Below are 72089 nucleotides of genomic sequence, written 5' to 3'. Positions count from 1 at the left end.
TTATCAATGTTCTTGACAGGAACTTGCTTTGTGGATTAAATTCTGCCATTTGTCTAAATAAATTTAATATTTCAAGAGCTATAAGTAATTCAAGTTTTTCTTATATTGGTGTTTGTAATTTCATAGGGTACAACCCGACCCACTCATTACCATGTGCTAATGGATGAGAATGGATTTATTACTGATTTCCTGCATGAGCTTGTTCATTCCCTTTCTCATGTGTAAGTACTTGTTTATATATACGTAAGTAATATTTTAGTTCTCCAATGATTAATATTGTAATTGAAATATCCTATTCTATGTCCAAATGTACAAATATAAGAGGAGTACAACTGTGATATCTGTGGGTAAGTTGGGAAGTGCTCTTAAGTTTTTTCGTGATTTGTGCCATACCTTATAAATTGTTAGGACTCCTGTATTGAAAAATCTGGAGTGTGGTTTCATTTGAAGGTTTGACTATTCTTTTCAAGTTAAACTTGTGAAAATTTTAGGTTAACTAGAGTCCATCCAATCCTACCAGACAAGATTAGTGACTGGTTCCAGTTTTAACCTGCTGAAGTGAATTGTCCAAGATTTTGAAACTTGTCTCCTTTGATCATAAATAACTTGCATGTTTTTACAAGATCTAATAAACATTTCTTTTATTTATATGATTGTTTTTACAAGATCTAATGATTTTTTTTCTATAATTGTAGATTGTGCCTTGTCCATTGTTAGCACTTGCAATTTACTTGGAAGTTGTTTCGGTGTTGCCCTACATAAGGTCAACGACTGATGCAAAACATAAAGGTAAAACCTAAATTATCATATCTTTGCATATTCATAAATAAAATATGTTGTCTTTTAACATTTTAGCTTCTGTTGTGTTTTTTGTTTTTTTAACTCATGTAGTTCAATGAAATAATGGGTCAAGCTTCCGAATCCAGGTTCGGTCTGGAGAAGGACCATAGTGAGTACTTAACCAAATACCAAAGGTTTCATTGATTCAAATGAAACTTGAGGGACTAAATTTAAGTATTCAAACCTCTATCATGATCATGGATATTGGCTAAGTCTCAACTTATTAGGAGGTAAGAAATGACCCCTCTTTCTTCTTTAGAAATCTAGCACATCATATTAATATTTTTTTTCTTCTTTTCATCCTAAAGGAAAGTAATCTCCAGGACGTTTATTTTCAGAAAAGGGATAAAGCTGGGTTTGCAAGCTAAGTCTATGAAGTTTTGTATGCAGAAAAAGGACCAGTACGTGAAGATTATTGCACATCCTGATCACTTGATCTATTCAGAAACGGATAAGTTAATTTGCATGGTTGTGGTTTGATAAACTTAATTTTGTGTTTGTCATGAACTTATGGTCATGTTTGGATAGCTTAGCTTGTAGTAATTGTAGAAGTTTATAAACTTAACTTAAGTGAATGTACATATATGTTGTACCAGTTTTTGGTTGAGACAAGATGTATAAAATGCAACTGAATGTATATATGTTGACAATGGTTTTGTGAATGTATATATGTTGTACAGGTTTGTGTGCAAAAAAATTAGTTTATCTATTCGTGATGCATTTTCTAATCAACATAGACAACAATTTTTTAACCGTTGTGAAAAGTATGCAAAGACAATGGTTTAAAACTAAATTTGGAAGAAAGACAACAGTGTATTTGTTGTCAAAAGCATATCTGCGATCAAAATTATTGTAAAACTGGCAATTACAACGATTTTATATGTTGCAGAACTGTTGTCATTATTATTAAAAGATAACGCTTTAAATCCGTTGCATGACTGTTGTCTAATGTGATCAAAGACAACGGTTTTAAACCGTTGTCTTTTACCGCACATTTAACAACACTGCCAATTACAACGGTTTTAAAGAGCCTACGACAACGGTTTTTAACCGTTGTCTTTTAATATTTTTGTTGTAGTGAAGGGTGGGCTCCATAAGCGCCCCGGGGTCGATGGACTAAGAAACGGGCCTCATTAGGGATGGGCTCCTAAGTGCCCCTAGGTCGATGGACTAAGAAACGGGCCTAGTATGTATGCCTTGTAGGGTTCAAGACTTGCTACCTTGGACCTACATAGGACGCGCGCATTTATGTATGTGGTACAAGCCGGGGCCCCAATCATGTTATGATTATGTTTAAGTATGTAAGTAATAAGTTTTCAAAGGACATGTTGCATATACTATTGCATGAATCATGTTTTTGAAAGTCATCTCGCATAACACTTTATGATTATGTTACAATGTACCATGATGCTTATGATTATGACATGTTATGTTAAGATGAACTTTATGATTATGTTATGATAGGTTATGATCATGATTATGTTATGTTAGAATGCACCTTAAGATTTTATCATGATATGTCATAATGCTTATGATTATGTTATGTTATGTTAGGATGAATTTATGATTATGTTATGATATGTTATGATCATGATTATGTTATGTTAGAATGCACCTTATGATTTTATCATGATATGCCATAATGCTTATGATTATGTTATGTTATATTGGGATGAACTTTATGATTATGTTATGATATGTTATAATCATGATTATGTTATGCTAGAATGCACTTTATGACTTTATTATGATATGTCATGATACCTTACGATTATGTTATGATATGATGAGTTGTCTTTATGCTTTATGCCTTGGAGTTTTATTTATGCTATACGGTTTTTGTGAGTAGGAAAGGATCTTACTGAGCCTTGAGTGCTCACAGCTTACTTTCCTTGTACCATAGATAAGGGCAAGGATTGGATGTTCAAAGGGAGCAGCAGGAGGGGGCAAGAAAGACGTGTGTAGTAGTGACTTGGCTAAAGAGAAAGACCTGCTTCTAGTTAATAAGAATTATGTTCATGTTGTTCTTTTATGACTCTATGACACTTCATCATGCCCTTTAGTATTATGGTTTAAATTTAAGTTAAGCATGTTATGTGACTCATATAATAGGTAGTTAGTGATGATGATTTGAAAAGTAAAGGAAAAGTTTAAATAAAAAAAATATACTATAGATAAGACTTCCGCTGTTTTTAAGAAGAAAAGATAAGTAACCCCCCGTCAGCTTAAGCAGGAAGGGGCGGGGCGTTACAGTGAGAAATCGCGAAAATGATAGTGGAGAAGAGGAAAGCTAGGTTTTATATCTAGGATAATTAATCTAACCTTACGTTAGCTTTAATTAAAGTCTATGTTTACTCCTTAATCAACTCCCACTTAAATGGTGTTCCAAACAGGCTTCCACCTAGCCTCACCGATTCATCCCCTCAAAATGAGTTATATGGACTCCGTTTAAATCCCAAAAAATTTGTAAAAAATCCTGAAAAATCTAAAAATATTATTTCTCAAATAACCTTATTATTTGTTTATTATTTTGCTGCAGTATTATACAACAAATGTTACTAGGGTGTATATTTTGGGGAGTATATTTGGATATATAACTTGTACTGGTGCAGAAATGATGAAGTTTGTTTCTTATCCTTTTGTGACTAGGCACCACGTGAAGGAAAATGAAGAAGACAACTTTTGGGAACAAGAAATCACTTGGTGATTACTTTGAGGTGTTTTTAAAAGAGAGTACTTCTCTACCTCTTTTAGCATACCCCATTGTCAGGAGTATTTGAACCTGAAATAAGGAGTAGAAGCATAATGGTTAATAAGACGATGATTAGTCGACTCGCCTAACGCTATTCCATGGGAGATCCTAACTCATGGAGTACTGATTGAATATGGTTAGATAACCTTGATGGTACATAGAGATATATGACCCATAATGATATAGAGAAGGTGGTTTTAATTGATTAACACAAATAAAATCCAACTGTTACTAAGTGGAAATAACAGATGATGATCATCGAGGGGCATAGTGTCGATTAACAGTTATTTCAACAAGCTATATAATGATAGTTCTCCTCTACCCTTGTGTGCATGGCTCATCACTAGAGGTTCCTGAACCTCAACTGGAGCAATCATAGTATGATGGGTTACAAGACAACGGTTAGTCAACTCAACTAACATTATCTCCATCAAGTAGCACAAGAACTTGACTACTTAATCTTTTACCCAAGGTCCTGAACTCTATATCTTAGATCAGAGTGGTCAACCTTTTGTCGATATTTGTTGGAGGACATTTACGAGCATGAATATGAGAGTTATGGAGATGCCCTCTTAATGGGTTGACTCTCAGTCAAGAGTTTATTTGACCCTTTAGACTTTGGATTATCATTCCCTTATGGTGGATATTTGAGTACCTAGAATGATGATATTTGACATACTTTGTGACATGTACTCATTGGTCACTTATAACGCTATACTCAATGACTGAGTAAGAGTGGTAACCTTGTAACCCCCGAACCAGCCATCTTTAAGATTCGTCGAGACTAATAGTGAAGGAATAATTTGTTTGGGTACTATAAGCCACGCAGTTACTATCTCATGTTGTTAGAGATTTACTATCATTAATGAGATTTAACAAGGGAAGTACATCACTTCACTCAGATATCTTGAACTCCTTAGCTTTCCACCTGAAAGTCAAGAGGAGTTCGTGGTTGAGGTATCTTGAACTCCTTAGTTTTCCGACCATCTCCATCGATACTGGCCATTATATCTCATCTCCTTCATCCACTGAGGTCTAGAGATTTTTTTTCTAGTCCATCAATTCTTCAGCCACCACCCGAGAAGCTCAGAAGATATCCTACTTAATTCGCGTGCTACCACTGAACTCCAACGATCTACCTTCATTCACATTATGCGACACCAAGATATTCTTCCACTAGGTTCAAGGGGATTCCCTTACCTAATCCCATCTCTATCATGAACACAATTCCTTATTCCTCAATCCTCTCAATGTCAATCCCTCCGATTAGGCCTTCTTCTACTAATTCAGCCACACCTTGGTTCCTTTTGGCAGCGTTTCATCTTCCATAGCTTTCATCCATTGAGGAGAAGAAAGGGGTTTACCTTCTTCGATTGATTGGATAACAACATCCTCCCCTCTTCACCAAATCATTGTTAACCTCTCATTCAACCATCTGAGCTTCTTCTTCATCATTGTTGCTTGATCTGTATGCTTTCAATTCTGATCTAGAGATCACTTTTCTTGCAATGTGTAGTCTCCTTTTCATGAAATTGAGTTGTTAATAGGATGCTTGGTTTTATCTCTTATGCATTTGAATTTTAACCTATTTGAGTTTTAATTTTGTTGATTTGTAGCTAGGTGTTCTATAACATTATTGTTCTTGTTTGTTTCCTAGATTGTAGTGATTAGGATAGTTTAGATGTCGTGTTTTTCAAATGTCATAAGTCATTTTCATTTATACTATAATTTCCTTTATTTTCAATTCAATGCATGTAGATTAGATCATACTAGGTTTCGTTAAATGTCTTGAGTTCTTTAATTTGTTGCTATGATAATTTAGGTTAGATTAGGGTTTCTTTCATTGTTCACCTTAAGAATTCACAACTTAAAACCCATATCCCCATTGACAAATAACTTGATCCTAAGATTAGAAATCACCGACTACATTCCTTGTGAATTATGATCTGAGTTATCCTATATTGTATTAGTATAGTTAGGTTAGTAATTAATTTGAATTAAAATTGTATCATGACTATGCGATCTATCAAGGCCATCTCCACCTCTCTTGCTCGGATTAGAGAGGGGAGTCTGCTCCACTCCCGAGGAACCTTCAACAATCCACATTCATCACTTAACTGACATCATCTCTCTCTCTCTCTCTCTCTCTCTCTCTCACTCTCTCTCTCTCTCACTCATATTAGAGGAAGGGTGGGCATCTTCACCTCACTTAATCAAATTAGAGGGGGAGATGATCCGGTCCATCTCCATAGGCATTCTCCTAACATCATCTCTCTTTCATTTAATCTTTTAAGTTTCTGTCGTTTATTTGGAAGATATTAGGTTAGATTAGATTAGGTTTTATTAATGTTGTAAGTTCATTGAATGCTTCGTGTTTCCTTTAATTCTCTTGCAATTGTAGTTTATATTATATTAGTGTTTTAATTACATGCATTGTCTTTCATTTATTAGTCTTAGCAACCCCAAATCCAAACCCCCAATTACAACATAGAAAAACCCAAAGAAATAAATTGATCCTAAAAACTATCATCCTACAGTTACATTTGTCGGGAAACGACTCGAGTCTTCCCAATGATAAATTAGCATAGCAAGGGTTTGATAATTAAATTGAGTTTTAAATCTTATCATGACAATATGGTTACCAAAACTTTTATGTGGTTCACGATCCTTAGGGTTCAACTCAACAACCTATGTCTTAGTGTGGGTGTACTACATTTATCCTTGTCAAACATTGAAATGAATTTGTTGTAGACTGCTTTGGCTTGTCCTATGTAGATCCTAAATGGAACATTACCATCCTAGGATGAACATAAGAAACAGTTGCAAAGTAAATGGAGGATGTATGAAAGATTGTTTATTCTAAAGTCTCGTCTAAAGTATTTTTCATAATTGATGTCTTGTTGACCTGATCATGTTTAAAATTGCTCAAAACTTCTTGTTGTCCAATTACCATTTTCAATTGTTATCTAATTTTTAGTTAAACACGTCCTATTTTCAAGTGTACTAGACACTCTCCACGTTAGATTCTCATCGTGATACATAGTGCATCTTGCATTGACTAGATCATTCACTTACCTAATCACTTTGTCGTTGACCTAGCACAATGTGTATCTCCACCTTGTGTGCACTCAATATATGGAGGTTTTCTATATTCATTGCATCATCCTATCACTTGAACCTCCTTTTCTAGTCAATCAACTTCAATTTACCAAAAACCTTAGTTGATCATCCAAAAAATTTGAAAGACAGTTAATTTTAAAACACATATACTTCTTACTTACATAATATTTAGTCTATCTGACCTACCAAGACTTCTCCCCTTTTAGGTATCTAGTCTACTTGACCTCTGGGACTTCCTTACTTGCCAAAAGTTTGCAACTCTAGGACTTCTCCACTTGTTTAGATTTCACTCCTCTAGGATTTTCCATTTGCCTTGAGTTTACTCTTGCAATATTTGATCAACTGCCAAATTGTTAATCCCTCTTTGTCTTTCCTTGACTTCAATCCTACCTAGAGTTAGTCTTCTTTACATACTTAATTATCAAGACCATTTAGGTAACTTAAAAAATATTATAATTAGCAATTTATCTTTATACAAAATAAACATTTCTTTACATACTTTAAATAACTTCCTCCGTTGAAAGTATAAAATCTTAAGTTATCCTTATCACATAAAAGTAACATATGTTTCTAACTTTATAAATAGTAGATCCAAATGGACATAATATTCAATTAAATTTAAAAGCTAATCAAGTTTGTGTTTCACATCCATCTTAACATTAGAGACATGATAATGGACACAAGGAAAATTAGCTTAGCAATCCTCTTTATGTTATCCATTTTTATTTTTCCGACAACATCTAGAGAGCTTGCTCCTACACCGTCTTCGACAGGAATTGATTTTTTTGAATTACTATGTAAGTTATTAATATTATTTTCATACATTGTTTGAAAGCATAAATCTCGAGGCATCGGAGTGAAATATGCTATGAAACTAAGTGGCATTACATATTTAGATAATCACCTTATCTTTATTGTTCCTAAATTTAAATCTCAAAGTTTTTATACAAAATATTTATTTTTGTGTGTATGATTATCAAATTACAAATACTAAGAGTACTCATTTCTATTTACTAATATGCAGTTAACCAACTTGCTGAAATTGCGGAAAAAGGACAAGGCATATTTTTCCCAATGAATCAATTAATTGGAAATCGTAACATGCATTGTTGGCTTTGCTTGGATCCCCCTAGACAGTATGATTAGTCATATCTATAAGAAATAAATATATCTTAAATAAACTACTTTTAAAAATTTCTAATTGAGGTAGTGAATGAATCATATTTAAGTGATATGAGATAATATACTTCAAATTATTTTTAAAAAAATTAATAGAAATATTGAGTCTATCAAAAATGAATTTACATTCTATAAAAGCATTTAAATTAAAAATAAATTTATCATTTGAAAAATTATTGAAATTTTTATTAGTAAACTTAAGAATATACTAAACTATATTATATTTTATATTAATATTAACTAAAATAAAGCTATAATAAAAGATGCAATGAACAAGTAAATAAGAAACTATTCAATTAACAAATTATAACAATGCCTATAAGTGTCAAGATTTGGTGACTATAGTCCCCACGAGGTTCCCATTTGGCTAAAGGGGGGCAGACTAGGTACGGGGCAAAGGACCAATTCTCCGAGGATGCATATCCTTTTGAAAAAAAAACCCCTTCCACCCCCTAACCACTTTGCGGCAGGCTATAAATTAATCCCGTGATTTACCTCCCTTTATATAACTTAGGGACCGGTTGTAAGGGGCTCATAGGGTGAGCGTAATCACCTTTTATAATAAAAATATTTGTTACATATAATTTAGTATAAAAATAGCATCACTTTTTTTTTACTAAAATTATTAATTTTAATATAAAATATGCTTTAAATTGTAATTATTCAACTTTTTGACTATAAAAATCCTAAAATTTAGTTGATAATTTAAATAATTAGATATAATGAAAAAAATATATTAATGATAATAAATAAAAAAATTATCAATACTATGAAATATTTAAATGAAAACATAAGTTTTTTTACAAAATCACAATTGATAAAAAATATGTTATTATTATTATCCATATATATTTAAATGAAAACATTAGTTTAACCCTATGTTGCTTGAAAAAAATATACAAATCTCTAAAAATTTTAAAGTTTCAAAGAAAGGTTTTCTTGAAAAATCACAAAGTTACATGAACAACATCAAAATTTTCAAAAATGATACAAAGTTGATAGATGACTATAAGTTTCATTAAATTCAACATTAAATGCCTTAGTTTTCAATCAATACAAGAAAAAACTTACTTTTAAATACAAACTAAAAAAAAAATTTAAATTTTGATATTTGATATATATATAACCTATCAATACATTGAACTTCCCCTGAGCTAATCAATGATTACTATTTTGATACTTTTGATTCAATAAAAAAATTATAAATTGTAGTTTATTAGCTTACCATTTCACTTGAAATTTAAGAGTCACAATGCAATATTAAGTTTAACCTTGTGTTTTGAGTGAGACATAAATAATGTATCAAAACTTTGTTATGTGATGATGCAAATATAACCTTGCAAAGCAAAGCAACAACCATAATATAAAGATATTGGTTGAAATTCAACATGGTCTGCTTTTCTAAAATACTATATGGAAGAGTTAATTATTTGGGGGAAAAAATTTAAATTTGACCTGAATAGATTCACCATTTACTCCATACGAACCCATATCCTAAAAATAAACTTTTATTTCGTAGCTTCTATTAAATACTCCAAGATAGGAATTTTGTTTCTTAGATTCTTTGTAAACAATCCATTTTTTATAGAAATTAACCCTTTATCTCTCAAGATCATGTTCCACATTGATTTCTAGTCCTTGATCCCAATTTTTGATTGCTTGATACTGGTTTCAGAGCCACAGGTTTACGAGGTCTATTATACATGTTTCTAATTTTATGGTTTGTTTTTTTGATGTGACTTTTGAGTTCTAGGACTAGGCAACTGTAGGACATCTCCAAGATATAGGAAATGAAGTTATATTTCTGGTGATTATCTTATCGTTTGTGTTGACTACCTTTAACACGTTATGGATAGACACTCTCCAATTTAGTTGGATTGTGTATCTATTTCTATACCTGTCTAGTAGGTATTCATTTACTTGGTGCAACATGATGATACTTAGTCAATCAGCTCTATTTTCAATTATGGTCAGGGTTGATTATGGTAGTTGCTTAGTACTTATGTGATACAACTGTCACGCCTCGAGAATAACAAAAATCGGACAGCACATCCCCTCTAACAATGACAATCTGAAGTATATATACATACATCCACAAGCATACTCTTCAGCTATATACTTTAGCCCACACGACTGGATATAAACACACCAGCAGTTTATAAGTAGCCAACACGGCTTGAAATAATCACAACCAATGCAGTTAATAGTCAGCCCACATGGTTGAAACATAGCACAGTGGAAATCACAAAATAACGAACATGAAACAAACAAAATAACTAACTATGAGCTGGCTCGGCTGGACACATCATCACCAAACCAAATACAAGATTCCATAAAACAAAACTCCATATAAAAGAATACACAAATACAAGAACAAGTACAAAACCAATAATGCGAATGGAAGCACTAATGGTAGGAGAAGCTCGATGTGACATGGGACTGGCGGACAGGATCTCAAGGTGACTCCATAAATCCTTTATCTGCTACCTAGCGAAATAAACCAGTTTATGGGGTAGTGAGTGCTGGGACTCAGTGGGTAATAGACAGATAGTACATGAACATAATAAAGAACTAGAGATACAAGGTATATAGTCTTGTAGGAAAAATAGCATATACTACAGTGATATCATAATATGTGTCCATAATTGAAATCATATCCTAGGCTAGTAATAGAAAGTCAGCAGTAACAAAGACCTGCTACAATACTGTTCATAACTACATGAGTAACATGTGAGGTATATGCATATTAACAATAAATAAGCCAGTGTCTAAACACATACCATAGGTATATATCTAAACCTATGTAAGCATATCAGCATAAGTAAGCAACAGCATTAGCAGGTATAGTAATAACAGCGTATGCACGGATGGTCACTCCCGCCCACCCCTCTGCACCATGACCCCTGTATAGTCGAGAGGTCAGGTCAGTGACAGACTATACACCACTTCAGCTACCACTACTCTCGATTGGCCGAGGGTACAGTTGCATAGTAGCTAACTAGCTACATCTGCGACGGGGGTCCCTGCTGCTCGCAACTCCAGCTATCACTATCCATGAGTAAGCGAGTGGGAGCACGATAGGACAAGTGGCACGCTTCAGCTACCACTACCCATGAGTGACCGAGCATGTGGCCCTAGCCAATGACCCTCTCAACCACAAGGTAGAAATGGTCGCCGCCATGCATGCAATGGCATGATGCGTAAAATGTAGCAGTCATCATATATATATAAATAGAAATCAGGTATGCTACATGAAGCCAGCATGCTTAGTAAGGTGTGTAAATAAGCAACATTTAAGCAAGTAAGCACGGTATCTAGTATCTGTGAAATATCATAGATGACAAGAGAGATTGTATAGATATAGAAATGAGTAGCTCAAAGATCGGGTGGATAAGCATCAAGCACAAGAAAAATAAGGTGGAGTCAGGATAAAACACAGTAACTATTTGAATATTTAGCTCATGCACTAAGATCAATGTACTAAAGAGATAAAGCAAGAAGTACCTGCCTTTATATGTCGATCATGGTAAAAAATCTCACGTCGATACAATTATCTCGAATCAACGTCCTGCAAATAATATGATATATGGTTTAGCTTATCACATATACAACAGCTAGCTAAACCCCAAAACTCAATCCTAATTCGATTAGGTAACTATGTTTCCATTCCATTTGGTAATCCAAAACTTCTTCGTAGATAAAATCTTGGTGAATTAATTCAACTAGAGAAATCAACTTATAAATGAAGCTCTAATTTCATAACTAAATAGATTAAGAAACCCTAACCATTTAACCGCCAATTAGAGTATACTAGAAGCATAATCAATCTAAAACTCAGTTACTTCATTATCAATCGATCAACCCATCCACAAAGAATCACAACTACACTGGATTAAGCTAACTTGAATCAACTATTAGGCATCATAAACCCAACTTACATAGTCCATCCACATGATTAGTTTAGGTTTAATCATATCATCCAACAAATCCAATAATCCTCAATCAACACAATCATTTTCTCCTCCAATTCACATTCATATTTAGTAATCCATATACAACCAAACTTAACAACATCATCAATTAACAAATTAAATCAAAGTAGAATTGAAATTCAACTCTAAAACTCACCCAAATTGGATTTCTCCTCTGTCAACTCATGGTTTTCATGTTAGTAATTAGCCCTAAGAGCCAATCATGAGATGATTAGGCCTTTTGGTTACTAATTGAGTTAGACTCAAATGAACCCACTCATTGGATTGAGTCCAATCCGTATTAAACACAATGAATTAATGGGTTAGACTTATTGGGTTATTGGATTAATGGTTAATCCAATATAATAAATCCAACCCATTAAGGAATACAAAGAGACAAAAAACCCTTGGTATTCATTAGATGAATATAAATAGGTTTTTGGATTTTATTTTTCATTAGATGAAAAAAAGGTGACTCTTGAGATTCCATCTTCTTCCACCTCCTTCCATGGCCGATTCTTGATGTTTGGCCAAACCATGCTTCTTGCTATCACAAGAAGATGGTTCTTCTCTGAAGGCTTCATTTGTGCGACGAACGAAGGATATGTTCATGTGGATACCGTAGAGGCGCGGACGCTTGAACGCGCTGAGATCTGGATCCAAAAAAAAGGTTGTTATCGGGATTGCAAAGGGCACGCAACAAAGGTATAATCCTATCATGCAGCCTAGCATAGATTATTGCCATGAAAATTGTTTCTTCCCTTCATATGGATCTGCTAGATAAGAGGATCTAGTATATTTCCACTCATGATAGAAATGGATCACTAATATGGTTTATGATAATTTTTTAAAAAAAATAAATGATAATGTGAAATTTTCTTACATGTTTTTTTGTTGGCATAATAATTTTCATGGCCATTTAGGTAACTTAAAAATATTATAATTATCAATTTATTTTTATACAAAATAAACATTTATTTACATACTTTAAATAACTTCCTATGTTGAAAGTATAAAATCTTAAGTTATCCTTATCACATAAAAGTAACATATGTTTCTAACCATATAAATAGTAAATCCAAATAGACATATTATTGATGTGCGTAGATTATATACACCTTTTATGCATGTTTGGACGCACATTCACATATTTTGCACATGCTTTGTCAACGTATTTTCATACTTCCAGCTTTCCTTTTAGCATATTTACTTTTTTTATTCAGAGATCTACTTTTGTGCATTTTCTGTACACAGGAGTCGAATTTGGTGAAGGATTTATGTTCGAGGCCAAATCTGCAAGTGAAGCTAGAGAGGAAGGCGTCATTCCTTAACCTCACACGACCCTACCATGGGGGGTTGCCCATGCCGTGTGGATATCCTTGGCCGTGTGGCTGCAGCAGAGGAGGAAATTGCCACGGCCGTGTGAACCTCACACGGCCATGCCAAGATTTGAAGCCAAATGGAGCTAGGCCGTGTACACCACACGACCATGTAAGATTTCCAAAGACCAAGGAAGCCCTGGCCGTGTACACCACACGGGTCGTGCAGGGTTTCCAGTGAGCAAGAGGGCTTTGGCCGTGTACACCACACGGTCGTGCCAGGTTTCCAGAGGCAGAAGCAGTCCAGGCTGTGTAGATCTACACGGCCATGCAAGGGGGTCATGAAAGATGTCACGGCCGTGTACCACACATGGTCGTGTAAGATTGGCAGAGAAGGGAATGGCTTTGGCCGTGTGAACCTCACACGGCCGTGCCTCGAGGCTGTGTAGCGCCCAAACCTCACCTCTATATAAAACCTCCTTCATGTTTTGAGAGGTGATCTTCTTCCTTTTGGGAGGAAACAAGATTTGGGGCGTTCCTTACCATTCTTGAAGGGATTTCCGGCGATCTAAGGGTGGATTTTCACCGAATCAACTCCGGGAAAGCAAAGATTGGATCCAAAGATATTCTTCTTTGTAGATAAGTTTTCTTTCTCTCTTTTCTTGGATTTAAGGGGATTAAGAATGCTTGTAATCTACTTTTCTTCGGGTTTCTTCCCTTATTTTATGGAGTAGATTTGATGGAGGGAGTAATTGTAAGGATGATTTGATGTAAAACTCTTGTCGATGTGCCAATTTTCTATTTCTATGATTTTGCCCTATTTATATTCATTCTATCTTGTATGGATTGTTATGATTAGGGCTTAATTACCATGCTTGATTGGGTGTTTGGATATCTTGTGGATCTTGTTGAGATTGTATCTAATTCGATTTTCCAAGGGACGTTCGTGATAGGAACATGCCCGTGTAAAGACGTTTGAGGAATGAGCTTGAGGGTGAAATAGGATAATTCAAGGAGGTAGGATAGATTGTGTGCATTAATCTTTATATCTTGATGCGGTTGATGAGTGATGAATTCGTATGTTGATTATACGAGGGACGCACGTGACATGCAAGCCTGTGTAAGGACAACATAAGTTCATTCCTAATTGATCACATTTAGGTATAGATTTCAATCCTAGGCCGGTTGTCTATTGCAAGAGAGAACCGACAACCTTTTACAAATGATGGACAATTGAGAAATAAGATTGTAACGCCCGCCCTCCCCACCACTTAGAAAGGGGGAGAATGACGGAGTTACTTAAAACATACATACATGCATATATGGCAGTGGAAGTATATAAATCTTTTTGTACTTTTTTTTAAAACAAACTAGACTAACTAAAGCATATAATCATGTTATCATAGAAGCATGTCCATTATCATAGAGCATATATCCAAACATATCATGTGAACCATGTATTAGCATTCATAACTTGATCTAACATCTACTACTTGCTATGTGATGCATGCTGTTTTACTTGAATAAAGCATACAAACATGGAACATGAAAACATAAGTCCATAGTGGATAACTGATAAGCTTAAAACTCTACGTGTCACGAATGGACTTATCAAATTAACAATTAATTTTCCACTGAACCCCTTAACTAAATGATAATGTTGTAGTAATGAGCCCAGGATCGAACCTCAAGGAAATAACAGTAGGATGTAATCTTAGGATCGTCTTTTATTCCTATTTTTGGGGTTTTAACATATAAATGGGGGTTTTAAAGCTTTAAATCCAAATTAAGCAAATGAAATGCAAGCAATTAAGAAACTACACTACGGCTGAAATTAAAGCTACTTAAACTACAGAAAACTAAATTACTCACTAATACTTAATCCTAAGCTAAAGCAAGATTAATAACAACTTTAAAATCAATTGAAACTAAATTATTCCAAACATTTGAATTAAAGCAATTAAGCTAAAAGAAAACTATGATTACTGAATCCAAATAAATCTACCAACAATAAAAATAATGCATAAAAGAAACCCTAAAACATCTCAACACCAAACCAATCTTCTTGGCAACTTCTCCTTGCCGTTACACAAGGAAACAGTAGAGAACACTCCAACTGTAATCAGAGAAAGACAACCTCAGCAACTGAACTCAGCTCAGCCTTCACCAGCACCATCGAAGACCACTCCAAATGAATCTGATGAAGATCGATGCTGCCAACCTCAGGAAATCTACAAATCTGCGACTGCAACCTCAGATCTGAAATGGAGCTGATGGTGGATGGATTGTCGTTGGGAATGGTCCAGAAGCAGTGGGGAACGCCGCCAATGCTCTCGGATGGAAAACGGAATCATCGATTGGAGGAACACCTCAAAATCAACAGCGGCAGAAGTAGAGGTTTGCAGAGCAGAATTCTCACCGCAGGACCACCTTTGAGCGAGCTCAGATGGCTGGAAGCTGGTCGCAAGCACTGAGAATGTCGTCGATGAAGTTGTCGGAAAATTGATCTAGAATTCGACATGGGGTCGGAATCTCGGAGAACACCGCGGGACGCGAAGAACAGTGCTGTGGAGAATCGACGAAGGCACTATAGCACTGTAGCTTCTCTTTTTGAATCAGATCTGGATCTGATCGGACGGCTGGGATTGATTTGGAGCTAAATCAATGATAAAAGTTTGCCCAAAATCCAATCTGAAGGTACTGATCTTGATCTAGGGTCTGGATCTACTCTCGCTTAAGTCGGATCGACCAGATCATCACTGGATGGCCCAGATCTGCCCTATCTTCAATGAACGGTCCAGATTAATTCATGGCTGGATCAATGGCTAGATGAACTCAGATATGGATCAAAACTTCTGGATCTTCATCAATGGCTCAGATCTGCTCCCCATAAGGTTGTATTGGCCAGATCTTCAACGGATGGTATAGATCTCTCCTATTCTTGATAAACGACCCATAATGCTTCAAAGCTTAATCTTCTCGTTTGAACTCCGATTCGAGCCCAATTTTAGGCCAAATAGATCCTAATCCAAGATCCTTTGATGCCTACAAAATAAGAATCAAATATTAGCATCAAATAACACAAAAATACAATAATTTGTAATTAGGTCCAAAATAGATACAATGCACAAAATATGATGTAATCATGATTTAAACCTATAAAATCAACATCAAACCATGCATATATGAATCAAAATAATGCAATGAAATCATGGTTATCAAATCCCCCACACTTAGTCTTGAACATCCCGTGAAAGTAAAGAAAACTAAAAATAATCTCTACAAAAAATTCCCTAGAAATACCTAGAAGATAGTATAAAGAATTTAATTAAGACCATCTAAAGATCACAAATAATCATGAATACAATCTAAACAATAATTAGTAGGTATGGTAGCTTCATTCCAATTGAAAAATTAAGCAAGATGTAATCTCACAAGGGATTTACCTATTCTAGCTCTCACACTCAAACATGTGTATAAGTGGAGCTCACTTAATGCAACTCACAACATTTCACTACCATAAGCTTGCTTATTTTCTAATTCTCCACCACTATAAACATAGCATACATGAATCAAAAGGAATTTATCATCAAGAATTGAAATGAAAGCAAAAAGAACAAGTGAAGTGAATGAAATAGGCATAAGAAAAGAATTTAATGAAAAATTGAGGAGATGAGAGTATTGGAGGAATATACTTGATGAGTTGACCAATTTTGAAGTGAAAAGAGATGAATACCATTTATTTTTATCAATTCAAAAGACCAAGCTAACCTCCCCTTCAATTTGATGGCAATCCAAAATTCTTGATACTCTATCTTCACACTTGATACACTCTTGATTTGCCAAAAAAAAAATTTTCTTCACTGTTTTTTTTTTTCATTTCAATTTCAGCATTTTGAAAGCTCAAAAATAATCTCAAATCACCTCATGGAGAAGAATTCCCTCCACCACACTTAAAATCTTTGCCGTCTCGGACAATGAAACACATCACAACTAGTTGAAACACTTCCAGGCACCCTTCTAGTGTTCATTCTGCATTCTGCAGAATCTGTTCTATTTCTCCCTCTGTTTCTGTGGTGTTTTACAGGTACAACTTCCTCACAATTGCATCATAAAAGTCCAATAATTCAGAAGTTAAGCAGTACAAGATGATATCATCACATATACTTGGCACTACAACTCCCTTTAAATGTTCTCAGCATTACAGTTGATGAATCTAGCACCATAATATTGAGCCCTTGCTTAATTGCCATTACTGATTTATTTCCTTACCAAGCATAGAAACACTAAAGATGGTAACTATTGAAAACCCACAATTTCAGAATTAAAATCCTGGCACAAAGTAGTGTCAACTTACTGATTCAAAAACTGAAATGCAGCTTGATCACAGAATTCAAAACTGCATTCTAATTCTGCAAGGACATCTCATGAATTGGCTAAATTTCTTTTCATGCAAGATTCATAAATTTCAGAACTTCAATATCTGAAACAGTTTGAAGTTTAAGCTGCAGTACTCAAGTTTTCCAGAATTGCAAATCTGAACAGTTTCATCTTCAATAACTCTGCCAAAATCAACTACAAAGTCTTTAAAATAGAGTTAATATATATAATTCATGAATTCATAAATCTAATTCAGAAACTAAGCCAAAGAATTTAGAATTAAAGCTTCCCTTTTTGAAATATGGATTTCTAAACCTTAGTTTCAGAATTTGGTTTTCAAGAACATCTGGCCCTAAATCATGAAAAACTAAACATAGACACGAACATTATTCAACACTGCATCAACAGGGAATTGAATTCAACTTGGTCCTGATCAGTAAATGGGTTGAAAGTTTTTGGAAGAAACCTGCAGATCAATTAGGCACACAATTGAAACTCCAAATTCCAGAAATCTTCTCTGTTTTCTGCAGTCTCTGCACAAGTTCTAACTCTGGATTCATAACTTTGCCTCAGGTTTCAGAAATTACATCCATTGAAATTGCATGCTTTGAACTATATGAGAGTTAAACTTTAATCCTTCAATTTCAGAAATCAAGACCAAGCATTCAATAGATAAAGGACCAAACTGTATTCTCCACTATTCAAATTCTGCAATTCCTGATAATCTTCAAATTCAAGTTCCCTTGTTTTCAGTTTTCAAGATAAGTTCCAGAAATCAGTTGCTAATCAAGAACTTCAATAAGCTTTTGCATATAAACTGATTAGAATTATAGACCATTTCCATTTCTGTAGTGAAAAACTTGAGAAGAAGAGCTTAGCACACACTTGCTAATTTTAGAAACAAATCTGATTTCTGAATTTCACTTCTGCAGATCTCAATTAAATTTTTAACAGAGTTAGAGGAACCATCTTGAAACTTACTGGTTTCTCTCAAACCTACCCAGAAACTTACTGGTTTCTGCAAATTTTGCCACATTTCATCTGCTTATAACAGAATTTCCAGCTCTCCTGAACAGCTTGAAAATGCATATATGTTGCACTGGTATAAAATAGAACTCATATTTTGAAATTTCCACAATTACAGAATCTAAGGCTGGTTAGAAATCTGCATTCTACCTTAAAATAGAAATCGGCACACAATAGACCAAATTGATACTTAAAATTCAGAACTGATCTTTATCACAATTGAGTTGTAATTTTGCTGCCCAACTTTAAATCTCTGATAACAGCACTGAATTCATATCAGAGATTCAGCTTTCAACAATCGCAACAAGAAGGTAAAGAAGAGTTCAGTAGCTCAATTTTGTCTTGATTCATATTCTTTGCATCACTGACCTGTTGCTCAAAAATTCCATCAAAGCTATTATCATCAATTTTAAGATTTCTTTACAGATTCTATCTTTATAGATAACAGAATCTTAAACCACACCGGGCCAAGAACAATCTATGCTTCTATACAACTTGTAAGATTTCCAAATTTTGGCACACCATTGATACAAAATTCTGCATTTTTGAATTTCCAGATTCCACTCCAGATAGTAGTTGATTCTGATATTAATTTCAGATCTAAACTTATCCAATTCATAATTTCAAAACTTCCTTCTAGCATCAAGAAATCAAACTCATAATTCAAAATTAACAGCAGCTTTGAAACTCATCTCCAAACCACTTCTGCAACTAACAGCTTGTTTTTTTTTTCATCAGTTTGCCTCTGCGATCTCAACAAACATGTACTTTATATTTCTGATCATGTTAGCAAGAAAATTTCTCCAATGCCACCTTCCTTAACAAGCTACTCACTGATTTCTTGTAAAACTGAGTAGTTTCAGAAAACCACTTCATTGGAGTATCATATTTTGATCCATGGTACGCTCGGAAAGGAAGGAGCATCAAATGAAAATTTAATATGGCCAATGATCAGAAGTTTCAAGAAAACTTTGGCACAAATCTGAACTTCCATGAGAACATAATTTAGTTACAGAATTATGGTTTTCATCCTCACTTCCAGCTACATTTCTTGCTGTTTCCCTCTTTTGTATTTGATCTACAGCAAGACTTAACCACATTTCCTTACAATGGCACAAATTTCCAGCTCTAAATTGAGCTTTCTCCTGCTGCAATAACAGTCCAAAACTCAAGCTACAGATTTGATTCATTTTCAGTTTTCAACATTGTTTCCTTGTCTAGTATCAGATTTCTTGTCTAAAAATCTTGTAGCTCTGTTGAAGCAAGATAATCCTTTGTCAATACTGGGTTAGCAGGTGAGTTTCAAAATTTGTAATGAACCAATAGCCTTGATTTCATTCTGCACAGCCACTGCTGATTCCATTTCTACACATTATGGTCTTTGTACCAATTGTCACTGTTTAGCCACAAAATATTTCAATACTCCTTCATCTTGTCTATATAGACCCTTTACAATGCATATCCGAAAGCTTCCCATATTCCAGCAGCTTTTGCTCATCTCAAACCTCTTCCCAATTTGGCACAGAATTTCCTCACTATTCTGCAAAATCTGCATTTTTGGAGTTTTTGCACTATGTTAATTTCTGTCATTACAGCAAACGTTTCCTTTTGTTTTCATGTGTTTATTCAGATTGGAAATTCCATTCCTTGGATTGAGTATCACTTCACAAATCAACAACCATCAATGTCTTCTTTCATTCTTCTCATTCAAGCAAATGCATCCTTTCAAGTACTATCAAGTGTCATGCCATTTCATACTTTTCAGGAATTGAAATGAATTCTGATAAAAACTATTGATGCCAACATTCCATTTGTTACTTCACATTACAAAACCTCATGTAAGCTTTTCCCCTACTTGATTTCATTTCTGAATTCTTAATACTCCCACAGCTCTCAACTTTTACAGAATTTCCCAGTACTGTAATTTTCTCACAGAATTCTGAATTCAGATTGGTACACTTGATATCCACAACTGATGTTACTAACTTTCTCACATCAAGCTTCAACAATTTATTCCCATAGAACTTTACAACCATTTAATCAAATAATAGCTTGATCTCTATCTTGTCTCAGCTTATAGCATCAATTATAAGGTTTACTGCAATTTCAGAATTCCAGCAACTTGATACTTTTAAATTCCTGTCCAACAATTTTGTAGAGGATTGGAAAGAAAGTAATCCACATTTGCTGTTGGAAATACAAGAATTTCAATAACTTCCCAAAGGTCTTAAGGCTGATAATGAAATAGTTGCTCAACTTGTTTCCATTTATTTCTGAATTCTGTTTCCAGCTTTTAAACTCACTATTTTGAGTGTCAAATGCTACCTTTTTCTTCAACTTTTCAAAGTAAACGATGCAATGCTCAAGTGATGTGTTGATAAAATACTATCCACTAATTGAATTCCGAATTATGGTTCATGAAAATCAAATTTCAATGATTAAACTCCCTGTTTCTGCATTTCTGCTGTCCAGATTGAGTAATGAATTCATCTTTTCTCATCTTGCGAATGCCATAAAAGGTAAGCATACCATTTGTTTTAGCATATTCTTAAATTTCAACTAAACTCCCACTCATTTGGATCTTGCATTCCCAATATTGATACACATCTGATACAAAATGCTCCTCATTTTTCAGCTCTGCACTTAAATTTCCAGCTCTGTAAAAATCTCTGCACTTCAAATCTGAAGATTTCCATAGCTCCTGGAATTCCAAGCTATTGATAACACTTCTACTCACACATCAAATGTATCACTTATTAGCAAAAGACACCAGCCAATAAAATCCACTGTGCTTCCTCTTTTCAGTGCATTCACTCACTTCCCAACACAAAAGAACTCAATTTCAATTAAACCCCTCCCCCAACACATAAAACCTTGTCCATCTTAGCAATCTAACTCATCAAGCAATTAATCCAAAACTCTCAACAAAAGAAGAATGACAAGCAAAAATGATCAAGATTTAGAATGCTAGATAAGAATGTTTCAAGAAAATTGTGGAGGAAGAAATTGGAAAGTATGAAGGGGAACAAAATCGATAAAATCCTCAATTTCCATGCACACAAATGTTATTGTGACTTTGAAAAGAAACTAAGCAAGTTCTAGAGTTTCAATTGTTATGAGTGCATGCCACACAAAGATAAAATAGTGTTTAGGCTTAAGGTGGTCTTCTCTAGGTAATTTCATGCAAACAAACTCAACTAATCAATTTGGAATCCACCACCAAATTAACTAATATCATGTAAGAAAAGCATTCTATCATGTACAATGACCTAAAATTGATGATCAAATTTAAGAGACTTTTACCATCTTAAAAATATTACTTAGAAAATTCCCATGGAGAATTTTATTCAAATGAAATGCTATATATACCAAACAAAATGCAAAGTATGAAAGTAAAATGCAAAATGTAAAAAAAAGTGCAAACACAAAGTATGAAACCAAAGAAACGTATAACGAATTTATTAGAGAAAAACTAAACACAAAGTATGAATCAAAATGCAAGAGAAAACAAAATTGGAACCAACTCCCCTTTCATTTCCCGGTGGTTGAAGAAGGTTTAGAAGTAGAAGTCACCCCGAAAATGGAGTAATTGTGGTTCCACTTAAATTGTTTTTATTCGTCATTTTTCCCTTTAAAGCTTTTTCTAGAGGTCGAATGCGGTTCAGTTTAAGCACCCACTCTAGAAGCTTAAATTCTCCTACACAATCAATAAAAGAAAACACCTCCCACACACATGTGGGGTAAAAAGAAAACAGGAGAAAATTAGTGTGGGTAAAAGATATTTCAAGAAATGATTCACATCTAATAAAATCAATAAATGGTACCTCTATGAAATTTTCTGATATATCACAAACAATACTTACCTTATCGTGTTGAAAGGTACCTGAAGTGGAGGTTGTTACCTCTTTCTCATCAAGTAATTGCTCAGACTCTAGTTCTGGTGCATGCACATCTTCATGTAGTGATTCTTGGGTGCTTGGCTCCAAAGCACAAGTCCCTACACTTACATCCTCAATTCTGAGTGGTTCTTGAGGTAATGCTTCCAGTAAGCATTCCCCTACACTTAAATCATCTTTAACATTAATTCCTGCATCATTCACAACATCTAAAGCAACAACATTAGTAGAATCAAAAGTATTTTCAACTACATCATCTTCACAACAATAAAAAGTACTTAAAGAATCTAGTGAAGAAGTAGATGCAGTGTCAGGCCTGACAAGAGCTCCACAATCCATCTCTTTACTAAAGCTTTGTGTTTACAACTGGTTGATGGATGATGCAATTTGATCCAATTGACTCTATATATTCTGTATCCTTGCAAATTGTTGCTCTTGATGCTCTCTCATTTGTTGCATAACTTCATTGAATTTCCACATTGATTCTTCAAATTGTTCTTATACATCCTCATACTGATATTCAGGCGCATAAATCCCAGTCTGAGGCTGATAATAATAACTCTGACTCCAATCTCCAAAATACGGATAATATGAATCCATGGTAAAAAGAATTTCCTGTTCTTACACTGACAATCAGCAAATAAAATCAGAAGACTTAGGAACAAATAAAATCAAACACATGGATATATAATCATGAAAGCAATCAAACAACAAAATTTTTTAAGTTTTCAAAATGAAGAACAATCCTAAAATTACCAAACATTGCATATTATTCCCCGGCAACGGCGCCAAAATTTGATAAGCTTAAAACTCTACGTGTCACGAATGGGCTTATCAAATTAACAATTAATTTTCCACTGAACCCCTTAACTAAATGATAATGTTGTAGTAACGAGCCCAGGATCGAACCTCGAGTTACCAATAGTAGGATGTAATCTTAGGATCGTCTTTTATTCCTATTTTTGGGGTTTTAACATATAAATGGGGGTTTTAAAGCTTTAAATCCAAATTAAGCAAATGAAATGCAAGCAATTAAGAAACTACACTACGACTGAAATTAAAGCTACTTAAACTACAGAAAACTAAATTACTCACTAATACTTAATCCTAAGCTAAAGCAAGATTAATAACAACTTTAAAATCAATGGAAACTAAATTATTCCAAACATTTGAATTAAAACAATTAAGCTAAAAGAAAACTATGATTACTGAATCCAAATAAATCTACCAACAATAAAAAGAATGCATAAAAGAAACCCTAAACCATCTCAACACCAAACCAATCATCTTGGCAACTTCTCCTTGCCGTTACACAAGGAAACAGCAGAGAACACTCCAACTGTAATCAGAGAAAGACAACCTCAGCAACTAAACTCAGCTCAGCCTTCACCAGCACCATCGGAGATCACTCCAAACGAATCTGATGAAGATCAATGCTGCCAAACATCCCTACACATGATCATCCATCTAAAATAATCAAATTACACCATACCTCACGCTTAGCCCTCCCTTCTGTTGATCCACACAAGGTATTGTTACTGGATCAAAGAACGCCACAGCAAGATACTGGAATTCCTCCTCACTGGACCGGATTAAGACATCATCAACAGGAAGATCACTGATCTGATCAAGAACAGAGATCAAGATTGAAGATCACGGATCAAACAATGCCTATTTACAGAATACAATGCCTCACCTTCAAGATCACAATTAGGCACGGTTAAATTCTTGTCGATGAACAGAAAGAAGGATCGGACACTACGCTATGGCACGGCGATGGAGAGCATCAAGGGAAGGAGAAGGATCGGCCCTGTCGCCGGATCGCGCTCTAGACGTCGCAAGATCTGGGAAGCTAGCTCCTCGCCTCTGTGCTCCGGACCCCAATCTGCGCCGGCGATCGGGTTATCGCAGTGAGGCGAGGTCGCGAGGAGACGTGATGCAGCGTCTGCGGCCCGGAGACGAAAGATGTCGGCTAGATCTGAACTAAATCCAACTGCGCTGGAACAGAAACTAGGGCTCGGCAGAATCGGCCAAGAAGGAAGAAATCAGAGAATGGAGACCGGAGACTCGACAAGCTTCCCTCCTCCTCGCTCCAAGACTAATCTGTGCCGGCGACACCAAGAAGATGAAGAGAAAATTGCCGGTCGTGAAGAGAGGAAACGCGAGGAAGAGAGTCGGGGAGGAAGAGATGAATCGGGTTCGTGATCGGCGTTTGGGGAAAATAAAAAGAAAAGGGGAAACATTTATATAAATAAACATTTCCTCACTTAAATAGGTATCCCAAACAGGCTTTATCCGAACCCGAAATCAATCCACTCAAAACCCGTCTTAAGAGCTCCGAAAAATTCACAGAAAATTTCTAAAAATTCTGAAAAAATTCCATAAGGCTATTTCTCAAATAACCCTATTATTTAAATTTTCGAGATCTCACATGTAAGCCTTACGATTTTTCTTTTTTTTTAAAAAAAAATTTGGGACGAATCATGGATTCGTCCCAGATTTAGGGACAAATTCTAGATTCGTCCCAAAATTTGGGATGAATCCAGGATTCGTCCCCAAATCTGGGACGAATCTTGGATTCATCCCAAAATTGAAAATATTTAAAAAAAAAAAAGAAAAAAACACGGAGGGCTTATATATTGACCTAGAGACATCAAAATTTCATGAAATAAATTTCTATGGATTCATATTATTGTCCTGATCGTAAATATACCATCATCCATAATTTTTAATTAATATTTTGAAAGATTCAAATTTTTAAATCAAATTAGGTCAAATTAGGATAAAAAATTCAAACAATCAATATATTTGGTCAAAAATATTTATAAATATATAATTATGATTAGGACAATGATACCAACGTATAAAAACTTGTTTCATGAAATTTCGATGTCTCTAGGTTGATATGTAAGCCTTACGATTTTTCTTCTTTTTTTTTTTTAAAATTTTGGGACGAATCCAGGATTTGTCCCCAAATCTGGGAAGAATCCTGGATTCGTCCCAAAATTGAAAATATTTTTAAAAAAAAGGAAAAAACACGGAGGGCATATATATTGACCTAGAGACATCGAAATTTCATGAAATAAATTTCTATGGATTCGTAATATTGTCCTAATCATAAATATACCATCATCCATAATTTTTAATTATTATTTTGAGAAATTCAAATTTTTAAATCAAATTAGGTCAAATTTCGTTAAAAAATTCAAACAATCAATATATTTGGTCAAAAATATTTATAAATATATAATTTTGATTAGGACAATGATACGAACGCATAAAAACTTGTTTCATGAAATTCCAATGTCTCTAGGTCAATATGTAAGCCTTACGATTTTTCTTCTTTTTTTTAAAAATTTTGGGACGAATCCTAGATTCGTCCCAAAATTTAGGATGAATCTAGGAATCGTCCCCAAATCTGGGATGAATCCTGGATTCGTTCCAAAATTGAAAATATTTAAAAAAAAGAAAAAAATCACGGTGGGCTTATATATTGATCTAGAGACATCGAAATTTCATGAAATAAATTTATATGGATTCGTATTATTGTCCTGATTGTAAATATACCATCATCCATAATTTTAAATTAATATTTTAAGAAATTCAAATTTTTAAATAAAATTAGGTCAAATTTGGATAAAAAAATTCAAACAATCAATATATTTGGTCAAAAATATTTATAAATATATAATTATGATCAGGAAAATGATACAAACACATAGAAACTTGTTTCATGAAATTTTGATGTCTCTAGATTGATATGTAAGCCTTACGATTTTTCTTCATTTTTTAAAAATTTTGGGACGAATCCTAGATTCGTCCCAAAATTGAAAATATTTAAAAAAAGGAAGAAAAAACACGGAGGACTTATATATTGACCTAGAGACATCGGAATTTCATGAAATAAATTTCTATGGATTTGTATTATTGTCCTGATCGTAAATATACCATCATCCATAATTTTTAATTAATATTTTGAGATATTCAAATTTTAAAATCAAATTAGGTCAAATTAGGATAAAAAAATTCAAACAATCAATATATTTGGTCAAAAATATTTATAAATATATAATTATGATCAGGACAACGATATGAATGCATAGAAACTTATTTCATGAAATTCCTATGTCTCTAGGTCGATATGTAAGCCTTACGATTTTTCTTTTTTTAAAAATTTTGGGACGAATCCTAGATTCGTCCCAAAATTTGGGACGAATCCAGGATTCGTCCCCAAATCTGGGGCGAATCCTGGATTCATCCCAAAATTGAAAACAATTTTAAAAAAAAGATAAATAATATGGAGGGCTTATACATTGACCTTGAGATATCAGAATTTCATGAAATAAATTTCTATGGATTCATATTATTGTCCTGATCGTAAATATACCATCATCCATAATTTTTAATTAATATTTTGAGATATTCAAATTTTTAAATCAAATTAGGTCAAATTTGGATATAAAATTCAAAAAATCAATATATTTTGTCAAAAATATTTATAAATGTATAATTACGATCAAGACAATGATACGAACGTATAGAAACTTGTTTCATAAAATTCTGATGTCTCTAGGTCTATATGTAAGCCTTACAATTTTTCTTCTTTTTTTTTTAAACTTTTGGGACGAATCCTAGATTCGTCCCAAAATTTGGGGTGAATCCAGGATTCGTCCCCAAATCAGGGACGAATCCCAAAATTGAAAATAATAATAAAAAAAAAGAAAAAAAACATGGTGGGCTTATATATTGACCTAGAGACATCGAAATTTCATGAAATAAATTTCTATGGATTCGTATTATTGTCTTGATCGTAAATATACCATCATTTATAATATTTAATTAATATTTTGAGATATTCAAAATTTTAAATCAAATTAGGTCAAATTTTGATAAAAAATTCAAATAATCAATATATTTGGTCAAAAATATTTATAAATATATAATTACGATCAGGACAATGATACGAACGCATAGACACTTGTTTCATGAAATTCCGATGTCTCTAGGTCGATATGTAAGCCTCATGATTTTTTTTTTTTTTAATTTTGGGATGAATCCAGGATTCATCCCAAACTTTGGGACGAATCCAGGATTCGTCCCCAGATTTAGTACGAATCCTGGATTCGTCCCAAAATTGGAAATATTTAAAAAAAAAGAAAAAAAAAACACGGAGGGCTTATATATTGACCTAGAGATATCAAAATTTTATTAAATAAATTTCTATAGATTCGTATTATTATTTTGATCATAAATATACCATCATCCATAATTTTTAATTAATATTTTGAGATATTCAAATTTTTAAATCAAATTAGGTCAAATTTGGATAAAAAATTCAAACAATCAATATATTTTGTCAAAAATATTTATAAATATATAATTACGATCAGAACAATGATACGAACGCATATAAACTTGTTTCATGAAATTACAATCTCTCTAGGTAGATTTTTTTAAAACATATATAGTTTACAACTAACTAAAAAGTTATTATGCAACACATGTTCGTATATAAGTGACCGAAAACTTAAATTTGGACCTAGAAATATCGAAATTTCATGAAATAAATTTCTATGGATATGTATTATTGTCTTGATCGTAAATATGTCATCATTCATAATTTTTAGTTAATATTTTGTGAGATTCAAATTTTTAAATCAAATTAGGTCAAATTAAGATAAAAAATTCAAACAATTAATCTATTTGGTCAAAATTATTTATAAATATATAATTACTATCAGGACAATGATAAAAACGCATAGAAATCTGTTTCATAAAATTCCAATGTCTCTAGGTAGATTTTTTTAAAACATATATAGTTTACAACTAACTAAAAAGTTATTATGCAACGCATGTTCGTATATAAGTGACCGAAACCTTAAATTTGGACCTAGAGATATCAGAATTTCATGAAATAAATTTCTATGGATACATATTATTGTTTTGATCGTAAATATATCATCATCCATAATTTTTAATTAATATTTTGTGAGATTCAAATTTTTAAATCAAATTAGGTCAAATTAAGATAAAAAAATTCAAACAATCAATATATTTGGTGAAAAATATTTATAAATATATAATTACGATCAGGACAATGATACAAATGCATAGAAACTTGTTTCTTGAAATTCTGATGTCTTTAGGTTGATTTTTTTAAAACATATATAGTTTACAACTAACTAAAATATTATTATGCAACGCATGTTAGTAGATAATTGATGGAAACCTTATATTTGGACCTAGAGACATCGGAATTTCATGAAATAAATTTTTATAGATTCGTATTATTGTCCTGATCATAAATATACCATCATCCATAATTTTTAATTAATATTTTGTGAGATTCAAATTTTTAAATCAAATTAGGTCAAATTACGATAAAAGAATTTCAACAATCAATATATTTGGTCATGTGGACATAATTACGAACAGGACAATGATACGAACACATAGAAACTTGTTTTATGAAATTCTGATATCTCTAGGTCCATATGTAAGCCTTTCAATTTTTTTTTAAAAAAATTTTGGGACGAATCCTGGATTCATCCCCAAATCTGGGACGAATCCAGGATTTGTCCCAAATTCTGGGACAAAATTGGCAACAAAACTTGTTTGATGCGAAAAAACCCTAGATCTAATATGTTTGGCTCTAATTTCCTTTGCTTCTTTTCGTCTCTGTCCCTTACCCTTCGTCTCTGCCCCTGCGATTCCCAGATCTGCGCTCATTTCGACAGCAACTTTGTACTTTGGCGGCGGCGTTGATCTCCGACGGTGGAACCGTGTGGCGGTATGCATCTTCTATCTCAGCCTTTCCCATCTCCCCTTTCCCCTCTCTGGCCGCGCGGACGGTGGCAGCCGTGGGTGGCTGCGGACAGGCCCGAGTCATCGCGCCTGAGCTTGGCCTGGCCTAGTCGTCTCTCCTGGTCGAGTCGGTGCGCCTGGCCACGCCTGTCCGTGGCCTGGCCGTGGATGCCGGCAGGCGAGAGTCGGCGTGCCTGGACGTTGTCTGGCCGTGGCTGTCGGCAGGCGGGAGTCGATGAATCCTGGCCTGGCTATGGCTTTGCTGCTTTTGGCTGTGGGTGGGCGAGTTTGTAACGACCCAATTTTCCCTATTTTGAGTTCTAAATATCCTTAAAAATATTTGGAAATGCTTTTAAAATATTCTAGAGATTTTTAGGAATTTTTAGAGTATTTTTATGCAATTTTTGGAGTCTGTTTGGTATTTTTACCGAGAGGAGAAAGTTTAAAAAAAAAAAAAGAGTTGTAGAAGCTGGGGTTCGAACCCACAACTTCGGACCCAAGCAAAACCGGCCCAACCAGCTGAGCTACACGATTTTTGTTAACCATATATTGTGAGAACTAAATTTATAGCATAGTTAATGATTAGTGAATTAATTGGGAAAAAGTGTGCGGCTGAGGGATTGAAGCCGAGACCTTTGGCTTGGGTCAAAACTCGGCTGACCAGCTGTGCCAGCGGTTATTGCTGATCAAATATGCAGCGACTAATATTTAAGGTATAGTATTTAATAAAAAAACCCTAGTTATAAAAGAGGGCTTATTTTTTTTCCCGAGACCTAATTCTCGCTCGTGAACCTCTCCTCTCTTGCTCGCGAACGGCGCGCGATAGTCTCGGGCGGAAACGCCGGGCTTCTCCTCCGGTGGCCGGCCAAGGGGTTCCTTTGTGAGATCTTCACATCTACGAATCCCTCTCGTCGAAGAGGACACGCGGAGGCGAAGGAGTCACCGAGGAGGCACTTCTCCGGAAACCCTAGAATTCTTCCCGTCGGCTGTGAGTCCAAGGAACCGAGGTGAGTTGCTTCTCACCTGCAGTAGGAGTAGTTCCGTTCGATTGGTTTTCGGAAAAGTTTTGTCTTTGAAGATTTCTGCCGTGAATTGAGGATTTAAATTTCTATACGAGTTTTGTGTTTTGTTCTACTTCTTCTAGGTAGTTTGGGATTCCAGATTAAGAACGTGAAGGTTTAGGCTTGTGGATTGGACTCCTCAGCCTTATGATTTGAGTTTCATGTTTAGATAATTATCTGTTGTTACCTTAGTGGGCAGAATTGATTGGATCAACTTGTTGCCTTACAGGTTTCGGGTTTGTTTCATGATACAGCAATTTCATGAGTAGGTGGCTGCAAAACCCTAGTTTCGGTTGTAATTAGATCAGCCTTTCTAGGGAGTTTTTCAGTTTTGTTTTTCTTGTAGTTTAACAAGCAAGTACAGTTTTGGAACTTAGAGGTTTAATTTGAATTGTTTGTTGAATTTCCTGCTGTACAGTTAGCATGATCGTGCTATATAATGTCATGGTGAGTTTAGATGTTTTCCTTGGAGTAGATAGCCTTCCTTAATGTGATACTAGCTTGGTCCCTGCACTCTCAATTCCATTGTGCATTCTGATCATGACCACCTGTACCATTGTGCACTCTTTTGTTGTTGTTTTAGGTGCAAGAACAATCTTTATTTAGTAGAATAAGTTTAGCATTATAGTTTTCTTGTCTTTGCACTTAAGGAGTAAGAACAGTCCTTAACATCAGTGTTTTGGTTTTGGGTACATTACATTTTTAACAAGCATGAACAGTTTGTGTCGGGTTTCAGATTTCTTTTGAAGTATAAAGTTATTCCAGTAAGCATGAGATTTTCTATTTGTTATTCCAGCAAGAATGAAGTTTTCATTGCAAGTTATTAAGCATGAACAGTCTCTAATTTCCAGAAAACAGTTTGTTTCTGTTTAATTACAATTAGTATATTTTGAGCATGCAATTATTAGTTTTTTTTTGCTATTTTATAAGCATGAGTTTCTGTCTTTGAGGAACTATAAGCAAGAAAGACCAATGTCTAGACTTGATTTCAATTCCAGAAAATTGAATATCAAAAGCGCACACAAGGTGCTTGCTTAAATGCCAAGTAAGAGCAAGTATAAAGAAGTTATAGTTAAAAAGAAAGTATTTTACTTTTAAAGGGCATGTACCGGACACAAGGTCCAAGGGATGGGCTCCAAGTTGCCCCTAGGCACAAGGCCTAGAAGTATCTTAGTAGTTTCGGGATTAGCTACCTCGAATCTTATTAAGAATGCGCGCTAAGTGGTACAATGTCGGGCCCAAAAGAAGTTTATTATTATTTTGAAGTATTAAAGTATAAGTTTTGAAACAAATGAAACAAGCTTCAAACATGTTTAGAATTAGAAAGTTTAGTTCTTGTTGTTTGAAGCATTCAGTAGTAGTTTTATTTGTTTCTTGCTATTAAATTATTCAGCATGTTTAGTTTTATTTGCTTTCAGCATGCTGTTATAGTTTTATTCTTATGAGCATGTTTAGCTTTACATGTTTAGCTTTACATGTTTATCTTTACATGTTTAGTAGTTTTACATGTTTAGTAGTTTTACATATTCAGTAGTTTTACATGTTTAGTATCTTTACATGTTTAGCTTTACATGTTTATCTTTACATGTTTAGTAGTTTTACATGTTCAGTAGTTTTACATGTTTAGTATCTTTACATGTTTAGTAGTTTTACATGTTTAGTATGCTTCTTTTATTAGTTTATGAGCGTGATAAACTATACATGTTTAGTATTTCAGTTAGCATGATTTCCTTTGCTATAGATGAGTATGAGTAGTTTTATATGTTAGCATTCAGATTTAGCATGTTCTTATTTATATACATGCATATCGAGTTTTTGTGAGTAGATAGCGCTCACTAAGCTTTATGCTTATAGACTGCACTTCCTCCTACTGCAGATAAAGGAAAGGAAAAGATTTAGCATGGAAGGCGACAAGGTGGTGGTGATGAAGGTGTGTGATGGCTGGACTATGGGGAGATCAAGAGTTTGCTAAGGAATTATTAAGACATTTCTGTTTAGAGTTCTTTAGTTTTCTTTTAATGCTATTATGAGTCAATATTGTATTTAAGTTTATTCCGCGATTGTAGTTGGGTTCTATTGATGGAGTGATATTGATGTTTGCTATTGATAGGGTAGTTTCTTTCTTTTATTTGTGATATTATACTGCGTGGTTGTGAAGATATATGTTCCAGCCGCCTGTGGCTGAGTATATTATGCTTGTATTATGGGAAATGGTCACCGGTACAGGGGAGACTCTGCCGAAATTTTTCGGTAGGGTTTTCCTAGAGATTTTTAATAAACCGGTTAAGTAGAGTAGTAGATAAGTAACGGTCACTCTTAGAGAGTAGTAGTAGTAGTAAGAAGGGTGGTCGTTACAGAGTCGGTGCGTTTGGTCGAAGGTGGCCGCTTGACCCGCCTTAGCTTGGCAGTCACTGGCCAAATCTGGCCGCTGTCGGACGTGAGGAATGCGGCTGCCCATGCTGGCCGTGGATGCCCCCGGATGGCCACGGCTACCCCCGCTAAGCGCGGCAGCATGAAAATTAATATTGTATAATTTTTTATTTAAAATTTGAAAGGTGCTCTTATAATTCATTGTGTAATTTTTTGCAGGTCTCAATTTACCGTGATATCAGTGTATGATCAGGACAACCGTTTTTGTTCACCTATTTTCGGTATTCCTAAGTACATTAATATACATTTTCTTATCTGTATATTAAGTTAACTTTAAATAATTAGGTTATAGTTGGTTGTTTAATTGTGTTCCTTCATTTTGATCTGATGTTCTTTGTTGCTTAGTCTTCAATGATAAGATTTATTTGTAGTAACTTTTAATAATGTTTAACTAAATAACTGCATACAGGTAAAATGCAGAATGAAAGAAGTTGGATGTATAACAAGAATTTACCTAATCGAAAATGGAGCAAGATATGAGAGCGTTGCGCCGACAGCAAGAATTTATCATGCGACACCTTCAGTTGACCTCCGCTCAAAGTTAGGTTCCTTCCAATGACGATGATGATGATGGCTATGATGATAACGATGATGGTGGTGATGGTTGTTCCTGATTTTAATTATGTACGATGATTAGATGTCTCCTAATTAGTGTTTTCAACATTAATTAATGGCTTCTTAACTTCTCTAAATTTTATTTTAATTAATATTATTGATTTGTTTTTAACAGGGCTGGTGAGACGAAATGTATGCCGGAGAAAAAAGTAAATATTATGTAATCTAATTTTATTGATTTATTTATTTTTTCCAGTTGCATTTGAAAAGTTAAATAAGGGTATCATTCTTTTTATAAATTTGTTAAAATTTGCTACTACTGCATTATTAGTTCACATAGGAGGGAATCAATTAAAATTAGTTCAGCACGAAGAAAGAATGAAATCATTTAAAATTTTATCAAATTAGATTGATATAGACGGATTTGCTACTACTGCGTTATATATTGATGAATTTGCCAACCATATATTCTGGAGGTGATTGATTATATTTGAAACAAACTAATTCAGTGATGTCTTTAATCAACTTGAGGGAGGTGTTTGGACCAACTAGATATTGCCTAGTTTATGTTTTATTCATTTGAGATATTTTTATATGTTAGGATTTTTAAGAATACATCTCATGATATTCATGCCAAATGGAAATAGGATATTTGTATCTTTTATTTGCTATGGTGAAATAGGATGTATTATATTTAAGAAACTGTTAGCTAGCTTCAAGATACTTCTTATATTTTAATTTACCCTAGCTATGAAATGGATAGTTGATACCATTGATAAATAGGGCCTTTTTTTGAATGTTCAAGGAATTTCAGAATTATGTGTTGTTTCCTATACCAATCTAAGAACATTGAAGCGATAGTTCGATTATTTACCTTTTGTTTCACTACTCAATATAATTTGGATTAATACTCTCTCCCTCTGCATCATTTACGTATGTTTCACATCTTTAAATACTAGAGCTACTGGTTTGATCTGTTTTATGCCAACAATACAAGTTATATAACATCCTCAAGCACCAAGCCTCAAACCAAGTTTGTGATGCCACACTCCCATGCAAGCAAACTAATTATGAGACTGTTACATTTTAAGTAATTATCTTTCTGGTTACATATGATCTAGTTTATTTATTTGTTTTTATGTAGGAAAAGAAGACTTGATGGGGATGAAAGCTTTTGTGGAATAAGAAGATGACTTGATGTATTTTAGTTTGTTTAACTGCTTGGATTGATGGACTTGTATGGAAACTTGTTGGAGTGTTGAACTTGTGAAATATTTTTGAGTAGCTTAAAGAACAAATTATGATCTTGTATGACTTGTTGAGTTTGAAACATTTGAATTTGTTGTGAATAGATGTATATGAATTAATTGAGATATGATAATGTTAATTAGGATGTGTTAATGTTAATTAGGATGTGTTGAATGTGTAACGACCCGGCCCTTTGGCCTCTTGGGCGGCCCTTGTTGTTAGTTAGAGCCCTAGAGCCAATCAATTGATGATTGTATGGACTCATTGTATCATATTCTTGTATATTAATAAAGGTATTTGTTTGGTTATTATACTTATTTGTATTAGTGCCAAATAGACTAAGTATAATAGCGTCCTTGAGTAGAAGGTTCATACCTATATCAATCGATTAGTTGAATCGATAGTGAGATGATATAGGGAACACTACTCTAAATCATTCCTAGTCGAGTATTAACATTCAGAGACAATGTTAATACAATAAGACTAGCATGTAGGTCAGCTCGATGACTTGATCTCACAAGTCATGGATATAGAGATATCAAGATGACACATGGGTATGCATTAGAGAATGTATACTGAATGACCCGCCATGAGACAGTATCATGGATCGTTATATGAGTGTCATATACTTTCTCATGTGGCTATTAGTATGACTATTAGTCCTTAGACCTGAAGTCACCATGGATCCCTACATAGGAGTTATGTACTTTGGTTTCGTCAAACGTCACCCGTAACTGGGTGGACCATAAAGGCGATTACTGGGTATGTAACGAATTATGTAGAGGGATGTGAGTGATGTAGATGGGATCTATCCCTCCCATATGACGGGAGCGACATCGATATTCTTGATAGAGTAAGACCACGAAGTGTATGGCCATACCCAAATGAGTCAATATGAGATATTGAGCTCATTTGATTGAGTGAGTCTACTTGGAGTTCAAGATTTAGATTGGTCAGAGGATGACACGGTCTATGCCTCACATTGATCAATCTAGATGTCTAGGATAGAAGGACACTTGTCATATATTGTGAGGAGTCACAATTAGTAGTCACAAGGTGATGTTGGATCTCAACATTCTTGTAACTTGGGTAGTAATGATGTATTGCTAGATACCGCTCATTACTTATGCTTCTAAATGAGTTTAGGGACATTGCCAACGTTACAAGAACCTATTGGGTCACACACAAAGAACATGTGGATGGAGATTTGGTTCATATAATGAACCAATTGGATTAAGTTCATATGATGCACAAAAGATTGGATTCAAATTAGACTTATTGAGTTAGACTCAATTAGATTCAATTGTTGAATGTGTCTAATTTAGATTTGATTCATTAAGTTAATTTATATTAATGAATTGAGATTCATTAAATTAAAATTGACTTGAATCAAAGGTTGGATTTAACTCAACAAGGAAGATAATTGGTCAAGTTTGACTTGACCAAGTAGAAGTTGAAACATCATGTTTGACTTGATGTATTGCCACATCATAAGGATGACTCATCCTTGCCACATCACCTCCACCTCATGAGACATGCCACCTCATGGGGGTTACACTCTCCCCTTGGTTTTAATGTGGCCGGCAACATTAATGGGGGGGTTACATTGTGTGGCCGGCCACACTAATGGAATGGGGGTTTTTTATTTTGTGGAAATTGATGTGTGGTTATTCTTTCATCTTCTTCCTAGTATTCTTTCTCTCCTTGCTGCTCTTGCCGTGAACTTCCAAGAGAGAAGAAGGTGGTTGAGTTAATCCAAGAAGTCCAAGAAGAAAGGTAATATCATTAGAGGAGTGTATTGTATTCTCTTCTTTGCTTTCCTTTCTTCTTCCCTTTCCATCCGAGAGCTCTAGAGAGAGTGCTAGCACACTTGAGGTCTCTCTTCTCCATCCTTGAGTGCTAGAGAGCACTCCTTGTTCATGTGGATATCATTAAAGGAGTGTCTACGTTGACACTCTCGAGATCCGGCGTACCGTTGGACGAGCGGGATTTGCGAGGGCACGCTTCGAAGGTAAAATGGTTTTTCCTTTGTAGATCTACTGTAGATCATAGTATTAAACTCGTACTCGTGTTTTCGAAATTTTTCCTTGCACGGATCTACGGCTTTGGGTGATTCGGGGTTTCCGCGACGCGAAAAGTGGTTTTCTCGGCCCGAAAAACCCAACAGTGGTATCAGAGCCACGTGCAAGGCTTGTACGAGTTTTAATTTTTGGTTTTATGAAAACTAAAGTTTCTGTAATTTTCTGTAAAATTATGTTTTTATAGTTTTTATGGGTAATTTTTTCGTAGAAGCGAAGCACAAGTGTCTCGGCAGTTGTAGGCTTTGGCTACCGGAAAGATTTTTCCAAAACGGCTTCGTTTTGCCCCAAATCCGTTTGGGACAGCGGGTTTGGGTGCCATTAGATCGCAAAGGAGCAACTCACGATGGTTAGATCGTGGGTAGGGGTACTGCCCCTAACCCCGCAAGGGGATTTGCTCCGCGATTGCACCCGAAATCGCTAAAAACGAACCCACCGGGAAGATTTTTCCGAAACGGCAATGTCTCGGCCCAAATCGTTTTGGGACAGCGGGTATAGGCGCTGTTGGATCGCAAAGGAACCCTCGCGATGGTTAGATCGCGGGTAGGGGCGCTGCCCCTGGGCCCCGCAAGGGGATCCGTTCCGCGATTGCGCCCGAAACCGCTAAACGGGACCGCCGGGAAATTTTACTTGTAAAAATTGTAAAAATTATTTTTAAAATTATAGAAAATTATGAAAATATATAATTTTGAATTATATATTAATTTTGTGATAGTCATGGCCCAAAAACCCAATATGATTGGATTGTGTTGTAATTCATAATACGGCCTGCGTGTCGTTATGTGCTTGCGCGTGTTGTATGTTTTATTTTTCCGCGACCTGCGCGTCGTACCTTTCTCTTATATTCTTGTTGTAAATTAGATTTAGACTCGAATGTAACTTGAGTTTCAAATTGTAATGTACAAATTGGAGCGGTGGAGGGTCCACCGAGACGGAGTTCCGAGGCGGGCACGAGCAACACAAGGTGGTCAAAGGGAAGAGCTTGGAGAAGCTGTTGACCCTAGGTTGACCATTCGATCTTCTCATTGGCTTGAGAAGATCGTAGTAGGGCCATGACTAAATCACAAATATATTAATTAGTTAATTGCTTATGTATATGATGCATTTTTAATAAGTAATTAATTAATTAGTGCCTTACTGTTAGATTAGATCTAAGTCGTGCACATGATGCACTCTTGCGATTAGATTAGATCTAAGCCGTGCACAAGATGCATTCTTTTCGATTAGATTAGATCTTGATCGAACCAACTCTAAATGCCTAACCGTGCCGTGATACCTATCACTACCTCGATCACATGTATTGTTGAATCTGCCAAAGCAGAGCAATACATATTATCTTGGTAGGGTACGGAGGGACAATCTTGGTCCTGCCTATCAACACATGGGTGAATACAAACTCAATTAGATTGAGTATTCCTAGTTACTCGGTTGGATCGAGTCAACTATAGGCATTATTCCAACGGTTGGAAAAGATAGGTCAAAATCACATCTATATTAACTCTCGGGCGTATTAGCCAAAGCTAACTCGAGTTTTAATATAAATTCGGATATTGATTCTATAAACAAGAGTTGCATAGAGATGTAATTGGTAATCGTTACCTACCGATTATACTAAGCCTTGGGCGTATTAGCCAAAGCTAACTCAAGGGTTAGTATGATGTGGATCTTGTCCCACAAGAATTATAGAATTCAGTGGGAGCATCATTTAATTAAAGGCCTAATTAAATGATTTTAAGAATATGATATTTATTTCTGCAAATTTTCTGTTGTAGATAACCATGACGTCGAATACGAACTCTTTCTCCCTGCGTTCTGTCCTTAAGAAGGACAAGCTCAACGGAGCAAATTTCCTGGACTGGTACAGGAACCTGAGAATAGTTCTCACTCAGGAACGTAAACTGTACGTTCTAGAGCAGCCCATTCCCTGCCACGCGAGCTGACCGGGATGCTTACAAGAAGCATCAAGATGACGCATTAGATGTGTCCTGTCTTATGCTCGCAACCAAGAACTCTGAGCTTCAGAAGCAACATGAGTTGATGAGCGCTTACGATATGGTTGAATATCTTTGTCACCTATATCAAGGACAAGCAAGGCACTGGAAGAGGAACTCCAAAGAATACCTGGAAGATCTTACGAAGAAGAGAAATAAGATTTCTACTTCAGGTATACATGTTATAGAAGTCAACCTCTCTATTTCTTCATCGTGGGTATTAGATACCGGATGTGCTTCACACATTTATACTAATGTACAAGCGCTGAGAAATAGCAGGGCATTGACGAAGGGTGAGATAGACCTATGAGTAGGCAATGGAGCACGAGTTGCTGCTATTGCTGTAGGAACTTATCATCTATCTCTTCCCTCTGGGCTTGTACTAGAATTAGATGATTGTTGTTATGTGCCTGCCTTGACTAAGAACATAATTTCAGTTTCTTGTTTGGACAAGAAAGGATTCTCGTTTATAATAAAGAACAAATGTTGTTCTGTCTATTTAAACGATATGTTCTATTGTAGTGCACCTCTAATAAACGGACTCTATATTCTAGACTTTGAGAGCCCTATCTATAACATAAATACCAAGAGGTTCAAGTCAAATGACATGAACCAAACCTACCTCTGGCACTGTCGCTTAGGTCATATAAATGACAAGCGCTTATCCCAGCTCCATAAGGATGGTATGCTGGACTCATTTGATTTTGAATCATATGAGGTATGCGAGTCATGCCTACGAGGCAAGATGACCAAGACTCCCTTTAGTGGGCACAACGAGAGAGCGACTGATTTGTTAGGACTCATACATAGTGATGTATGTGGCCCTTTCAATGTCGCTGCTAGAGGCGGTTATAGGTACTTCATCACATTTACTGATGACTTCAGTAGATACGGTTATGTGTACTTAATGACACATAAGTCCGAATCCTTTGAAAAGTTCAAAGAATTCAAGAATGAAGTACAGAACCAGCTTGGTATTAAGATACTTTGATCCGATCGAGGTGGAGAATACCTTAGCCATGAGTTCCGTGACTATCTAGCTGAGTGTGGGATTCTATCCCAACTCACTCCTCCTGGAACACCACAGTGGAATGGTGTATCCGAACGGAGGAATCGTACCTTATTAGATATGGTACGATCTATGATGAGTCACACAGATCTTCCGACATATCTATGGGGATATGCTCTAGACACGGCAGCTTTCATACTCAACCGAGTTCCATCAAAGGCCGTGATAAAGACACCATATAGGATATGGACTGGGAGAGATGCCCAGGTGTCTTTCATGAGGATTTGGGGTTGTGAGGCTTACGTTAGACGTCAAGTCTCAGACAAATTAGGACCCAAATCCGACAAGTGCTACTTTATTGGATATCCCAAGGAAACTAAGGGATATTACTTCTACATTCCCAGTCAGCACAAGGTAGTTGTGGCAAAGACTGGGGTCTTTCTAGAAAGGGACTTTGTTTCTAGAAAGACTAGTGGGAGCACGTTCGATCTTGAAGAAGTTCAAGATGCGAATACTAGCACTGAAGCCTCGATGGAAGTTGAACTGGAGCCACAAAGTGTTGTGGATGATGTTCCACAAGGAGTTGAGGAACAACAACTGGTTCAAGTAGACATACCTCTTCGCAGGTCTGATAGGGTACGTCGTCAGCCTGAGAGATACTCATTTCTCTTGTCTGACCATGATGACTTATGCTCATAGAGGATGAGCCTACCACCTATCAAGAAGCTGTGATGAAACCAGATTCCGAGAAATGGCTAGAGGCCATGAGATCCGAAATGGAATCCATGTACACCAACCAAGTATGGACTTTGGTTGATCCACCTGAAGGGGTAAAACCCATTGGGTGCAAGTGGGTCTTTAAGAGAAAGACTGACATGGATGGACTTATCTATAAGGGTCGCTTGGTAGCTAAAGGTTTCAAGCAGATTCATGGTATTGACTATGATGAAACCTTTTCTCCAGTAGCGATGTTTAAGTCCATTCGGATCATGCTTGCTATTGCAGCCTACCATGACTATGAGATATGGAAGATGGATATCAAAATCACGTTTCTGAATGGAAACCTGCTCGAGGATGTGTACATGACACAACCTGAGGGTTTTGTAGATCCACAACATACTAGCAGAGTATGCAAGCTGCATAGGTCCATTTATGGACTAAAGCAAGCTTCTCGGAGCTAGAATCTTCGTTTTGATGATGCAATCAAACAGTTTGGTTTCATCAAGAACGAAGATGAGCCTTGTGTCTACAAGAAGGTTGTAGGAGATATAGTTGTCTTCCTCATATTGTATGTGGATGACATACTACTCATTGGCAAGGACATCCCTATGCTTCAGTCTGTCAAGACCTGGCTAGGGAGTTGCTTCTCAATGAAGGACTTAGGTGAGGCATCCTGCATTCTAGGGATACAGATCTATAGGGATAGATCTAAGAGATTGCTTGGCCTAAGTCAGAGTACATACATTGACAAGGTACTCCTTCGGTTTGCTATGCAGAACTCCAAGAAGGGATTTCTGCCGATGTCACATGGCGTGAGTCTTTCGAAGACTCAAGGTCCCTCTTCTAGAGAGGAGAGAGACCGTATGGATCAGATCCCTTATACCTCAGCCATAGGATCGATCATGTACGCCATGTTATGTACTCGACCTGATGTCTCGTATGCTTTGAGCATGACGAGCAGATACCAGTCAGATCCAGGTGAAAGTCATTGGATAGCGGTCAAGAATATTCTTAAGTACTTAAGAAGGATTAAAGAATATTTCTTGATATATGGAGGCAATGATGAGCTAGCTATAAAGGGTTACAGTGATGCGAGCTTCCAGACCGACCAGGATGACTATAGATCGCAGTCGGGGTTCGTGTTTTGCTTAAATGGTGGTGCTGTGAGCTGGAAGAGTTCGAAGCAGGACACAGTAGCTGATTTTACAATAGAGGCCAAGTATATTGCTGCATCAGAGGCAGCAAAGGAGGCAGTTTGGATCCGTAAGTTCATCACTGAACTTGGGGTGGTTCCTAGCATCGCTGACCCAGTTGAGCTCTATTGTGACAACAATGGAGCTATAGCACAGGCGAAGGAACCTCGCTCACACCAGCGGACCAAGCACATACTACGGCGCTTCCATCTCATTCGAGAGATTATCGATAGAGGAGATGTGAAGATTTGCAGAGTACCTACAGAGGCTAACATCGCAGATCCTTTGACCAAGGCTTTGGCACAGAGGAAGCATGATGGTCACACTAGGTCATTAGGCCTTAGAGCCTATACTGATTGGCACTAGTGCTAGTGGGAGATTGTTAGTTAGAGCCCTAGAGCCAATCATTTGATGATTGTATGGACTCATTGTATCATATTCTTGTATATTAATAAAGGCATTTGTTTGGTTATTATACTTATTTGTATTAGTGCCAAATAGACTAAGTATAATAGCGTCCTTGAGTAGAAGGTTCATACCTATAGCAATCGATTAGTTGAATCGATAGTGAGAAGATATAGGGAACACTACTCTAAATCATTCCTAGTCGAGTATTAACATTCAGGGACAATGTTAATACAATAAGACTAGCATGTAGGTATGCTCGATGACTTGATCTCACAAGTCATGGATATAGAGATATCAAGCTGACACATGGGTATGCATTAGAGAATGTATACTGAATGACCCGCCATGAGAAAGTATCATGGATCGTTATATGAGTGTCATATACTTTCTCATGTGGCTATTAGTATGACTATTAGTCCTTAAACCTGAAGTCACCATGGATCCCTACATAAGGAGTTATGTACTTTGGTTTCGTCAAACGTCACCCGTAACTGGGTGGACCATAAAGGCGATTACTGGGTATGTAACGAATTATGCAGAGGGATGTGAGTGATGTAGATGGGATCTATCCCTCTCATATGACGGGAACGACATCGATATTCTTGATAGAGTAAGACCACGAAGTGTATGGCCATACCCAAATGAGTCAATATGAGATATTGAGCTCATTTGATTGAGTGAGTCTACTTGGAGTTCAAGATTTAGATTGGTCAGAGGATGACACGGTCTATGCCTCACATTGATCAATCTAGATGTCTAGGATAGAAGGACACTTGTCATATATTGTGAGGAGTCACAATTAGTAGTCACATGGTGATGTTGGATCTCAACATTCTTGTAACTTGGGTAGTAATGATGTATTGCTAGATACCGCTCATTACTTATGCTTCTAAATGAGTTTAGGGACATTGCCAACGTTACAAGAACCTATTGGGTCACACACAAAGAACATGTGGTTGGAGATTTGGTTCATATAATGAACCAATTGGATTAAGTTCATATGATGCACAAAAGATTGGATTCAAATTAGACTTATTGAGTTAGACTCAATTAGATTCAATTGTTGAATGTGTCTAATTTAGATTTGATTCATTAAGTTAATTTATATTAATGAATTGAGATTCATTAAATTAAAATTGACTTGAATCAAAGGTTGGATTTAACTCAACAAGGAAGATAATTGGTCAAGTTTGACTTGACCAAGTAGAAGTTGAAACATCATGTTTGACTTGATGTATTGCCACATCATAAGGATGACTCATCCTTGCCACATCACCTCCACCTCATGAGACATGCCACCTCATGGGGGTTACACTCTCCCCTTGGTTTTAATGTGGCCGACCACATTAATGGGGGGGTTACATTGTGTGGCCGGCCACACTAATGGAATGGGGGTTTTTGTTTTGTGGAAATTGATGTGTGGTTATTCTCTCAACTTCTTCCTAGTATTCTTTCTCTCCTTGCTGCTCTTGCCGTGAACTTCCAAGAGAGAAGAAGGTGGTTGAGTTAATCCAAGAAGTCCAAGAAGAAAGGTAATATCATTAGAGGAGTGTATTGTATTCTCTTCTTTGCTTTCCTTTCTTCTTCCCTTTCCATCCGAGAGCTCTAGAGAGAGTGCTAGCACACTTGAGGTCTCTCTTCTCCATCCTTGAGTGCTAGAGAGCACTCCTTGTTCGTGTGGATATCATTAGAGGAGTGTCTACGTTAACACTCTCGAGATCCGGCGTACCGTTGGACGAGCGGGATTTGCGAGGGCACGCTTCAAAGGTAAAATGGTTTTTCCTTTGTAGATCTACTGTAGATCGTAGTATTAAACTCGTACTCATGTTTTCGAAATTTTTCCTTGCACGGATCTACGACTTTGGGTGATTCGGGGTTTCCGCGACGCAAAAAGCGATTTTCGCGGCCCGAAAAACCCAACACTTGTGGCGGCCCTTATGTCGTCAACCCATTTGGCGACCTCTATGTCGTCGACCGATGACTCTTGGCCGTGCCGTTACTCACTAGGACTTTCCACCCCTGGCAGTGGATTTTTGCCTCCCCCGGGATTCGAACTCTAGACCTCCAGTCTTAAGTACTAGAGTTTATGAATCCTGGTAACCAAGTGAGATCATCTCATTTGGTTACTAGAATTCATAAACTCTGATACTTAAGCCTGGAGGTTTAGAGTTCGAATCCAGGGGGAGGCAAAAATCCACTGCCAGGGGTGGAAAGTCCTAGTGAGTAACGGCACGGCCAAGGGTCGTCGGTCGACGACATGAGAGGTCGCCAAATGGGCCGACGACATAAGGGCCAATGGTCGATGACATGAGAGGTCGCCAAATGGGCCACCAAATGGGCCAAGAGGGCCGGGTCGTTACAATAAAAAGGCACCTTTTATTGTAACGACCCAGCCCTTTGGCCTCTTGGGCGACCCTTGTGGCGGCCCAACTGACGACCCTTATGTCGTCAGCCCATTTGGCGACCTCTATGTCGTCGATCGATGACTCTTGGCCGTGCCGTTACTCACTAGGACTTTCCACCCCTGGCAGTGGATTTTTGCCTCCCCCGGGATTCGAACTCTAGACCTCCAAGCTTAAGTACTAGAGTTTATGAATCCTGGTAACCAAGTGAGTTGATCTCACTTGGTTACCAGGATTCATAAACTCTAGTACTTAAGCCTGGAGGTCTAGAGTTCGAATCCCGGGGGAGGCAAAAATCCACTGCCAGGGGTGGAAAGTCCTAGTGAGTAACGGCACGGCCAAGAGTCGTCGGTCGATGACATAGAGGTCGCCAAATGGGCTGACGACATAAGGGCCGCCACAAGGGCCGCCCAAGAGGCCAAAGGGCCGGGTCATTACAGAATGTGTTATTTGAATTTGTTGTATATGTATGTATGGATTGAATTGTAGAAATAAGCTATAACTGGAATGTAGTTTTGTTATTAGGAATGAATTTGGCAACAAATAATTTTTGTTGCCATTCTATCGTCACTTCGCAACAAAAGAATTTTTGTTGCAAATTTAATTCGTCCCAGAATCCCACATATAAAGAGCAACGGATTTGGCAACGAAAATTTAATTCGTTGCCAAAATTGTTGCCACATTTGCAACAAATATCTCATTCGTTGCAAAATTAGGGACAAACTTAGCAACAAAAATTAATTCGTCACTGAATTCTTTCCCAAATTCGTTGTAAAGTTTGAAACAAAAAAATTTTTTCGTCCCAAAATTGTATGAAATATTGCGACAAGTAAGGGTTTTTGTTACAAATTTGGCGACGGAATTGGCAACGAAAATATAATTCGTTGCTAAATTTTGTTGCCAAATTCGTTGCCAATTTTGCAACAAATTTACTATTCATTGGAAAATTATATGCAAAATTAGGGACAAAATTAGCAACAAAAAAAAAATCCGACAAAAATTTTTGACCCCAAATTCGTTGCTAAGTTTGCAACAAAAAAATATTCGTTGCTGAATTGTATAAACTTTTGCAACGAAATTTTTTTTTTTTTACAAATTTGGCGACGAATTTGGGGCAAACATTTTTTTTGTCCCTATTTTCGTCCCCAAATTTGTTGCCAATTTTGCAACAAACATAAGTTTGTTCCAAAAGTTAGCATCAACCAGTTTGGGACGAAAATTTTTTCGTTCCAAATTTCGTCCCCAAAAATTTTGGGACGAATTTTTTTTATAAATTCGTCCCAAAATATAGTAATTATTGTAGTGAAAATCTAATAAATCATAGTTAGATCACGTAACGGGTTCGGTATCTTTAACGACATGATCTGCATGACAAATTACATGTGCGCCCACATAATAGAAGATTAAATTCAACAATCTACTACTTGGGATACATGTGATTTGTAGACTCTAAGTACCCTGCGTGATGATTTTATTAGTATTAGCCCTACTACCAATTATGAGATGATTATAAAGGGCACATTATTATATCATATATCATTATTAATAAAAGATAAAGTTGGTTAATATATTTATTTCAGTTCAGTGCCAATTTAATAAGTATAATAATGTACTTGAGTAGTAGGTTTTTATCTACAATATATCAATTGGTTGAATTGATAGTGAGATATTGTCGAGAACACTACTCTTAACTATTCCTAGTCAAGCATTAATACACAAAGGACAATATTAATGCGTTGACACTAGCATGTAGGTCAACGGATGACTTGATCTCACAAGTCATGGATATGAGATATCAGGTTGACACATGGGTATATATTAGGGAATATATACTGAATGACCCGCCATGAGAATGTTTCATGGATCGTTATATGAGTGTCATAAACATTCTCATGTGACTATTGGTATGAATAGTCCTTTGACCTGAAGTCACTACGGTTCCCTACATAAGGTGTTGTGTACTTTGATATCGGTAAACGTCACCTGTAACAAGGTGGACAATAAAGTCGATCACTGGGTATGCAATGAATTATGCGAAGGGATGTGAGTGATGTAAATGAGATATTGAGCCCTCCATATGACGGAAGCGATATCTATGGGCCCCTTAATTAGTAGGACACAAGAAAGCATGGCCATGTGCAAATGAGTCAATATGAGATATTGAGCTTATTTTATTGAGTGTCTACTTAGAGATCAAGAAACATAAAGGTTGATAAGAGGATGATACGGTTTGTGCCTCATTAATCAACCTAGATATCAAGGATAGAGGGACCAAGTCATACAAGATAATAGACACGGAAAGGTTTGGTCGGATCTTGACTTTCTCATTACTTGAGTAGCAATGATGTATTGCTAGATATCACTCATTGTTTATGTATCTAAAATGATTTTAGATACATTCCAACATTACGAGAGCCTATTGGGCCACACACAAAGAACACATTGACTTAGAGATGGATTATGGGGTTAAGTTTAATCCAAATTATACACATTGAGTTAGACTCGAATGAATTCAGATTAGACTTATTGAGTAATGGGTTAGACTCATTAGTTTATTGGATTAATGACTTATTGAGTTAATGGCTAATCCAATATTCTAAATCCAACCCATTAAGATTAATGAATATTAATAGAGATTAATATATCATTAATCTAAAGGAAGATCAAGAGACAAAAGTATTTCGTATTCATTGGATGAATACAAAAGTCATTTGTAAAAGTAACCTTTAGGTGAAGTAACCTTTTTGGTAAAGTAACCTTTTAGGTGAAGTAACCTTTTTGGTAAAGTAACCTTTTGTGAAGTCACCTTATATAGATGAAGTGACCTTTTGGGTAAGTGTGCTCTTCTTGGTTTTCCTCTTCTTCCTTTTCTTCTCTTGGCCAAAAACAACCTTGTAGAGTTGCTAGCACAACGAAGGTTGTTTCTTCTTCAAGTTGTGAGTTTGTGAGATAGACGGAGAACGTGTTCGTGTGGATACCGCAGAGGCACGGACGTACTGATCGCGCTGAGATCCGCATTTAAAGAAACGTTGTTGTCGGGATTGCGAAGGGCACGCAGCAAAGGTATAACTTTCTCATGTAGAAGAATTAATACTTATTATATGGTTTCCTTTTGCATGGATCTTCTGGAAAGGAACTAGATGTTTTCTGCTGCGCTTTCGCGTGTTTAGCGCCCTAGTTCCTAACAGTGGTATCAGAGCCACTTGCGAAGGCATATACTAAGTTGTAGTAGAATTTCATATGTGATATAGAAATTGCAAGACATGTTTATTATGATTTGCATGATTATGAGCAAGTTTCGGCCAAGAGGTTTTTAGCAAAACCATCATGACGTTGTGACTCATAATTAGTTGTTTAAATCATAGTAAATTTTATCATAATAGATTGAGAATGTTATATGACATGGTGCATGGTTATGTCCCTTAAACCCCGATATGATTGGATGTGTGTGTTATAATTCATAATACGGCCTGCGTGCCGTGCCTCTCCTCTTTTATTGTAGTTGTAAATTTAGACTACACTCGAATGTAACTCGAGTTTTCTTTAGATTTTGTAATGTACAAATTAGAGAAGAATAAGTCTACTTGACGACGATGAAAAAGGAGAAGGACAACAACACATGACGACCAAGGAAGCACTTGGAGAAGATGCTTTTGAAGCACTTGGAGAAGATGTTTTTGCCTAGGTTGACTTTTCGATCTTCTCATTGGCTTGAAAGGATCATAGATAATGGGGCCATAACTATGTCACATTTCCTTTATGCATATATGTGATGTGTGACATGATATGCTATCTGATGCATGTGTAGTTTAATCATGATTAGGTCTTTTTAATATGCCTACCAAAGTTTAGTACTCACTACTAGCTCGATCAATTGTGGTCAGGTTTTACCAAAGCAAAGTGACTCGATTTATCTTTCTAGAGTGCGACAGGACAATTGTGATGTCCGACTACTAAACTTTGGGTGTGACTTAACTAAGTTAAGAACTTAGAGGCATATCCCATATGATGAAATTCAAATTATACTAGTCTTGGGCGATAAGCCAAAGCTAACTCAAGATTAGTTATAATGTGGATTTCATAAGATGGGAAAATTAACAAATAGTCTTGTTCACCCAATGATACAAGAGTTACATATGATGTAATTGGTAAACGTTGCCTACCTATGTTATACTAAGTCTTGGGTGATTAGCCAAAGCTAACTCAAGATGAAGTATAATATGGATCTTGTCCCACATGAATGTCATCGCGATTGGATTTGAAGCTAGTAGTGTGGGTAAAACCACATCCATGACTTGCTCTTACCAAAGCTTTACAATTTAGTAGGAGAATCATTTAATTAAAGGCCTAGTTAAATGATCAAAATATGATACTTATTTCTGCATTTTACTGTTGTAGATCACCATATTGTCAAATACGTCGAATACTCTTTCTCTACGATCTGTCCTTGTTAAGGACAAGCTCAATGGAGCTAATTTCCTAGATTGGTACAGAAACTTGAGGATAGTTCTCAAGCAAGAAAGAAAACTGTACGTCCTAGAGCAGCCCATTCCTGAAGCACCCGCTACTACTGCCACTAGAGTCGATAAGGATGCTTATAAGAAGCACCAAGATGATGCATTAGATGTATCATGCCTTATGCTCGCTACCATGAATTTTGAGCTTCAGAAGCAACATGAGAACATGGATGCTTATGATATGGTCGAACACCTTAGACAACTATATCAAGGACAAGCAAGGCATGAGAGATTTGAGATCTCCAAGGCTCTATTTCAATGCAGAATGCAAGAAGGAAGTCCCGTAGGGCCTTATGTGCTCAAAATGATCGGTTATGTGGAGAATCTACAAAAGTTGGGATTCCCACTAGGCCAAGAATTGACCACTGACCTTATTCTGTAGTCATTGCCCGATAGCTACAGTCAATTTATCATGAACTATAACATGAATGAAATTGACAAACCACTGCCTAAGATGTTGAGTATGTTGAGAACTGCTAAACTCAACCTTAAGAAGGCAAAACCTAGTGCCATTTTGATGGTGCCAAAGGGCAAAGGCAAGTGGAAGCCCAAAGGTAAGCGTAAGACCCAAGCCAATGGAAAGGGCAACACTCATGCATTGAAACCCAAAGGTGGGGTAGGTAAGGAAGGAACCTGCTTCCACTGTGGTGAGACCGGACATTGGAAGAGGAACTGCAAATTATACCTAAAGGAAGTGAAAAGGAAGAAAAGTGAAACTTCTGCTTCAGGTATACATGTTATAGAAGTCAATCTATCTATTTCTTCTTCATGGGTATTAGATACCGGATGCACATCTCACATTTGTACTAATGTGCAGGGCTTGAGAAATAGTAGAACATTGAGAAAGGGCGAAGTAAACCTACGAGTAGGCAATGGTGCAAGAGTTTCTACTATAGCTATAGGAGCATATTCCTTATCTTTGCCCACTAGACTTGTATTAGAACTTGAAGAGTGTTGTTATGTGTTTGCCTTAACTAAGAACAACATCTTTGTTTTTTGTTTAGACAAGAAAGGATTCTCATTTGTAATAAAGGACAAATGTTGTTCTGTTTATTTCAATGAAATGTTTTATTGTAGTGCACATCTTGTGAATGGACTCTATTTTCTAGACTTTGACAACCCAATCTATAACATAAATACCAAACGATTCAAGTCTAATGATTTGAACCAAACATATCTCTGATGTGAGTCGCATATCCCAACTCCATAAGGATGGACTTTTGGACTCATTTAATTTTGAATCATATAAGATATGCGAATCTTGTCTTCAAGGCAAGATGACAAAGACTCCATTTAGTGGATATAGCGAAAGAGCTAATGACTTGTTAGGACTTATACATACAGATGTATGTGGCCCTTTCAGAATAGCAGCTAGAGGAGGCTACCATTACTTCATTACTTTTACTGATGATTTCAGTAGATATGACTATGTGTATCTAATGTGACATAAGTCAGAATCCTTTGAAAAGTTCAAAGAATTCAAGAATGAAGTACAAAATCAACTTGGTAAGAGTGTTAAGATGCTTTGATCAGATCGAGGTGGGGAATATCTTAGCCAAGAGTTTCATGACCATCTCGTTGAGTGTGGGATAATATCTCAACTCACTCCACCTGGAACACAACAATGGAATAGTGTATCAGAACGGAGAAATCGTACTTTATTAGATATGGTTCGAACGATGATGAGTCAGACAGAACTTCCTGCTTCCTTCTGGGGGCATGCTCTAGAGACGGCTGCTTTCACACTTAACCGAGTTCCATCTAAGGTCGTCATAAAGACACCATATACAATATGGACTGGGAAGTGTCCCAAGATGTCTTTTATGAAGATTTGGAGTTGTGAGGCTTATGTTCAACAACAAGTCTCAGATAAACTTGGACTCAAATCTGACAAGTGTTATTTTGTAGGATATCCCAAGGAAACAAAGGGATATTACTTCTATAATCCCACATAAGGTAAATTGTTCGTTGCCAGAATTGGTGTCTTTCTAGAAAGGGAATTTATTTCTAGAAAGACTAGTGGGTCTAAAGTCGATCTTGAAGAAATTCAAGATACACAAACTAGTACTGATGCCTTGATGGAAATTGAATAGGCACCACAAGAAGTTGTGGAGCAACAACCTGTTCAAGTAGCACATGCTCTATGCAGATCTAATAGGACCCGTCGTCGACCTGAGTGATATTCATTTCTCTTGTCTGACCATGGTGATGTAGGGCTTATTGATCTTGATGAGCCTATATCTTATCAGGAGCTGTAGAGGGCCCAGATTCTGAGAAATGGCTAGAGGCCATGAGATCTGAAATAGAATCCATGTACACTAACCAAGTATGTACTTTTGTTGATCCACCTGAAGGGATCAAACCCATTGGGTGTAAGTGGGTCTTCAAAGTGAAGACTGACATGGATGGGCATAAACATACCTCTAAAGGTAGATTGGTAGCTAAAGGTTTCAAGCAAATTCATGGTATAGACTATAATGAAACTTTTTCACCAGTTACGATGCTTAAGTCCATTCGGATTTTACTTGCTATTGCAGCTTACTATGATTATGAGATCTGGCAGATGGATGTCAAAACCGCATTTCTTAATAGAAATCTACTCGAGGATGTGTATATGACACAACCTGAGGGTTTTGTAGATTCAAAGCATGCTAGAAAGGTTTGTAAGTTGTAAAGATCCATTTATTGATTAAAGCAAGCTTCTAGAAGCTGGAATCTTCGATTTGATGATGCGATCAAAATGTTTTGTTTCATTAAGAATGAAGATGAACCTTGTATCTACAAGAAGGTTAGTGGGAGCACAATCATCTTTCTCATATTGTATGTAGATGACATACTACTCATTGGAAATGATATCCCTACTTTTCAGTAAGTAAAGACTTGGCTTAAGAATTATTTTTCAATGAAAGACTTAGGTGAAGCAGCCTATATTTTAGGCCTTAAGATTTATAGAGATAGATCTAAAAAATTGTTTGGGCTAAGTCAGAGTACATACATTGACAAGGTGCTTAAACATTTTGCCATAGAGAATTCCAAGTAGGGATTCTTGCCTTTGTCACATGGTGTGAGTCTTTCGAAGACTCAATGTCCCTCTTTTAAGGTAGAAAGAGACTACATGGATCAGATTCCTTATGCATCTGCTATAGGATCTATCATGTATGCCATGCTTTGTACTCACCCAGATGTCTCGTATGTTTTAAGCATGACGAGCAGATACCAAACAGATCCAGGTGAAGGTCACTGGACAGCAGTCAAGAATATTCTTAAGTACTTGAGAAGGACTCAAGATTATTTCTTGATCTTTGGAGGTGATGAAGAGCTTGTTGTAAAGGGTTACACTGATGCTAGCTTCTAAATAGATAAGGATGATTATAGAGCATAGTCAGGGTATGTGTTTTGCTTAAATGGTGATGCTGTGAGCTGGAAGAGTTCGAAGTAGGACACAGTCGCTGATTCTACAATAGAAGCCCAGTATATTGCTGCTTCAACTGCAGCAAAGGAGGCTGTTTGGATCAGGAAGTTCATTACAGAACTTGATGTTGTTCCTAGTATAGCGAGTCCAATAGACCTCTATTGTCATAACAATGGAGCTATTGCACAGGCTAAGGAACCTCGTTCTCATCAGAGATCCAAACACATACTACAACGATTCCATCTCATTCGAGAGATTATCGATAGAGGAGATGTGAAGATATGCAAAGTACCGACTGATGCTGACATTACAGATCCTTTGACCAAGGCTTTGGCACAGAGAAAGCATAATGGTCACACTAGGTCCATGGGTATTCGATATCTTAGTGATTGACACTAGTGCTAGTGGGAGATTGTTAGTATTAGCCCTAGTACCAATTATGAGATGATTGTAAAGGGCACATTATTGTATCATATATCATTATTAATAAATGACAAAGTTGGTTATTATATTTATTTCAATTTAGTGCCAATTGAATAAGTATAATAATGTCCTTGAGTAGTAGGTTCTTATCTACAATATATCAATTGGTTGAATTGATAGTGAGATATTGTAGAGAACACTACTCTTAACTGTTGGTTAGTCCTAGGAAAACATACCGGTTCCACTGTACAAATTTTTTTTATACAAGTGTCGAACCTTTCCTTAAATAACCTATTGTGTTCTTTAGAAGTTAAATTACGAATCGCAGACGGAACTTAACACCATTGATTCCAAATTTAACTTATCTGTTTTTAATGGTTTATATTACGAATCGCAAGCGGAACTTAACACTATTGATTCAAATCCACCTATGTTATTAATTCCATTAAATATTAATTTTCAAAATTGGCTTCCAGGACTACATGGCGAGGCACACGAACTTCTTGGATATGGGAGCAACACCACCGCTTAGACAAAGCCTTTTAAAAAAAGCTAATATTTAATTTCCTTAAATAACTCTAGGTTAACCAAAAAGAACAATCGAATCACAAATTCGAAAAAGAAGAAAACACAAACTCGAAAAATAAATTCAATAAACTAGATCTAATTGCCTCTTGTATTTAGAATTCTTACAGAGAAAATAACTAGTATGATGCGGAAGAAAATTACTACTTATACCTTCTCTTTTTAAGCTAATGATCTCGAGATCTTCTGTCGTATTCCTAGCCTTGCCTTGGACGTCGTGTAGGCGACGATCCTCTAAGATGAACACCACCCAAAAGCTTCTTCCTCTTCTTCTAAAATCCAACCACCACCAAGGGGAAGAGAGCAAAAGGGAAAAGAGAAGGGAGAGAGGGGCCGACCACTTGAGATCTCCAAGCAAAAGAATAAGAGTTGTGTCTCATGAAGCCCCCTCACCCCTTCTTTTATATTACTTGCCCAAGGCAAATAAGGAAAAACTTTTTACAAAAAATAACATCATCCAAGAGTTTTTTCTTTTTTCTTTTTATTTTTCCTCTTCTTTCCTCTTGATTGAATCAATCACCAATTTTGATTGATGATGATTTTATTATTTTTAATATGGCCGGCCATTTGCTTGGGCACCAAGCAAGGTGGTCGGCCACCTCATCAAGAGGAATAAGGAAAAAATATTTTTTAAAATTTACAAGAAGTAATCCTCTTATAAAATTTACAAGCTCTCTTTCCCAAGCAAAGGGTCGACCCCTATAGAAGACGATGTGGTCGGCCCTTGCTTGGTCACCAAGCATTGGACCGGCCCACTTCTTGGCCACCAAGAAGAGCCTTACATTTAGATGGACTTGAGGCTATAATGAGGCTACAACAGGGACCTAGAGGAGAAATTAGTTTTGGCCTTCCGATTAGCTTGAGTATCTCGTGTTCGCCCCGAACACACAACTCAATTTCATCGATAATAACTCATTCCACTAGAGAGTTATTATCGCACTACCACACCAATCCCAAATTACATTATGGGCTCCTTCTTATCATGAGTGTGTTAGTCTCCCTGTGTTTAAGATTACGAATGTCCACTAATTAAGTAAGTTACTGACAACTCACTTAATTAATATCTAGCTCCAACAGTAGTACCACTCAACTTCATTGTCATGTCGGACTAAGTCCACCTGCAGGGTTTAACATGGCAATCCTTATGACCTCCTCTTGGGGACATTCTCAACCTAGATAACTAGGACACATATTCTTTCTATAATCAACAATACACACTATAAGTAATATCATTTCCCATCTTATCGGGCATATTGATTTATCAAGCTAAACCTCACCCTTTGATAAGTCAAAGAAATAAACATTAAATATATGTGCTTATTATTATATTAGGATTAAGAGCACACACTTCCATAATAACTAAAGTCTAGTTCTTTTACTAAGTCAGTACAAAAAGAACTTATCTAAATGATCATACTCAATACACTTAAAGTGTATCAGTGTAATTTATTAGTCAAGATAAACTAATACTTAATTACACTACGACTATTCTGATGGTTTGTTCCTTTCCATCTTAGTCGTGAGCAACTATTTATAATTTATAGAGAACCGATAACATGATCTTCTGAGTGTGACACCACTCCATGTTATCTACTATATAAATCAATTGAACAATTACATTTAACAAATGCAGATATTGACCAATGTGATTCTTTTATTTCAAAATAAATGTTTACATAAGCTAGGCTTTTAGTATACACTCCAACAATCTCCCACTTATACTAAAAGACTAAGCTACCATATCTGTTGCCATACATTTGATTCCCATCCCCTCCACATGCCGATCGAAAGCTTTCGCCGGAAGGGCCTTAGTGAAAGGATCTGCCATGTTATCTGTTGATGCAATCTTGGCAACGATAACTTCTCCTCGCTTGACGATGTCTCGTATCAGGTGATACTTGCGCTCTATATGTTTACTTGCCCTATGGGGTCGTGGTTCCTTCGAGTTTGCAACTGCACCGCTATTATCACAATAAATTGTGATGATCTTGGGCAAACCAGGAATCACATCTAAGTCCATTAGAAAGTTCCTGAGCTATACAGCTTCTTTGGCTGTCTCAGAGGCTGCCACATACTCAGCTTCCATGGTTGAGTTTGAGACGCATTTCTGCTTAACACTCCTCCATGCAATGGCTCCACCTCCAGAGTAAACACATACCTGACGTAGACTTACTATTGTCCCTATCTGATTAGAAATTCGAATCCGTGTAACCCATAGGGAGCAAATCGTCTGCTTGGTAAACTAGTATATAGTCTCTAGTCCTTCTCAGGTACTTTAATATATGCTTCACCACAATCCAATGTCCTTGTCAGGGTTACTCTGATATATGCTAACCATTCCCACGGCAAAACAGATATCAGGTCTCGTACATAGCATTGCATACATAAGACTTCCTACAGCCGAGGCATAAGGAACTGCCTTTATGTCCTCTATCTCCTTTGATGTCTTCGAAAACATCTCTTTAGATAAAGCTACTCTATGCCTAAAAGGTAAGAAACCTTTCTTGGAGTTTTGCATGCTAAAACGAGCAAGGATTGTATCTATATATAAAACTTGGGATAGGCACAACATTCTTTTCTTGTGATCCCTTATAACTTTGATCCCAAGAATGTGTGCACATTCTCTTAAGTCCTTCATATCAAATTGTTTGGACAACCATACCCTTACGTCTGATAATACCTCGACATTGTTGCCAATTAACAAAATATCATCTACGTATAGTACAAGAAATATCACCACGTTTCCATTACACTTCTTGTATACACAAGACTCATCCGGACACTGAATAAATCCATATGATTGGATTACTTCATTAAACTGGATGTTCCAAGATCTTGAAGCTTGCTTCAGTCCATAAATGGACCGATTGAGCTTGCACACTAGATGCTCTTTGCCCTTTTCAATGAATCCTTCTGGTTGCTTCATATGGATGTTTTCTTCAAGACTTCCATTAAGGAAAGCTGTCTTGACATCCATTTGCCAAATCTCATAATCCATATGAGCGGTAATGGATAAGAGTATCCGGATAGACTTAAGCATGACTACCGGTGAAAAAGTCTCCTCATAATCGACTCCCTCTTTCTGAGTATACCCTTTCGCAACAAGCCTTGCTTTGAAGGTTTCTACCTTCTCATCTATTCCTCTTTTCCTTTTGTAGATCCACTTGCATCCAATGGCTTTTACACTATCAGGTGGTTCTACAAGCTCCTAGACCTTATTAGAATACATAGATTCTATTTCAGAATTCATTGCCTTTTGCCAAGATACTGCATCTATATCTTGGAGTGCTTCGTCATATGTTCGGGGATCAGGTTCATGTTTTCCTGGGATCAAGTCCGAAGACTCTCCCAAAAACATGAATCTCTTAGGTTGCCTCACAACTCTCCCACTACGACGAGGCACTGTCTCTGGCTATGTATCATGTGTGACACGTGTTGCAGTTTCTTGTGGTACTTCATCTTGTACTGTTGGTACTAAAGTAGACGTGTCCCCTCTAATTTCTTCTAGAACAATTTCACTCATGGGCTTATGGTTCATTACATAATCTTCTTCTAAAAATCGAGCATTGGTGCTAACAATGATCTTCTGATTTTTAGGATTATAAAACAAACCACCTTTCGTTCCCTTAGGATATCCCACAAACAGACAAACTTCTGTACATGATTACAACTTGTCAGTATCTCCCTTCAGCACATGTGCTGGACTACCCCATATCCGGATATGATTCAGACTAGGCTTTCACCCATTCCATAATTCCATGGGAGTAGAAGGAACTGTTTTAAAAGGTACCATATTCAGAATGTACACTGCTGTTTCCAGAGCATATCCCCAAAACGAATTTGGTAATTCTGAATAACTCATCATCGATCCAACCATTTCCATAAGAGTCCTATTCCTTCGTTCTGTCACACCATTCTGTTGGGGTGTACCAGGTGTAGACAATTGGGATTGAATCCTGACTTCTGATAAATAATTCCTAAACTCTCCAAAGAGGTATTCGCCACCACGGTCAGACCGTACTGTCTTGATACTTTTACCAAGACGTTTCTCCACATCAGTCCTATATTCTTTGAACTTGTCAAAGCATTTAGACTTACGGTGCATCAGGTAAATATATCCGTATATTGAATAATCGTCTATAAAGGAAACGAAGTATTCATAACCACCTCTTCCCTGGATAGACATAGGACCACACAAATCAGAATGAACCAGTTCTAATGCATCTTTGGCTCTATACCCCTTGACCTTAAAAGGTCTCTTGGTCATTTTACCTTCCAAGCAAGATTCACATGTTGGAAAGTTTTCCAACTCTAATGAACCCAAGAGTCCATCGTCTATAAGCCTTTGAATCCTACTTAAGTTAATATGTCCAAGCCTTAGATGTCAAAGATACGTTTGGTTCATTTCCGAAGGTTCTTTTCTCTTATTAGAGTTAGAAGATGTGTTATTAATTTCCATATTTTGCTTTGTGGGAGAAATTAGATTTAAAGTGTATAAATTGCCAACCAATGCACCAGAACAGATAATCACCTTATTTCTCTTTATAACGACATTGTTACTAAAGGAAACTGAATATTCATCCAAATACAGTTTAGAAACTGAAATTAAATTCTTTCTAAAACTGGGTAAATAAAGACAATTTCTTAAAATCAAATTTCTATTCCTATCAAATGATAAGTAGACGTCTCCCACTTCAATAGCCGCCACCTTAGTAGCATTGCCCATGTAGACAGTTATCTCTCTATCAAATAGTCGCCAGGTTTCCTGGAACCCTTGCAAAGAATTGCAGACATGATCAGTGGATCCCGTATCTATACACCAGGTGCTGGTAGATAACACCGCTAAACATGTTTCAACTACTAGAGTATGAGATATACCTTTATTGTTCTGATTCCTATGAGGGCAGTCTATTTTCCAATGTCCAGACTGCTTGTAGATGAAGCACTTGCCCTTCGGCTTCTTCATTCCAGCTTTCTATCCTGTACCCTGAGGTTTATTCTGTAATACCCACTAAGTTGTAAGATAAATATATGAATGTAGAATTTTGCCTTAGAAAAATAATTGGAAGTGAGTTGAACCAAAAAGGAAATAAAAAGAAATAAAAATAGGGAGAGGTCAAGGATTGAACCTTGAACCTCTTATATTATATTTCATAGAATTAATGGGTAATAACCAGTTGGGATAGGAATAATATGTTGATATCAAAGGAGGGAAACTTATGATAAAGATGAGAGTAAAAGCTAGCCAAAAGGAAACAAGAAAAGAGCAAGAGAAAGGCAACTTGCCTTCCTCCCTTCCTCTCCCTCTTCCTCTTTGATTTTGCCGAAATGTTTAAAGAGGAATTAAGGGGATTCATTCCCCCTTATTTCACCATGAATGATGAGGATAAATAAATAAATAAAAATAAAAATAAAATAGAAAAAAAAAGGCTAAGGGAGAAGGAAAGCAAAAACTAAGTTTGCTACCTCTTCCCCCTTAACATAAAAGAGAATATGTAAAGGGAAAATTCTATTTTCTCTCATTTTTCTCATTCTCTCCTCTCCCACACCGAAACCTCAGTTCCCCTCTCCTCCATTTTCGGCCCCAAGCCAAGGTTTTCTCCTAAGAAAACCTAAGATACAAGGAGGACTTAGCAAGGGAATCAAGGGAAAGGAACTAGAAGAAGAGGCTACTTCTTCTTCACCATACCTTAGATCCACAAGCGAAAAGGATGTAAGCTTTCCCCTCACCTGTGGTACAAGGCTTTTATGTGCTTTTTGGATTTTAAGAAGATTTTAAAACCTAGAAACAAGTTTGAGAAAATTCGGCCAAGAAGAGCTTTCAAAATCTAATGGTGTTTAAACGAGTCTTCACTACATGATGGATTTTTCTATACTATGTAAAGGGGTTCTTCTTCATACTTTTATACCTATATGATGCTTGATCAGAGGAGTACTGAACCCTAGAATTTAGGCCAAAAATATTCTTAAGAGGCTAGGGAAAATCTATTGTTTTACCCAACTAGTACAAGGTTCTCCCTATGAAATATTAAGGATCATGTATTAGTTTTCCTTCCTTAGAAGATATTTGAAACTAAGAGAAAACCCACTCATATGATTCGGTCAAGAAAGGGTTTAGGGTTAGGAAGACCTTGAAATTTAAATAACCATGCTCATGTGATAGAATACAATGATCTTAAAGGATTTGTATACTTGAATATTGCTAGAATTTCATGAACTCCTTCTTAGGGTTTTTCGGCCATGATGAGATGGATGGCTTAGAAAAGCTTAAACAAAATTTTAATATGCTCAAGACCTCTATGCTATTTAGATATGAAAGTTGGTTAATACCCTCATGCTTAATTAGGGTGTAGAAAAATTAGTTGCATGACATATAACATGTATGACCACAAGGGGTCCTAGCTTATTCATGAACGAATTTGTATACATGTTTCTTAGTAACTTTTGCCATGAAACTTACTTAGGTTTTTCATGCTTTAGGCCACTTAAAAACCTAGCTAAGGAATGGTAGGTTTCGGCCACGAGAAAAAAATAAGAGAAAAAGAGGAAAAGAAACCTAGAAAGCCTAAGACACAATTCATATGTATACTCATTATGCTTGTCCTTATACATGCTATGAAACTTGTATAAATTCTCATGCTTTTAGGCTATTTGAAGCAAGTTCATATTCTGTGAGTTTCGGCCAAGTAGGGTTTAAAAGACCTAGAGGCCTTAGAAATGAAACCAAATGTGTTAAAAGTACTTATTATGAAAATAGGATAATGTGTTGATTGTTTCACATGCTTGTATAATTTTTCCATGACCTAAATGAACCCTTGAATGCTTCGGTCATGAAGGAATAGATGCCCTAGAAACCCTAGGACTTAAATTAAATATGCTCATGTCACTCTACATGAAATATGATAAGTAGAAAGCCAAGGTTCAATTGCTATATGTTGTTTTATGACCTAAAATGATGCTAGGGTATGTTTCGGCCATAACTATTGTATGATGCCTTGTATGAATTTATACATAATGTTTGTCCAAGTTCACATGCTTGTATGCTTGTTTGAAGCCCTAATGAGAACTTGTTAAATTGCGGCCATGACATATGTTAAGGGCTTGAAGAACTTAGGAACTAATTCAAATGTGTCAAATGTGTTTACCTTGTTCCTTGGTAAAAATGTTATAAATATGATTTAAAGTTGTCCATGCTTTTATGTCATATGGAACCTTGTTTTACACCTTAAGGTTTCGGCCATATGAAATTAGGGACTTGAGGAACTTAGAAACTAAGTTAATCATGTTTATAATGCTTCCTATGAAAATGTTATGATGATAATTTAGGTGCCACATACTTGGATGTTGTGTTTAACCTAAATTGAGCCCTAAAGGGTTTCAAACACAAGGGTTTAGGAAGCTTAAAACCAAGATAAATATGATATCATGTTTCCTATGATAGGATAATCACAAGATACACCCTTATGCTTAATATGTATGCTTGTGATTTATGACTTATGATATGATATGCATGCTTTTATGATATGATGTGCTTTGTGCTAAAAATATGCATGCTTATGTTATGATATGTGGTTAAATTATGCATGCTTTAATGCTATGTTGAGTGCTTAAAATATGCATGCTTTTATGATAAGCTATGTGGATAAAATATGCATGCTTTTATGATAAGCTATGTGGATAAAATATGCATGCTTAATGATATGCTTTATGCTTAAGATATGCATGTTTTTATGATCTATGCCTAAGTGATGCATATTGTTATGACATGATGTATGCCTAAGTGAAGCATACCTTTATGATATGATGTATGCCTAAGTGATGCATACCTTTATGACATGATGTATGCCTAAGTGATGCATACCTTTATGATATGATGTATGCCTAAGTGATGCATACCTTTATGATATGATGTATGCCTAAGTGATGCATACTTTTATGACATGATGTATGCCTAAGTGATGCATACTTTTATGATGTGTGCCTAAGTGATGCATGCTTTTATGATACATGATATGTATGACATGTACTTTACTTTATGTGTGAGTGGCTTGTACCAAGGGTGGGCTCCATAAGCGCCCCGGGGACTAAGGACCTCGTTAGGGATGGGCTCCTAAGTGCCCCTAGGACTAAGGGCCTAGTATGTTTGCCTCGTAGGGTTCAAGACTTGCTACCTTGGACCTATAAGGTTGCGCGCAATATGTAAGTGGTACATAGCCGGGATCCCCCTTATGTTGAGATTATTTTCAAGTATATATGTAAAAGAAAATGGTTTTAAAGATCATGAGACATACACATGTTTTTCGGATACATGTTTTCCAAAATCATATTGCATACACCTTATGATTATGCTATGTTTCATGTTATGCTCTTGATTATGATATGCCATGATAAGGTATGATTATGTTATGCTCATGCTATACCTTATAGACATGTTCGGCCATGGAATTGTTGATGCTTGATATATAGATTTCGGCCATAGATATGATGATGCCTTGATGTACATGTTTCGGCCATGGAATGATGCTTTGATATACATGTTTCGGCCATGCTTTGATATACCATAATACTTGTTTGTTATGCCATGTCTAGCTATGTTTTATGCAATGCACTATGTATATGTTTCGGCCATGGTGATGCTTGATATGCTATGACTAGTTGTGATTATATTATGATGCATGATATGCTAGAATAGAATGCTATGTTATGCCATGATTAGTTGAGATTATGACTTGTTGATGCATTCTTGATTATGTGCTGATTGTTGGTTTTAGTGAGTAGGAAAGGAACTTACTGAGCCATGAGTGCTCATAGCTTACTTTCCTTGTACCACAGATAAAGGAAAAAGCGAGATGAGTTAGAGGAGCAGCAGGAGGGGCAATGAAGATGTGTGTGACAGTGGCTAGGCAACCAAATAAATAAGAACCTGCTTAAAGTTTCTTTAAAGAACTATGCATTGGTATTTTATGACTTGTGATACCTAAACATGTGTGGCTTGACAATATGATTCTACTAGATTTGATGTTATGATTTGATGCCATGTGATAGTATAGTTCAAAAGAAATTTAAAAGAAAAGTTTTATTAAAACTATGAAAATTATTTTAAGTCTTCCGCTGTTTTAAAAAGAAAAATTTATACGTAGAGTATCGTAGCCCCGTCCCTTAGGGTAGCAGGGAGGGCGGGCGTTACATATTCACCTTCTTTGCTGAAAAGACCTGTTTCTTCTTCTTCTTACCTTTCAACTTAGAAGTAGAACCATTTTCATTATAGTGAATTTTAGAACTGTGACGAAATATTTTTTTGCTGCCTGTAGTTCTGTCAGAAGTTCTGCCAACGTATACTCTCTTTTGTTCATGTTATAGTTCAAGCAGAACTGCTCAAAACTTCTGGGTAGCGTTTGGAGAATTATATCGACCTGGGTTTCCCCATCGATTTCTCCTCCAAGAACTTGTATTTCGTTTAGATAGGCCATCATTTTGAGGATATGATCTCTTACGGATGTTCCCTCAGACATGGTGGCTGTCATTAATTTTCTCATTGCCTCTTGCCTAGCAGTCCGACTCTAGTGACCAAAGAGTTCTTTGAGATTGTTCATTATATCATAAGTTGTTGGTAAATCTTGATGCTAATGTTGTAATATATTTGACATTGATGCCAAAATGTAACACCGCGCCATCTCATCAGCTTTTACCCATTTCTCATGATACTCAATCTCCTCCGGGGTAGAGTCACCATCAGGTGCATCAAGGCAAGCCTCAGTTAGTACAAACTTATAGCTTTCAACAGTAAGAACAATGTCCAGGTTTCTTTTCCAATCAATATAGTTTGGACTAGTAAGTTTGTTCTCTTTCAGTATAATGGCCAGTGGGTTGAAAGTCATCCTAAGAATCACAAAAATAAACTTTGGTCAAGACTCTAAATTTAGAATAATATTGATTCCTCAAACAATACTATTTTAAATTAACCAACACCTCAAATCACCGTGAATATTGCATGCCACGTTAGTGTGGACGTATACAAATTCAACATTTGTAAGAGGAGGGTGTGACCCATTAATTTTATTATCTTGTCATCCTAACTTTATGACAAATAAAATTAATAGTTGGTTTCACTTTGGTCACACAATACAATAGCAGTGACTCCGTTGGGGAGGATACTATTGAATGCGTCTAAGTGTATACCATTACTTGATACTAAGTCCATTAAATAGGATTGTGCCCCTTCAGTTGAAGAAGATCACACACTCCTAAATAATTTCCTATAACCATCCATTAAGGAAATTTGATCTAGTGATCCACAACAAACCCATCCGTTGTGGAGGGAGGCACTCAGAGCCAACACGCAAGCTTGTTGCATCACTTACAAACCCGTAATGGAGACCATGAGATTTATTAAAATCCCTCTCCCACTTAGTTATTTAAAATGAGGAATTTTAAACTATCCTAGCATACATCACATGCATACACACACATCACAGTAAATAAAAGCAATAAATAAGAAAATTATTTTCCAACCATTATGGCCTTTTTTTGTTACTGTCCTCCATGTGCTCCAACCCTAGCTATTGCCATCTTTAGCCACCGCCATCGGCTCGAGTCGTCGCATCCATCTTGCTTCTTATTCCGCTGCGCCTCTGGTGCTCCAAAAGTACCACGCCTCGCAAGAATCCGATCCGCGACAAAAATAAAATTTTACATATATCGATCCTATATTCCACGAGGGAATGTACATGTATTCTAGATAGAACAAAAAATAAAATTCTAAAAATAATACAGCTCCTGCTATATTTGATACATACAATCATGCATACAAAATAATGCCTTTGACATGTCCAAGGGTCCAATCACACACAATATCTAAAAGCCATAATAGTTGGAGCCTGCAACCAAAGAGTTAGCACATTCTACTATTATCCTACCTAAATTATGCATGAATGTGCATAACCTATTTGAATTCTAAACACACAGAGGCAAACCCTTGCTCTGATACCAATTGTTGGTTAGTCCTAGGAAAACATACCGGTTCCACTGTACAAAAATTTTTTTGTACAAGTGTCGAACCTTTCCTTAAATAACCCATTGTGTTCTTTAGAAGTTAAATTACGAATCGCAGACGGAACTTAACATCATTGATTCCAAATTTAACTTATCTGTTCTTAATGGTTTATATTTGAATCGCAAGCGGAACTTAACACTATTGATTCAAATCCACCTATGTTATTAATTCCATTAAATATTAATTTCCAAAATTGGCTTCCAGGACTGCATGGCAAGGCACACGACCTTCTTGAATATGGGAGCAACCACCACCGCCTAGACAAAGTCTTTTAAGAAAAGCTAATATTTAATTTCCTTAAATAACTCTAGGTAAATCAAAAAGAACAATCGAATCACAAATTCGAAAAAGAAAAAAACTCAAACTCGAAAAATAATTTCGATAAGCTAGATCTAATTGCCTCTTGTATTTAGAATTCTTACAAAGAAAATAACTAGTATGATGCGGAAGAAAATTACTAGTTATACCTTCTCTTTGTAAGCTAATTACCTCGAGATCTTCTGCCGTATTCCTCACCTCGCCTTGGACGTCGTGTGGACGACGATCCTCCAAGATGAACACCACCTAAAAGCTTCTTCCTCTTCTTCTAAAATCCAGCCACCACCACCACTAAGCGGAAGAGAGCAAAAGGGGAAAGAGAAGGGAGAGAGGGGCCGACCACTTGAGATCTCCAAGCAAAAGAATAAGAGTTGTGTCTCATGAAGCCCCCTCACCCCTTCTTTTATATTACTTGCCCAAGGCAAATAAGGAAAAACTTTTTATAAAAAATAAAATCATCCAAGAGTTTTTCCTTTTTCCTTTTTATTTTTCCGTTTCTTTCCTCTTGATTGAATCAATCACCAATTTTGATTGATGATGATTTTATTATTTTTAATATGGTCGGCCACTTGCTTGGGCACCAAGCAAGGTGGCCGGCCACCTCATCAAGAGGAATAAGGAAAAAATATTTTTTTAAATTTTATAAGAAGTAATCCTCTTATAAAATTTACAAGATCTCTTTCCTAAAGTAGGAGTTAAAAAAGGAAATTTCTAAAAATTAAAACCATGTTTTAAAATTTAAAACTTCTCTTATAAAATTTTATTTTTTAACATGATGATAGAAAATTTTAATTTTAAAACTTATCTTCCTTTTTTTTCTTAAACCATGAGGATGGTTAAAAAAGGAAAGTTTTAAAACTCTTTATTAAAACATATGGCCAAATTCAAATAAGGAAAGTTTTTTTTAAATTTAAAATCTCTCTTTTAAAACTTATAGTTTTCTACAAAGAGAAGATTTTAAAAATTTAAAAACAACCCTCCTTGTTTGAATATTGTGGCTGGCCCCTTCATGCTTGGTCACCAAGCAAAGGGCCGGCCCCTATAGAAGAGGATGTTGTCGGCCTTTGCTTGGTCACCAAGCATTGGACCGGCCCACTTCTTGGACACCAAGAAGAGCCTTACCTTTGGATGGACTTGAGGCTATAATGAGGCTACAATAGGGACCTAGAGGAGGAATTGGTTTTGGCCTTCCGATGAGCTTGAGTATCCCGTGCTCGCCCCGAACACACAACTCACGTTCATCGATAATAACTCATTCCACTAAAGAGTTATTATTGCACTACCGCACCAATCCCAAATTAAATAATGGGCTCCTTCTTATTATGAGTGGGTTAGTCTCTCTGTGTTTAAAATTATGAATGCCCACTAATTAAGTAAGTTACTGACAACTCACTTAATTAATATCTAGCTCCAAGAGTAGTACCACTCAACTTCATTGTCATGTCGGACTAAGTCCACCTGTAGGGTTTAACATGGAAATCCTTATGAGCTCCTCTTGGGGACATTCTCAACCTAGATAACTAGGACACAGATTCCTTCTATAATCAACAATACACACTGATCTGGTAGTAAGGAGGGCCCCCCCCCTAAGCAGAGTCAACGCCACGTGGAAGTCAAAGGGTCAAACGGCCGACCGGAGAACGGGAAACCAGTAGAACGAACGGGGTCCCAGCAGAATAAAAAATAACCCGACGCGAAGTCGGGTCTCCGATGCTCATGGGGAACAAGGTCGCCGGGCCGATCGGGTATCCCGTTCGGCCGAGGCAAAAGACAACCATACTGAGAACAGTCACCAGAGCACCCGACCCGGAACCTCCCGAGCGGACCAGCACATACAATCGGCCGGCCGGACGTGAGGGAACATGCCGACCGGCCGGACGCTCGGCATGTGGTAAAAGGAGAAAAGGACAAGAGAACATCTTCTGACAGCGGGTATGTTCAATGACCAGGCAAAACGCAGGATCTTATGACAGAGGGTTCCCTTGTCACATCAGAGACGTGCTCGGACTGTAGCAGTATGGTGTTAGGTAAGCTTGTCTGAAAAGCACATACTGAGGTATGGGCTGAGGACACGTATTCGCCTCGGTATGTGTGTGTGAGCTCCTTCACAGCTCTATACAAGGAGCCTCATATTTCGCCGGAGGTACGCATTCTCGGATATTGAGAGCCACTTCTTTGTTGTCCACTTGCCTGACTTGAGCGTCGGAGGGTCACCGCCGGGAATCCCTTCCCGGCCTGACTTCCTTGCAGGTTCACCGGAGGTCCGTACGACCGGTCAGAGATCTACGTCAGCAGTTGGGAGAGCGCCACGTGCCCAGCGTCCGTTGATTCATCGTTCGGACATGATCAATTTGGCGCCGTCTATGGGAACACTCCTGCATCCGATCGGAAGCAATGGACGAAGCTGGACGATCGCACTCGGTGATGCTCTCCATAGAGGAGCTCGACGCTTTGATCGAGACAAGAGCAGCTAAGCTTGTGGAACAGGGACAAAAGTCACAAGCCGAGCGGATTGAGCAGCAAGCAACATCAGCATCAGGGGGCCGAGCGGAAGCACCTCATGCCACGGTTCCATTTCATCGGGCCTTATTCCGCACGCCTCCTGAAGCCGCAGCGGTGAATCGTGATCGAGGATCTTTGTCAGATGAAGTACTAGTACGAGACAACAGAAAAGGCAAGGCCCCCCGAGCAGAAGCCTCCCCCGAACAGATCAACCGACAATTCTCAGAGGCCATCCTGCGGGACCCTCTGCCAAAGCTCTATGTGTCCCCGGCGATCGGTGAATACAATGGAACCATCGACCCGGACGATCATTTGGGTAAGTTCGACAAAACGGCAACCCTTCATCAATACACAGATGGAGTGAAGTGTCGGGTTTTTCTAACCACCCTCTTAGGATCGGCTCAACGGTGGTTTCGGAGACTGCCGGATGGATCCATCGCAAGTTTCAAAGACTTCCGCATGACCTTCCTCCACCATTTTGCAAGCAGTAGACGCTACCAGAAGACTAGCGTTAGCTTATTTGCCATCAAGCAAGAGCCCATAGAGTCGCTCAGAGCTTATATCCAGCGATTCAACCAGGTGGCCATGGACATTCCAACGGCCACCACCGAGACAATGATGAACACATTTACGCAAGGCCTCGTGGACGGGGACTTCTTCCGATCGCTCATTCGGAAGCCACCCCAAGACTACGATCATATGCTACACCGGGCCAATGAATACATCAATGTGGAGGAATCCCAGGCGTCCCGAAGGAAGGAAACTCCAACCGAGCGGGCGCCCATTGCCTAGCGGAAGCCGTACACTGCTCATCAGCCACCTAGAGGACCGCGAGCTGAAGCATCCCGCCCCGAGCAACATGCAAGATCCCACGCCATTCAAGAAGTGTTTGCCGAGCGGCCCAAGCCTAAAAAGAAGGTATGGACCCCAATGTTTTGCTCATTTCACCGGACAGACATTCATAATACAAGAGACTGTCGGAGCCTTCCCTTGATCGCCCACCCCATGCCTCGGGGTGGCCACTGTCGATCGCCATCATCCGACAGGCGACAGCGCCCTCGTGAAGCCGATCGGATGATATCCGACAGGCGACAGAGACAGACTCCTGAGCGGCATCATACTCCGAGGCGTGAGGACAATCCTCGGAGGTCTAGGGAGCAGCCTAGGCCATTCGCTCGGGAAGAAGAAAATAGAAGTAACACTTCCCGAGGCAAAATCAACATCATTGCTGGGGGGTCGACCGGCGGAGACTCCAACAAAGCAAGGAAGGCGAGCATAAGGCAGCTTCAGATCCATGTGGTCGGCTGCAACCAAGAGCGGGCGGGTGGGCCCGAAATCAGTTTCGGGCCCAGGGACTTGGAGGGAGTCGAAGTGCCACATGAAGACGCTCTCCTCATCAAAGCGGTAATAGCCAACTACACTATTCACCGCATTTTCATTGATACAGGAAGCTCGGTCAACATCATATTCAAAAAGGCCTTCGACCAACTACAAATTGATCGAGCCGAGATGCTGCCCATGACAACCCCCCTCTATGGGTTTACGGGCAAAGAAGTTCTGCCGGTCGGACAGGTCCGACTGGCTATCTCGCTGGGAGAGGAGCCGCTCAGAAGGACGCGGACTGCAAACTTCGTCGTGGTCGACTTTCCTTCAGCATACAACGTCATTTTGGGGCGACCGACGCTCAGCGAGTTCCGAGCGGCCGTCTCCACCTTCCACCAGAAAATCAAGTTCCCGGTGGAGGATAAAGTGGGAGAAGTACGAGGAGACCAGCTGGCGGCTCGGCGTTGCTACGTCGAGATGGTTTGAGCTGAATCTAATGTCGCCCGGAAGATGCCACGGATCGAGGTGAACGCTATAACCGAGAAACCACCCTCTTTGGTTTATGAAGAAAAAGAGGAAGTGCAGATTCGCCTGACTCGATCGGAGGCCACCACATTCATTGCGGCCGATCTGGAGGCGAGCCAGAAAGAGGAAGTGATCAAATGCCTCCAGAGAAACTGTGATGTCTTCGTCTGGTCGACGCATGAGCTGCCCGGGATTTCGCCGAGTATAGCGCAGCATGAGCTTCACGTCCGACCGAACTCTCGGTCGGTGAAGCAAAGAAAGAGGGATTTCAGCGCTGAACAGAATGCCATCATCCGAGCGGAGGTTGAGAAGCTCCTAGAGGCCGGCCATATACGCGAGGTCCAATTCCCTAGCTGGCTGGCGAACGTAGTATTAGTCTCCAAGCCGGGCAACAAGTGGAGAGTGTGCATAGATTTTTGGGATCTCAACAAAGCGTGCCCGAAGGATTTTTATCCTCTGCCTCGGATCGATCAACTAGTGGACTCCACAGCTGGCTGCGAGTTGATATGCATGCTCGACGCTTATCAGGGCTACCATCAAGTGCTGCTCGCCCGAGAAGATCAAGAAAAGGTTAGCTTCGTTAAAGCCGACGGCACATACTGCTACAATGTGATGCCGTTCGGACTGAAGAACGCGGGAGCAACTTACCAGCGCTTGATGAACAAAGTGTTCAGGGAGCAGATCGGACGCAATTTGGAAGTGTACGTGGACGATATCCTCATTAAGTCCGTCCGAGCGGCCGATCTCTTTAAAGACATGGAGGAGACTTTCCGAACGCTGAGGAAGTATGGAGTTAAGCTGAACCCTCAGAAGTGCCTGTTCGGAGCAAAAGGCGGGTGTTTCTTGGGTTACATAGTGACCGAGCGGGGCATCGAGGCAAATCCTAGCAAGGTGAAAGCATTACAAGACATGCCGCCCCCAAGAAATCTGAGGGAAGTACAGCGCTTGACCGGTTAGATAACAGCATTGTCCAGATTCATATCGAAGACGGCCGATCGGAGTCTTCCGTTTTTCAAAATCTTGCGCAAGGCTACCAAGTTTCATTGGGATGAAGAATGCGATCAGGGCGTTCGAAGAATTGAAGGCATATCTGAACTCTCTTCCTGTGCTAGCCAAGCCAACTGTGGGTGAGCCGCTCTGTATTTACTTATCTTCAACTGAGCATGCAGTAGGCTCGGCATTAGTGAGGGCGAGTGGAGAAGAACCCGTGTATTTCTTAAGCCATATTTTAAAGGACACAGAATCTCGCTACACTGGGCTCGAGAAACTAGCTTTCGCCTTGGTCCTCGACGCTCGGAGGCTTCGCCCCTATTTCTTGGCACATACTATCATCGTCCGAACGAATAGCCCTTTGGGAAGAGTGCTGTTGAACCCAGAAGCGTCCGGACGGCTCATCAAATGGACAACAGAGTTGAGCGAATTTGATATTCAGTACCAACCTCGCTCGGCGATAAAGGCACAGTCCTTGGCAGATTTTATCACCGAAGTACAAAGGCCTGAGCCCGAAGCTATGTGGAAAATATTTGTGGACGGATCGTCCACTCGGCTAGGGAGCGGGATTGGCGTGCTATTACTCTCTCCCCAAGAAGAAAGGATGCACTTATCCGTCCGGCTGGATTACAGAGCCACAAATAATGAAGCGGAGTATGAGGCGCTCATAGCCGGCTTGCAGGCCGCCCGACATGTAGGGGCTGGTCGGGTGACGCTCTATTCAGATTCTCAGCTTGTCGCCCAGCAGCTCTCAGGCACCTTTGAGATTAACAACGCTCGGCTCAAACTCTACGCGGAAGCCTTCGAAAAGCTCAAGGCCAATTTCAGAGAAGTCATTATCCAGAAGATACCCCGAGCGGAAAACCAGGCGGCAGATGAGTTAGACAAACTCGCAAGTTCAATAACGCCGGTCGTCATCCAGCAGCCAATTGAACAAGTATCTTTGGAGGCACACGTCGATCAGATGGAGGGCCTCACGTTTCCGAGTGATTGGAGGACAACCATCATAGAATTTCTTCGGTCGGGAGCAACACCATCCGATCGGGAAGCAGCCCAGCAATTAAGGAGGAGAGCCGGTCGGTTCACGCTCATTGGAGACCAACTCTACAAGAAGGCTTTCTCCCGCCCGCTTTTGAAATGTGTAAGCTCGGAAGACGCGGCATACATCCTCCAAGAAGTGCATCAAGGATCGTGCGGAGGGCATCCGGGCGGACGATCGTTGGCTAAGAAGAACTTGTTGGCCGGATACTTCTGGCCAACCCTGCAAGCAGACGCCGCTCGGACCTTCGCGACGTGCCTTTCCTGCCAGAAGTATCACAACTTCTCCCACCGACCGGCGGAGGAAATGAAAGCAGCTACCGTACCATGTCCGTTTGACGAGTGGGGAATGGATATTGTGGGTCCATTTCCCATGGCGACCGGTCAGCGGAAGTTTCTACTGGTGGCTGTTGACTATTTTTCCAAATGGGTGGAGGCCGAGCCACTTGCCAAGATCACCGAGCAGATGGTCAAGAAGTTTATCTGGCAGCATATAATTTGTCATTTCGGCATCCCTCGTCGGCTCGTATCTGATAATGGACGACAGTTCACCGGAAAGCTGCTAGAACATTGGTGCAAAAGTTATGGCATTGAACAACACTTTACTTCCATGGCGTATCCACAAAGCAACGGCCAAGTGGAAGTAACCAACAGAGAAATCCTTAGAATTCTTCGAGCCCAACTGGAGCACATGGGAGGAAGCTGGGTGGACGAGCTGCCAGGAGTCTTATGGGCCATCCGCACGACCCCAAAGGAAGGAACGGGCGTCACGCCTTTCCATTTAGTGTATGGCGGTGAAGCGGTTATTCCGGTCGAAGTCGGTGTCGAGTCCGTCCGGATCCAGAATTATTATGATGATAACGTCGAGTGGAGGAACATGGAGCTAGATCTGGTCGACGAAGAGCGAGCCAAGGCGTCTGTCCGGCTGATGGCGTACCGACAAAGAATGAAGAAGAACTACAACCGGCGCGTGATCCCCAGAGCATTTCAAGTCGGCGACCTAGTCTGGAAGAAAGTAAAG

Source organism: Zingiber officinale, chromosome 9A (assembly GCF_018446385.1).
Source record: "Zingiber officinale cultivar Zhangliang chromosome 9A, Zo_v1.1, whole genome shotgun sequence".
Classification (NCBI taxonomy): domain Eukaryota; kingdom Viridiplantae; phylum Streptophyta; class Magnoliopsida; order Zingiberales; family Zingiberaceae; genus Zingiber; species Zingiber officinale.
Note: the sequence above shows the minus strand (reverse complement) of the source record.